This window comes from Petaurus breviceps, unplaced genomic scaffold (genome assembly GCF_028583685.1).
Source record: "Petaurus breviceps papuanus isolate PSGF00001 unplaced genomic scaffold, PetGlider_PUasm1.0 90602, whole genome shotgun sequence".
In the NCBI taxonomy this organism is placed as follows: domain Eukaryota; kingdom Metazoa; phylum Chordata; class Mammalia; order Diprotodontia; family Petauridae; genus Petaurus; species Petaurus breviceps.
Genome location: NW_027187283.1, coordinates 3433442 through 3505530, shown reverse-complemented (window position 1 = coordinate 3505530; position 72089 = coordinate 3433442). Strand labels below are relative to the sequence as shown.

The following is a 72089-nucleotide window of genomic DNA, read 5'->3' as shown; positions in this document are numbered from 1 at the left end:
CCTCCCTTCTTTTTCTTTTTGACTTCCCTGCCCTACTGGAATGGAATAATGGCATTTGTCATTAATACATCTCATATTATGCAAATGAATATAATACCATATTAACCCAAGTGTAAATGAAATATTTTTTCATCATTTATTTTGTATTCCAATAGTGTCTCTTAGTGGCTCCAACTGTACTCTCCTTAAATTGATGTATGCACATATACTTTCTTTTACCACTTTCTAATAAATAATATGTAATAATTTTCATTATATGTATCTGCTTGTGTCCTATGTACTTCTCTGCCAGTCACCAAGTTCATTGAAGGTAGGGAATATTTAATTTAAACTTTACATCCTTAAAAATGCCTTTCACTGCTCTCTGCAGAGTTGATAGTTAATAAATCTTTGTTGACTAAATTCATAGAATTAGTCTCTTCTGCAAGGAATTTCACTTACTATATTTTGCAGTAAGAATCATGACTTCATCCAATCAATGTAAAGCCATTTATTACATGCTTACTCTTTAGCAGGTTCTATATTAGGCATGGGGAGTTAAAAAAAAAAAAAAAAGATTGAAAATATACATGCCTTGAGGAGGCTTGTATTATGTTCTGAGATAAGGAAAAGTAGATATTTTTAAAGTATTTTCAAGCTTGAGGGTTGATGTGCAAGGGCATAGAGTTGGGAAGGAGCATTAGTAGTAGCAGTAGTCGCAGCAGCAGCAGCAGTAGTAGTAGTAGTAGTAGTAGTAGTAATGGTGGTGGTGGTGGTGATGGTGGCAGTAGTAGGAAGAGGAGGAGGAGGAAGAAAAAGAGGGGGGAGTTGTAATTCACAATTATATAGAGTTTCAACATTTATCTCTATTTATCATATGCTATCATATGTCAGCTAAATGATTTAGTGAATATAATGTCAGACCAAGAGTCAGGAAGAATCATCTTCATGAATTCAAGTCTGGCCACAGACACTTACTAATTAAATAATCCCGGGAAAGTCACTTAACCCTATTTGCCCCAGCTTCCTAACATATAAACAAGATGGAGAAGAAAATAACAAACCACTCTAATATCTTTGCCAAGAATGTACCAAATGAGGTCACAAAGAGTCAGACAGCTAAAAAAACAATTGAGCAACATCTATCATATACCATTTCATTAAGATTTTATATTTGGGGGGGCAGAGTCAAGGTGGTGGAGTAGAAACAGGACTTCCACACAGCTCCTGCTTCCATCTCCTCCAATTCATGTAAAAAATGACTCTAAAACTCTGGAGCTACAGAACTCACAAAATGACGGAGAGAAGCTACTTTCCCACTGAAGGCAGTCTGGCAGGCCAGCAGGAAGGGGCCAGCACAGGGCTCTGGGAGCTGAGCTCAGCCCTGAGTGAGCCAGCGGTTTTAGCCACAGGGTGGCCACAACCAGCCACCAGCTGGAGGGATTTCAGATCACTAGCACCTGTGGCAGTTTCCAGAATTATCAACCCATAGATGCTATGGGCAAAGAGAGAGTTCAGTGCAGTGTGGACTTTGGGAACTAGGAGTCTGGGAGTGTGGTCCAGGTTTAACCCCTTGGAGGGAGAAGCAGCTGAGGCGCCAAAGCCGTGCAGCCACCACATGGCTGTTTCAGAGCTATGGACCTGAAGATTGCAGGTGGAGCAAGGAGCTAGTCAGAGAGGTAATTGCTCTAGCTTAAAACTGTTTGAATTTGAATTGTGGTCTAGGTTGGAGGTCCTAGGGTGAGAGACCAGTTTGCCAAAGCATGTGGAGGCTTCAGATAGGGAACCTAACTAATAGCTCCAGCAGCTGGAAAAGCTCCAGCTATTGGGACAAAGCTTTGCTCTCTGGTAGCAGAGTTCTACTGTGACAAAAAGCTCAAAAGTCAAGTAATCGAGTGCTAACATGAGCAAGCAAAGAAAGCAAAGCAAACAGAGCACTCCAACATTAGACTCCTATTTTGGGGACAAGAAGGATCACAGCATGGAACAGGAGGAAGACAGTGAAGTCAGAACTCCTGCACCAAAAGCGTCCAAGAAAAATATGAGCTGGTTACAGGCCATAGAGGAGCTTAAAAAGGATTTTGAAAACCAAATAGGAGAAGTGGAGGAAAAATTGGGAAGAGAAATGAAAATGATGCAAGAAAATTATGAAATGAGAGTCACAACCTGACTGAAGATAATAACACCTTAAAAACAAGACTAACTCAAATGGCAAAAGAGGCTCAAAAAAGCAATGAGGAGAAACTTAAAAAGCCAAATTTGCCATATGGAAAAAGAATTTCGAAAGCTCACTGAAAAGAATCATTACTTCAGAATTAGATTGGAGCAAATGAAAGCCAGTGACTTTATGAGAAATTAAAATACTATTAAACATATCCAAACAAATGAGAAAAATAGAAGGCAATGTGAAATATCACCTTGGAAAAACCATTGACCTGGAAAATAGATCCAGGAGAGATAATTTAAAATTATTGTACTACCTGAAATATATGACCAAAAAAAGAAACTAGAAGTTATCCTTCAAGAAATTCTCAAGGAAAATTGCCCTGATGTTTTAGAACCAGAAGGCAAAATAGAGGTTGAAAGAATCCACAGATCACCTCCTGAAAAAGATACAAAAATGAAAAGTTCTAGGAATATTAGAGCCAGATTCCAGAGTTCCCAGATAAAGGAGAAAATATTACAAGCAGCCAGGAAGAAACAATTTGATAATGTGAATACCCAATCAAGATAATACAGGATCTGTCAGCTTCTACACTGAGGGATTGAAGGGCTTGGAATATAATATTCCAGAGGTCAAAGGACCTGGGATTAAAACCAACAATCACCTACACAGCAAAATTGAATATCCTGTTTCAGGGGGAAATAAGGTTGTTCAATAGAATAGAGGACTTTCAAGCATTCTTCATGAAAAAAAAACAGAGATGAATCGGAAATTTGACATTCAGATACAAGACAGAAGAGAAACATGAGAAGGTAAACAGGGAAAAGAAATCATAAGGAACTTATTAAAGTTGAACTATTTATATTCCTACATGGAAAAATGATAATTATAACTTAAGAAACTTTTTCTAAGTATGAGAATAGTTGAAGGGAATATAAATTTATATATTATATATTATATATATGTATATATATATATATATATATATATATATATAATGTGTGTGTGTTTGTGGGTGTGTGTGTGTTTGTGTGTGTACATACATACATACAAATATATAAAGGAGGGTATATGGGTGTATGAATACATACGTGAGTATGTGTATATTTGTGTACAGGTATACATAGCCAGAGGGCACAGGACCAATTTAATAGGAAGAGATGATACTTAAAAGGTGAAATTAAGAGGTGAGAGAGGAATATAATAAGAGGATATGGGGAGAGACAGAATGGGGTAAATTATTTCATATGGAAGAGGCAAGGGGAAACTGTTACAATGGAGGGGAAGAAAACAAAGGCAAAAGGGAATGAGTCAACCTTATTCTTATTGAATTTGGCTTAGGGAAGAAATGACATACACACTAAATAGGGTATCTCACACTATAGGAGAGAAGGGGGAAGGGGATGAAAAGGGGGATGATAGAAGGGAGGGAAGACTTGGGGGAAGGAAAGTTGGAAACACCCACTTTGGAAAAGGGACAGGATCAAAGTAGAGAATAGAACAAGTGGGGTGTGGGATAGGATGGAGGGAAATATAGTCAGTGTTTCACAATATATCCACTAAGGAAATATTTTGCATAGCTACACATGTACAACCTTTATTGACTTGCTTATCTTCCCAGTAAGGGTGGGTGACAAGGGAGGAAGGGAAAGAATCTGGAATTCAAAATTTTAAAGTCAAATGTTTAAAATACACACACATACATGTGATTATTATTATTATTTTACATTTAACTGGGAAATTAGATATATGGTAACTGGGGCATAGACATCCACCATGCACTACTGGAAAGTTGGAGGGGTAATGGTGGAAGATATGGGAGAGAGCAAATGGGGGGTGGGGATATTCAGTGGGATCAGTGTTTTGGGGTGGTGGGTACAGGAAAAATGGGAAGATAAATTGTAACTCAAAATCTTTTGGAAATGAATGATGTAAACTAAAAGATAAAAAAGAGAGGAAAAAAATTTTCCAGCTTCACCCCCCCCCAAAAAAAGATTTAATATTTGTTATAGGTGAACAGTAAGCAAGCCAATTTGACTAGAGTGTAGTGTGTGAGAAGTGAAAGTCATAATCATACTGCAATGAGCAACTGGAGGCAAATTATGAATAACTTGAAATGATGAACAGATTTTATATGTTTTCCTAAATATCAGTAGGTCACACTGAGCCTTCCTGATCAGAAGACTGATGGAAGCAAACTCATGCTTTTTGGAATAACAATTTAATAGTGGTGCTAAAGATGTATTAAAGAGGGGGTATACTCTATATAAGGAGAGTGCTTAAGAAGATTTTGTAATATCCTAGGTGAAAGGTAAAGAGGAGTACACACACACACACACACACACACACACACACACACACACACACACACCCCCCAATAGGAATTTGATGTGAGTTAAAGAAAAGAAGGGATATTAGAGATATTGATGATATGGAGTAGAGGAGTTGTGTAACTGATTGAGTATGGAGGATTATTTGAGAAGAGTCTCGAAGGACTCAGTTTATGAACCTGGGGGGATGGAAGAAAGGTGGTACCCTTCATAGAAATAGAGAAGAACAAGTGACTTAAGTGGGAAAGAAAATGAATTTGTTTTTGGACATGAGATGCTCATGGCAGAGACAAAGAGGAAAGTAGGAAATGTTGGTATGTTGGTTAAGAGGAGGGGAAAGCTGTATATGGTAATGTAAGAGTCATGTGCAAAGAGATTACAGTTGAATATTATCTTAAAGTTGAATTTTATCCCTCTCTGAAAGAATGTACAGAAAATAAAATAGGAAAGAAGAGAAGACAATAGAGAAACATCCATGCAAAGGGATCAGTTTACAGGTTATCATATAACAAAATATATTGAGGAGTGGCCCTCAAGTAATCGGAGAACATGGAGAGATCAGTGTCACTAAACTAAGGGAAGAAATAATCTCTACTAAAGGGTGAGGGCCATAGATATGAGAGAAAGGGGCAATGGTCAACAGCTGTAAATGCTGTAGAAAGGTTTTAAAGTCCAAGTACCATGGCAACTCCAAGTTTTACTTTTGGGCTGGATGGCTACACCATCCTACCTCATATCCTGGTTTCAAGCTTGCCATAATTCAAATTCCTAAGTCTGCTAAGGATCACCTCCAGGAAGTAAAACTAAAATGGAAATATATAACAGAACAGAGACTGAACCAGAAATACCGCCAGGTTCTAAGGGTTAAAAGGGAGACCAGAAGTTTTGAAGAATGTGAATTGCTTACAGGCCATGGAGGAGCTCAAAAAGGATTTTGAAAATCAAGCAAGAGAAGAGAAGGAAAAATTGGAAAGAGAAATGAGAATGATGCAAAAAAATCATGAAAAGTGAGTCAACAGCCTGTTAAAGGAGACCCAAAAATACACTGAAGAAAATAACACCTTAAAAATAGACTATCTCAGATGTTAAAAGAGACCCAAAAATCCAACAAGGAGAAGAATGCCTTAAAAATCTGAATTTGCCAGATAGAAAAGGACTTTCAAAAACTACCTGAAAAGACACTTCGGTCCTTCAAAATTATGTTGGAATGATTGGAAGCTAAGGACTTTATGAGAAATCAAGATACTATGAATAAAATATGAAATTGAATGAAAATGAATGAACAAATGAAAAAATAGAAAGCAATGTGAAATATCTCTTTGGAAAAACCACTGACATGGAAAATCCAGGAGATCCAGGAGAGATAATTTAAAAATTATTCGACTACCTGGAAGCCATGATCAAAAAAAGAGCCTAGACACCGTCTTTCAAGAAATTATTAAGCAAAATTGCCCTGATATTCTAGAACCAGAGGGCAAAATAGAAATTGAAAGAATTCACTGATTGGCTCTTGAAAAGGATCCATAAAAAGAAAATCCCTAGGAATATTATAGCCAAATTCCAGAGTTCCCAGGTCAAGGAGAAAGTACTGCATGCAGTAAGGAATGAAAAACAAAACAATTTGAGCATTGTGGAAACACAATCAGGATAACACAAAACCTAGCAGCTTCTACATTAAGGGACTGAAGGGCTTGGAATATGATATTCTGGAGGTCAAAGTACTAGGATTGGGGGCTGACAGATAGTACAGTGAGTAAGAACACCAGCCCCAGTGTCGAGATGACCTGGGGCATCCAATCAAGGCTCAGACACTTAGCACCCACCCAGAAACACCTGGCCATTTAACCTTGACAAGTTACTTAACCCCAATTGCATTTAAAAAAAAAAAGGCGCTAGGATTAAAACAAAGAGTCACCTGCACAGCAAAACTGAGAATAATGCTACAGGGAAAATACAGTCATTCAATGAAATAGAGGATTTTCAAGCATTCTTGATTAAAAAAAAAAACAGAACTGAAGAGAAAATTGACTTTCAGATGCAAGAAGCAATAGAAGCATGAGAAGGTAAACAGGAAAAAAGAAAGCGTAAGGAACTTATTAAATTTGAACTATTTACATTCCTAAATGGAAAAACAATAATTGTAACTCATAAGATTTTCTCAGTATGGGGATAGTTGAAGGGAATATATCTATATCTATATATATATCAATGTCTATATCTATATCTATGTGTGTGTAATATAAATGTATATTTATGTATGTATACAGGAGGTGTATGTGTGTATAAATATATATGTGAGCATGGGCATATGTATGTTCATGTATACATAGACAGAGGGCACAGGATGAGTTGAATATGAAGGGATGATATCTAAAAAAATAAAATTAAGAGGTGAGAGAGGAATTTATTGGGAGAAGGATGAAGGGAGTGATAGACTAGGGTAAAATATCTCATAAAAGAGACAAGAGAAATCTGTTACAATGGAGGGGAAGAGCAGGAAGGTGAAAGGGAATGGGAAAAAACTTATTCTCATTGAATTAGGCTCAAGGAGGGAATAACATACACACTCAATTGGGTATCTTACCTTACAGGAAAAGAGGGGGGTAGGGAATAAGAGGGGGGATGATAGAAGGGAGGGCAGATTGGGGGAGAGGATAGTTAGAAACAAACATTTTTAAAAAGGGATAGAGTCAAAGGAGAAAATAGAATAAGGGGGGGTGGGATAGCATGAAGGTAAATATAATTAGTCTGTTACAATATAACTATACACTATAGATATGATTTGGGTAAATACACATGTACAACCTATATTGAATTGCTTATCTTCCCAGTGGGGGTGGGTTAGGAGGAAAGAAGGGAAAAAGTCTGGAAATCAAAGTTTTAAAATGAAAGGTTAAAAAAATTGTATTTTTATGTGCAACTGGGAAATAAGATATACAGGCACTGCAGTATAGAAATACATCTTGCCATACTAGAAAGTTAAGGGTGTGATGGGGGAGGATATAAGAGAGAACACACTGGAGGAAAGGGTTTTCTTGCTATTTGGGGGTGGGGGTGTAGGGGGGAAGAAGGGTAGAAAAACTGTAATTCAAAATCTTTTGGAAATTAATGTTGAAAATTAAAAATAAATATATAATAAAAATAAAGAAAGAAATTAATACTAATTATAGATAATAGAAATTAATTAACATTAATACTATACCTTTCATAGTATTACACTATCTGAATGTTAGTATTAAAAGGGGCTTTATTGGCCAGCTACTTAGTATTATAGCTTCACTGGCCAGCTACTTCAGCCCAAAATTAAAAAAAAATGCTACATACTGAATATATAAATATTAATATACAATATACTGAACTCGTAGTAACCCTTGAATGCTTTTTTCTTGAAGAATTCCCATGAGGTAAGGAATAATCTACCTCCTCCATGCAGCCAATTATACTGTTGGATGGTTTTAATTGTTGGGATTTTCCAGCTGATAATCATCAATTAATGCTGATTATTGCTAATAACTGACCTTACAAAAATACATATTTAGTTTTTGAGGAAAAAAGAAACAAAAAAATTTTGTCTGTGTTCAACCTGAGGTATGCTCAAATAATTTCATCAAGATTAGGAAAAACAGAAAATTTCTAGTAAAGCAGCAGTATTATCAATTAATTTCTATTACAGAGATTAGTGATTAAAAGAAAATCAGTCATCCACCATGCACCACTGGAAAGTTGGAGGGAGTATGGGGGAAGATACAGGAGAGAGCAGATTGGGGGAGGGGATATTCAGTGGGATCAGTGGGTTGGTGAGTAGGGAAAGAATGGGGAGATAATTTGTAACTCAAAATTTTGTGGAAATGAAAGATGTAAACCAAAAAAATGAAAAGAAAGAAAAAAATCAGTCTTCATCCAGGCTGCATTCCAAAAGATATCATAAACATCCCTACTCAATGTTTAAATATTTTTTTAAAAAACACAACAGTATTAAAGAACATTAAACAGAGGTAATTTCAAACCAGATTGTTTAAAAAAAAAGTTCATTACAATTGTCCACATATCTACATCCTCCTGTTCTAAGTGTTTATTTAGGATAAAGAAAACAAAATCTATCTGTGATGATCCCTTTTTCTTTGTGCAAAAACTTCTTAATTTAATGTAATCAAAATTATCCATTTTGCATTTCATAATATTCTCTGTTGTTTGGCCATAAATCTTTCTCTTCTCCATAGATCTGACAGGTAAACTAGTCCTTGCATTCTAATTTGCTTATGGTATCACCCTTTATGTCAAAATCATGTAATCATTTTGACCTTTTCTCGGTATATGATGTATGATGTTGTTGTGTGCCTAGATTTGTCATACTATTATCCAGTTTTCCCAGCAGTTTTGTCAAATAACAAGTTCTTATCCCAGAAACTGGAATCTTAGGGTTTATCAAACAATAGATTACTATAGTCATTGAAAACTATTTCTTATATATTTAACATATTGCACTGATCCACTACTTTATTTTTTATCCAAGGTCAAATAGTTTTGATGATTGCTACTTCATAACAGAGTTTTAGATCTTGTACAGGGAGGTCACTTTCCTTTGCATTTCTTTTCTTTAATTCCCTAGATATTCTTGATTTTTGTTCTTCCAGATAAATTTTATTTTTTTCCAACTCTATAATTTTTTTTGTTAATTTGATTGGCATGGCACTGAGTAAATAAATTAATTTAGGTAGAATTGTCATTTTTATTATAGCTTGGCCTACTGATGAGCAACTGATATTTTCCCAATTATTTATATCTGACTTTATTTGTGTGAAAAGTGTTTTGAAATTGTGTTCATATAGTTCCTGGATTTGTCTTGCCAAATATTTTATATTGTCTACTGTTATTTTAAATTAAATTTCTCTTTCTACCTCTTGCTGCTGGACTCTGTTAATAATATATAGAAATGCTGATGACTTAAGTTGGTTTATTTTATATCCTGCAACTTTAGTAAAGTTGCTAATTATTTCAAGTAGTTTTTTATTTGATTCTCTAGGATTTTCTAGATACATCAGTCCTGTTTCTTCATTGCTTATTCTAACTCCTTCAATTTCCTTTTCCTCTCTTACTGCTAAAGCTTGCATTTATAGTACCTTATTGAATATCAGTGGTGATAATGAACATCCCTGTTTCACCACTGATCTTATTGGAAATGTTTCTAGCTTATCCTTACTACATATAATGCTTGCTGGTGGTTTTAGATAGCTGCTACTTATGGTTTTAAGGAAAACTCCATATATTCCTATGCTCTCTGATGTTTTTAATAGGACTTGATTTTGTATTTTGTCAAAAGCTTTTTCTGTATCTATTGAGATAATCAAATAACTAGGTAATCATGTTAATGATATGGTCAATTATACTGATAATTTTCCTAATATTGAACCAGCCTTGCATTTCTGGAATAAATCTCACCTATTCATAGTGTATTATCCTCATGATAAATTGCTGTAATCTCTTTGCTAATATTTTATTTAAAAATTTTGCATTAATATGAAATAGGGAAATTGGTTTCTAATTTTCTTTCTGTTCTGACTCTTCTCAGTTTAGGTATCAGCACCATATTTCTATAATAAAAAGAATTTAGTAGTACTCCTTTACCTATTTTTCCAAATAGCTTATATAGTATTGGGATCAATTGTTCTTTAATTTTTGGTAGAATTCCCTTGTAAATCCATCTGAACCTGGTAATTTTTTCTTAGGGAGTTGATAGATGGTTTGTTCAATTTCTTTTCCTGAAATTTCTCTTTTAATCTGGGCAATTTACATTTTTTATAAATATTCATCTACTTCACTTAGATTGTCAGAGTCATTGCCACACCATTGGGCAAAATAGCTCCAAATTATTGTTTTAATTTCCTTTTCATTGGTGATGAATTCACACTTATCATTTTTATACTGATAATTTGTTTTTCTTTGTTCTTTCTTTTAATCAAATTAACCAACGTTTTATCTATTTTATTGTGTTTTTTTTAATAAAATAAGCCCTTAGTTTTATCAATTCAATGTTTTCTTTTTTAATTTCAATTTTATTAATCTCTCTTTTGATTTTCAGAATTTCTAATTTGGTATTTAATTGTGGATTTTTAATTTATTCTTTTTCTAGTTTTTTAAAGTTGCATACCCAATTCGTTGATCTCTTCTTTCTCTATTTTATTCCTTGTAAGTATTTAGAGGTTGCCCTAAGAACTGCTTTCATTGCATCCCATAAGTTTTAGTATGTTGGCATGTTGGTATATTGGTATGTTGTCTCACATGATTAAATTATCCATTGTTTCTGTGATTTGTTGTTTGACTCACTCATCCTTGAGGATTAGATGATTTAATTTCCAATTAGTTTTTAGTCTATCTTCCCATGATTTTTATTACATGTAATTTTTTATTGCATCAGGATCTAAAAAAGGATGCACTTAATATTTTTGCCTTTCTGCATTGGATTATGAGGTTTTTATGCCCTGATACATTGTCAGTTTTTGGGTAGGTGATCTATACTGCTGAGAAAAAAGGTATATTCCTTTCTATCCCTATTCAGTTTTCTCCAGAGAAGTATGATATCTAATTTTTTTTTTTTGCTTTTTTTTTTTGGAGGGGGAAGGTAGGGCAATTGGGGTTAAGGTCACATGGCTAATTTTTGTGGTAAGTGTCTGGGGCCAGATTTGAACTCAGGTCCTCCTGACTACAGGGCTGGTACTCTATTCACCATGCCACTTAGCTGCCCCTCATATCTAACTTTAAAAAAATTCTATTCAACTCCTTAACTTCTTTCCTGTTTATTTTATGTTTAGATTTACTTAGTTTTGAGAGGTGGTTGAAATCCTCCACTAGTATTGCTTTGTTGTTTCTTCCTGTAACTCTTAATTTCTCTAAGAATTTGGATGCTGTATGACTGGAGCATATATTTTTAGTGCTGATATTACTTCATTGCCTATGGTACCTTTTAGCAAGGTGTAGTTTCCTTCCTTATATCTTTTAATTAGGTCTGTTTTTTTAGAGGCAGGCCCAGATGGCGCAGCCAGAAGAGGAAGGCCCTGAAGGCACCTGATCAACTCTGAGGGCAAGTCATCCCACCAAACACAAGGCCAATACCAGGCCTATCACCAAAGGGCTGGGACTGGAAAGAGGAAGGTAAGAACCAAATATAGGGGCCCCTGTCCTGGACAGCAAATACTCCTGGGGCTACCACTTCATAGATGAGAAATTTAAAAAAAAAGCCTCTATCAGGACCTCCAAAGACCAAGATGGCAGAGTGAACCTCACTTGCTCCAAAACCTCCCTCTGTAGTTACTGTAGACATTATAAAATATTTGGGAATCTACCTGCCAAAACAAACCCAGAACCTATATGACTACAACTACAAAACACTTTTCACACAAATAAAGTCACATCTAACTAATTAATGAAAAGAAATGCTGGGGAAGGTGGACTAGTTATACCAGATTTCCATCTGTATTATAAAGCAGCAGTCATCAAAACTACTTGGTACTGGCTGAGGAATAGAGGAGTGGATCAATGAAATAGATTAGGCACATGAGATTCAGAAGTCAACAACTATAGTAATCTATTGTTTGATAAACCCCCAGACTCTCAGTTTGGGAGAAGAACTCACTATTTGACAAAAATTGCTGTGAAAGTGGAATATAGTATGGCAGAAAATGGGCATAGACCATTATCTAACACCATATACCAAAATCAAGTCTAAATGGGTGCACGATCTAGGAATAAAGGTTAATACTATAAGCAGTCTCATAAAACAAGGAATAGTTTACCTGTCAGACTTGTGGAGAGGGAAAGACTTTATGACTAAACAAGAATTAGAGAACATTATAAAATATAAAATGGATAATTTTCACTACATGAAATTGAAAAGCTTCTGTACAAACAAAGACAATGTAACCAAGATTAAGAGGGAAGTGGGAAATTGGGAAAGAATCTTTACAAACTATGTCTCTGTCAAAGGACTCATTTCTAATATATACAGAGAATTGAGTCAAATTTATAAGAATACAAGCCATTCCCCAATTGATAAATGGTCAAAGGATATGAACAGGCAATTTGCAGAGAAAGAAATTAAAGATATCTATAAGCACATGAAGAAATGCTCTAAATCACTATTGATTAGAGAAATGCAAATCAAAACAACTCTGAGGTACCACATCTCACCAATCAGATTGGCTAAGATGACAAAACAGGAAAATGACAAATGCTGGAGAGGATGTGGGCAAATCAGAACACTAATGCATTGCTGATGGAGTTGTGAACTCATCCAGCCTTTCTCAAGAGCAATCTGGAATTATGCCCAAAGGGCTATAAATACTTTCATATCCTTTGACCCAGCAATACCATTCCTAGGGTTTTATCCCAAAGAGATTATAGAAGTGGGAGGAAGACCCATATGTACAAAAATCTTTATAGCAGCTCTTTTTGTGGTGGCAAAGATTTGGAAATTAAGGGGGTACCCTTCAATTGGGGAATGGCTGAACAGGTTGTGGTATATTCATATTATGGAATACTATTGTGCCATAAGAAACGAGGAGCAGATGGTCTTCATAGTTACCTGGAGAGGATCATACAAACTGATGCCCAAAGGGCTATAAATACATTCATACCCTTTGATCCAGCAATACCATTCCTAGGGTTATATCCCAAAGAGATCATAGAAATGGGAGAAAGACCCTTATGTACAAAAATGTTTATAGCAGCTCTTTTTGTGGTGGCAAAGAAATAGAAATTAAGGGGGTACCCATCAATTGGGGAATGGCTGAACAAGTTGTGGTATATTCATGTTATGGAATACTATTATGCTATAAGAAATGAGGAGTAGACGGTCTTCATATTTACCTGGGGAGGCTTATACAAACTGATGCTGAGTTAGAAGAGTAGAACCAGGAGAAATTTGTACACAATTACAGACACAACGTATGTGTGGTGACCAACTTTGATAGACAGGACACTTCTCAGCAATGCAGTGATATAAGTCAATCACGAAAGACTCATAATGGAGAGAAATATGTGCATCCAGAGAAAGAACTAGAAATAACTGAGTTTATATCCAGGTGGAAGCAAAATACATGATTTTTTCCTTCTCTTGTTTGGTTTTATATCCTCTTTACCATTTTTCATTCCATCTGATAACAATCTGTTTTTATATCCTGACTGATGTACAATGTGAAAGTATTTACAGATCCTATATTTGACTATATGCCTCCATGGGGGGGAGTCAGGGAAGGGGAAAAAATGTGAAACTCAGCGAATTATGGAATTGAATCCTGTAAACTAAAAGGAAACAAAAAAATTAAATTAAAAATAAAAATAAATTAGAGGATAATGGAAAAAAAATAGGTCTGTTTTGTTTTTTCTTTGAGATCAGGATTGCTATCCCTGCTTTTTTTTTCAATTCAGCTGAAGTATAATCAATTCTGTGTCAGTCTTTTTACCTTTACTCTGCATGTTTCTCTCTTTCAAATGTGATAGCTGTAAACAACATATTTTATGATTATTTTTTAATCCTCTCTGCTCTCCATTTCTATTTTGTGGGAGAGGTTATCCCACTCACTTTCACATTCACAACTGTCTCTCCATCTTAATCTCCCTCTAATTTATACTTTTCTTTCTCCTTTACCATTTCTCTACTCACCAATATTTTGTCTCTGACCACTGCCTTCTTCAATCTGCCCTTCCTTCTATCAGTCCCCCTCATTTTTCATTCCCCCCCTTTTTTTTTTTGCTTTTTGCAGGGGGGAGGGAAGGGCAATCATGGTAAAGTGACTTGCCCAATGTCATATGGCTAGTTTTTGTGTGTGTGTGTCAAGTATCTGAGACCCCATCTGAACCTAAGTTCTCCTGACTCCAGGGCTGGTGCTCTACTCACTGCACTACCTAGCTGCCCCCCCTTCTCCTTTTCTCTAGTACTTCTTCCCTTACTTCTGCCCTTCCCTATCACTCCCTTCCCTTTCCTTTCTCCTTTTTCCTCCTACTTCCATACAGGGTAAGAGAGATTTCTATACTCAGCTGAATGTGTATTTATTTCCTCTCTCAGACAAATCCAGTGAGAGTAGGGTTGAAACAATACTCATCTCCCTTCCTTCTTTCTGTCTTTTGTAATCCCTATTTATGGCTCTTCATGAGATGTAATTACCCTATTCTGCTTCCCCTTTTCCTCTTCCCCCAGTACAATCCTTTGTTTTTCTCCTCTTAATTATTTTTTTTTTATTATCCCATCAAAGTCAATTTACAGTCATTCCCTCTGTCTATATATACCCCTTCTTCCTATCCTATTAATGACACAATTCTCAAGAGTTACTAGTATCATCTTTCTGCGGAGGGATGTAAAAAGTTTAACCAAATTGAATATTATTTGTTTTTGTTTTTATTTTTCCTGATTACCTTTTTATGCTTCTCTTGAGTCTTGTATTTGAAGATCATAGAAGATTGTAGACTAAGCTCTAGGTTTGTTTTTTTCTGTTTTGTTTTTCTTAATCAGGAATAATTGGAAACCCTGTATTCCATTGAAAGTCCATCTTTACACCTGAAAGATGATGCTTAATTTTATTGAAGAATTAATTCTTGGTTCTAACCCATACTACTTTGCTTTCCAAAATATCATATCCCAACCCCTTAGATCCTTTAATGTAGAAGGTCCTAAGTCCTGTGTAATCCTGACTGTGGTTCCATGATTTTTACCTTGTTTCTTTCTGGCTATTTTGCAATATTTTCTCCTTGGCTTGTTAATTCTGGAATTTTGCTACAATATCGCTTAGAGTTTTCATTTTGGGATATCTTTCAAGAGTAGAGAGGTAGATTCTTTCAATTTCTATTTTATCTTCTGATTCTAGCATATCAGGGTAGTTTTCCTTTATAATTTCTTTTTTATTTTATTTTTATCAACTAATGTATTTTTAGTTTTCAACATTCACTTATACAAGATTTTGAGTTCTAAATTTTCTCCCCTCTCTACTGCTTCCCGCTCCCCCAAGATGGCATGCAATCTGATAATGGCTCTAAATATACATTCATATTAAGAAATTTTCACATTAGTTATGTTGTAAAGAAGAATTAGAACCAATGGAAGGAACCATAAGAAAGAAGAAACAAGCAAACAAACAAAAAGAGAGCAAATATGCTCAATGTATGCTTTGATTTGGATTCAGACTCCATAGTTCCTTTTCTGATAGCATTTTCCATCATGAATCTTTTGGAACTGTCTTAGAGGATGGAGGATGTCTGCCCTGCCCAGGATGACACTGCAGCACATGATAGTTCTTGTAGTTGGAGTCTGCTGGTTCCCTGGCTTTGTCAAGAGATGCGGGTTGTCCTGGTATTGGGGTTTTCCTGCTTTCCCTCCCTGGGCTTTTTTATCTGCCACTGGTTTGCTGAGGTGTGACTTGTATTGCCTTGGTGGTACACTACCTATCTGGCAACACACTCAGCTTTTTTTTGAGTGAGACCAATGTTTCTTGCAGCTCCTCCAAATTTCCTCTGCTAAAAGACTGCTCTACTCATTTTTCCACTAACTCTACTGTTCCATGATTTGTTCTGCAGTGCTATTTTATGCTTATTTGGAGTTGAAAATGGGAGAATTACAATGATTTGTTGCTTACTCCCCCATCTTTACTGCTGGAAATCTTATCCCACTTTCTGATGATCCATTTTCCCTATTGTACATTCTCCAAACCACTTGTCTATCTGCCCAATTTCTATCTTCTTTGCTCTACTCTCAGGTATAGAAGTAGTGCTCCTTCACTCCAATAAAACCAACTCTTCCATGTCTCCCCTTAACAACATCCTTTAACATTTCCTCCAGGAAATTTTCCTTTTAATGATTCTCTCTTTATTTCTGTTTCTCTGCTTCTGTTTCTCTTTCTCTATCTCTATCTGTCTTTCCTGCTACTCTTTCAGTATGTAGCTATGTTGATTCCTATTCCACCTTGGATATCCCCTCAGATTTCTCCTTTTCAACTTCTTCATATTGATGACCATTATCTGTGCCCTCTCTTCCTAACCACAAGCAATCCTCAAGACTCTGTACTAATCCTGAATTTCTTGTTTTATATTTCTGCACTCTTTATATTGGTGATTTTTTCTCCACCTGTAAATTTATTTACCAAAATTATTCAGATGATTTCCCAGATTTCTATCTCTATTATCATTCTCTAACTCCTCTTTTAATCAACATCTGATCTCTAGGCATCTCTGACTTATAACTCATAGTTAACCCCTACTAACTTAAGTAACTCTCCCTCAAAACTTTCCTACTTTAGTTGAGGGAACCTCCAGCTTTCTAATCACTAATTTTCAAGAATTGGATTCATCTTATGATCTTCCTATCAACTATACAATCAGTAGTCAAGTCTCTTAATTATAGTTCTTGCTCTCAACTCAGCCAAATCAAATTTCAGACCTTCATAAACTCTCTTTTGGATTACTGCAATAGCTTCTAGACTTGCCTTTCCACAACCCTCCAAAAATGTTCATCCTTCAAAAGTACACCTTCAGAGGTTCCTTATTGCTTCTAGAATAAAATTCAAATTCTTCTATTTTCATTAAAACTCCTTAAGAGTTTGGGTCTGATCACAATTCTCAGACTTATTTTCTATTCCTATGCTTTATTCCTGTTACTACTCTACATTCCAACCAAGCTGGCATACTTACTATTCTCAGAATCCAATGTTCCACATGCAAGTTTGGCCTCAAGGCAAGGATGCACTCTATTCTCTTCCCTGCCTTTTAGAATCTCTGATTTCTTTAAAGTTTCAAGTCTTAGTCCACCTGCTATGGGGATCAACATCTTTTAATAATCATTTTCCCCTTAAATAACATGTTGTTGTCCCCCCCCTTTCCTGTTTACCTTTGTATGACTCTTTTGAGTCTTGTATTTGAAGATCAAATTTTTCATTGAGCTCAGTTCTTTTTGGAATATTCACAGCTCCAATGGCCACCATAAATATGCCAGCATAGAGCTCAATCACAAAATATAACAGACTTTCCATATAGAAGACAGAAGCAAAACATTTATTCAGACACCAGAAAATCAAATCCCCAAACCAGTAAGCCAATTACATCATAGTAGCAGAGAAGTTAATAAGCCATAACCACATAGAGGGCAACAGCATCCTTTAGCCTCCCTAAAAACCAACATTTACTCACAAGTCTAACTGTCTCCCTTGGGCATGTCCTCTCTTCCCTCTAGTCTCTTACTCCTCTGACTTCCAGCTTCCTGTGGGCTCTGCTCCACCCTTCAGCAAACTCCTCCCATGACAGGTTCCATGTGACTACATTCAGTGTATTGGGGACAGAGTATATCTTCAAAACAGGGAAGGTCTTCAAATTCCATTAGACTTTTCAAAGGGCAAGGAAGATCTTCAAATTCCTATTACCATTACATTAGGAGTCTGGAAGTCCCCAATTTCATTGCATGTCCATCTCCTCAAAAGATTATGCTCAATTTTGCTGGGTAGTTGATCCTTGGTTGTAATCCAATCTCCTTTGCCTGACAGAACATCATATTCCAAGCCCTCTGATCTTTTAAAGTAGAAGCTTCAAGGTCCTGTATAATCCTGGCTGTGGTTTCACAATCTTTTAATTGTTTATTTATGACTACTTGTAGTATTTTATCCTTGATCTGAAAATTCTTGAATTTGGCTAGAATATTCCTTGGCATTTTCAATTTGGGATCTCTTTCAGGAGGTGACCAGTGGATTCTTTCAATGACTTTTACTCTCTGGTTCTATGACCTCAGGGCAGTTTTCCTTAAAGATTTTTTTGAAAAATGCTGCCTGGGCTCTTTTTTATCATGGTTGTCAGGTAGACCAATAATTCTTAAATTATCTCTCCTAGATCTAGTCAGTTGTTTTTCCAATGAAGTGTTTTATTTTTTCTTCTTTTTTTTTCATTCTTTAGATTTTGTTTGGCTGATTCTTGATGTCTCATAGAGTAATTAGCTTCCACTTGCCCAATTCTAATTTTTAACAAATTGTTTTCTTCAGTTAGCTTTTGTACCTCTTTTTCCATTTGGCCAATTCTACTTTTTCAGGATTTGTTTTCTTAAGTGTATTCTTTTCCTGCATTTTGTCAATTTCATTTTAAATTTTTTCTTCTACCTCTTTTATTTGATTTTGAAAATCCTTCTTGAGCTCTTCCAAGAAGGCTTTTTGGGCTTGAGCCTATTTCATATTTTTCTTTGAAATTTTGGATAGGTGTATATTGACCATATTGTTCTCTCCTGAATTTATGTTTTGATCTTCCCTGTCACCAAGATATTTTTCTATGGTCATTGATTTTTTAAAAATTCTTTTTGCTCGTATTGTTTGCCTTTTTTTCCTGGCTTTTAAATTTGATCTCTACTTCTGGGGCACAGGGAGCAAGACTTCTTGCCCTGGAGACTATGGGGCTGGTTCCTAGTTTTCTGGGCTAGGGCCTCAGGTGTGGAAGGTTGGATGTTGTAATAGTATTGCAGTTTACCTGGTGCTGACCTGGAGGTGGTATGTGCCTGGTGTTGGCACTTGACTGCTCCTCCACCCTGGGGCTCATGATCTCCTGTTGGTTTGCTGAGGTGGGACTTATTGCTGACTTCTGGGATGCTTCTCATCCTGTGCTGGTCCCCTTTAGCCACAGCAAGAGGGACCTTTTCCATTAATCCCCCTAGCCTCCTGAGCTAAAAGACTCTTGTACCCATCCTTCTGCTTATTCCATTATTCTAGGACTTTTCCTGGGACAAGTATTCTCTGGGTTTTTCAAGGTAAATGGCTCCTGGAAGTTGAAATAGGTGACTTTCAAAGATCCTCCAGTCTGTGAGCTTATATCCCCAGGAGTAGCTGTTGCCACTGCTGCACACCCTGTACAGGATTATGCTTTTCTCTCACGCAGTTCTGACCCCCCCCCCCATTATCACCCCTCTCCCCTCATGCTGAGAGGTCTGGGAATCAGCACTGATGCCAGTGATTCAGTCCACTGAGGTCTGCCCTGGCTTTGCTATGGTTGAGTTTGCACTGGTGCAGCCTGTGTGCTTGACTGTACTCCTCTCCCATCCTGGTGTGACAGATCCTTCCTGTCAGCTTTCTAAGTTGTCTTATGTTAGAAATATGCTACACTCTGTCTTTTTTGTATATTATGCAGCTCCATAATTTGTTCAGTCTCATTTTTTAGAGATATTTTAAGGAATTTATGGTAGAGCTCAGGTGAGTCCCTGCTTTTACTCCACCATCTTGGCTCCTCCCATAAGAATATACATCTTTTTTCTAAAAATTGTCCTTTACAGATTTTACATGTTGTATACCATAATGAGAATTTAATATATAAGAACAGAGATCTCTCCCCACCTTGGAGTCTCCAAGTGCCTAGAACATTATCTTATTTATCAGGCTAGGGATAGGGATTGTATCCATATTAACATTGATATAGGAAAATCCCAGATTGTAAGTCTCTATTTTCGAGTGCAGATCAGCATGTTCCCTGTGTCATTTAAGTTTTCTGAGATACCTACCTAGAGCATTAAGTTGTTAAGTGAATTACCCAAGCTCTTGCATCTATTATGTAATATACTCTATTTCACCACATAATCATTGCCAGCACATAACAATGTTCTTTTAATTCAAAAAATTGATTTATAATATTTCATCATGTAATTATAGCATGATATAATTCTGTTCATCATGCAACTCAAAAGGTAAACAGAGCAGCACTATATACATCAGTGGCATATAGATACTCATTTATTTCTTGTGCATTGTGAGCCATGAGCCTCGAATTCTCAGCACATGTGCATTGTCAATATATTTCAATATATTGCATGGTTTGTTTAGAGCACTGCAACACTAACAGTATTATCACTCAACCCAATGAAGACCTGTAGGCAAAAAGGGAACAGGCGGGCAGGTGATGCTGCCATAAATGATTCACATGATATATGGTAACACTTTCATCTTCCCATACTAGCTAAACTGTAAATTTCATCTGCTAGTGATACAGTTTAGTAATAAATGATTTTTAAGTAATACTGACACAAATTTAAAAAAAATCCCATAATGGTTGCACCCTACTTTTTTTTTTGCAAAAAAATGGCATAAAATTTGTGATGATTATGTGGTGAAATGTGGTATATGATCATGTAATAATCTGAACTCAAGTCTTTCTTCCTCTTAGGGCAGTTCTCTCTCCCCCAGTACTCTATCCAGCATACTGGATACTGCCTCCTATACATGGTATTGGGCTTAATAAATGTTTGTCAAATTGCAGTGTCATAGTCATTTAACATCCCAACCAAAAGCAGTGTTCCTATATAATGGTGAACTAGGTAAAATAGAGCCTATTTTAATGAAGCTATTCTATACATTTATGGACATGGAAAGCTCTCTTGTTTATTGTATGTAAAAGTTAACTGCCAATTTCTTATATGCTGTTTGTCTGAAAAATATAGGATAATGTCCTAGGACTTCCAAAAATTGCATCAGGGACAGGTGTTATCATATATGTATGTATGTATGTATGCATGTATGTATGTGTATGTGTATGTATATGTATATGTGTGTATTCAATAAATTCTAAGTTCATTTCTGAATTTCTCTATGCCCCCCCCCAATCTCTTTCTTTAAGGCTGTTTAATTAAGATATATTGGTTAGCCTAGTGATCTTTGAATGCTGATTTTTCTATAAGAGGTCAGATTACTCAGTTCAGAGGATAGAAGAACTCTGGAGATAGCTATTCTTTGAAAGTAACAACCCACTCTTTTGAATTAAATTTAATCTTATTCATACTGGCCTTTTAATTCCTAGGATAAAGTTAACAGGACATGTTAATTCCCTTAACTGTGAGAACACAGGAAAATTTTTCAAGTTAGGAAGCATAAATATTGCTTCAGAAAAACAGTAGGTTTAAATGACATCAGCAAAAGCTAAAGAAAACTTTAAGTCAAGTGTATCCTTAATCACTTTAAATGTGACATTCTCCATTTCCATGAAAAGCTGTACATCATTATTCTATAGTTTAGGAAGTAGCTTGCAAGAGAAAAGGCAAGACACCATTGTCCTTCCTTAGGGCTGGACATTGCTTATAACCACAGATGAAAGGAAGAAGGTGGGAGAAGAATTCTATCACTTCATGAGTAAAGTAATTCTCCCAAGTTACCAAGCCATGCATCTGATCATGTTTTGCCTTTGGCTACAAGGAACCAGGTACATTATTTATGTCTTGCAGGATCCCCTAAAAGACTTGAAAAAAATTTAAATGTTTAGAGAAGGATGAACTTCAAACAACTAAACATAAAAATGGGAGTATTTTCTCAAAATTATCAAGGTTGCTCATAAACCAAATAAAAAAAAGAAAGAAAATCCTTTGGCCAGAATGACACTGAAAATTTGAAAATGCACATGATTACTGAAAATAAGAACAGATTAAATATGATGTCATTTTATTTATGTTTTTTAGTATTTTTTCTAAATACATGTGCAAAACATTATTATAATCATTTTTGAGTTAAAATTTCTCTCCCTGCATATTAATTAAAGGAAATCCTAGGGAAGGTGGCAGAGCCATACCAGATCTTAAATTGTATTATAAAGCAGCCATCATGAAAACTTCTTGGTACTGGCTAAGAAATAGAGGAGTAGATCAAACAAGACAGTATTCAATGACTAAAGTAATCTACTGTTTGATAAATCCAAAGACCCCAACTTCTGGGTTAAGAATTCACTATCTGACAAAAACTGCTGGGAAAACTGGAAATCAGTATTACAGAAACTGGGCATAAACCAACATCTGATATCATGTATCAAAATAAAGTCCAAATGGGTATTCAATTTAGATATAAAGGCTGATACTATAAATAAATTAAGGAAGTAAGTAATGGTTTATCTGTCAGATTTATGGAGAATGGAGGAATTTATAACTAAACAAGAGATAGAGAATATAATGAAATGTAAAATAGATGATTTTGATTGCATTAAATTGAAATGTTTTTGCACAAAGTCAATGCAACTGAGATTAGGAGGAAAAAAGAAAACCAGGAAAGAATTTTTACAACTAGCGTCTCTGATAAAGGCTTCATTTCTAAAACATAAAGAGAACTGAGTCAAATTTATAAGACTCATTCGCTTATTGATAAATGGCTGATGCATATGAAAAGGCAGTTTTCAGAGGAAAATATTAAAGCTACGTATAGTCATATGAAAAAATGCTCTAAACCCATTGATTAGAGAAGTGCAAATCAAGACAACTTGGAGGTACTGCATCACACCTATCATATTGACTAACAAGCCAAAATAGGAAAATGATAAATGTTGGAGAAAATTTGGGAAAGTGTAATGGCAAGCAAAAAAGTACTTATCACCTTGTTTCAGTTGAGCCTTTCCTGTGATTATATCAAGTCTTTGCTAAGAAATAGAACTTGTAAATCCCACAGTTGCAAGGACATGCCAAAGACAGGAACAGCAAGGACATAAGAGATGGGCAGAAGAGGGAGGAGCTAATGATCATATAAAAGCAGAAGCAAAAGCTGAGAGAGAGAACAACTGAGAAGGGTTCACTCACAGTGACAGTTGGGTAGATTCAAGCAAGAAATGGACCCATGGAAGAGAAACAATGTAACTTGGGAGCCAGCCTTGAGCCAAGGTGAAAAGACTTCTCCTCCATTTAATGCTGACTGAGAAGATATTTACTGGGGCCTATAGGTGAGAGAACTTTGTACTTTGTACCTTGTGCCACTTAAGGATGATTGAGTTAAAGATGATTGTGAACTCATCTCCAATCAAGAAGGAAAGAAGAATTTTTGACTGAGAGATTAAGACAATGTGACCTAGGGGCCAGGCAAATTTTGACCTTTGTGTTTTGTGTCCCTCAAGGAGGATTGCTCCTTAAGGATGATTGAATTAAGGACTTACTGAATGAGATCTTTTGTTTAAAACTATGTGGCCACTCTAGTGATAAGTTGTTTTGTCATATCATTGTGAATACTGTACTTTGGTTTCTGTGAATGTTTTGCCTTAGTTTATTGCTGAATAAATAGAGTTTACTATATTATGATGTGATCAGAACCTTAAAGTTATTCAAAGCAGCAGTGCTCTGGAGAGCTGCTTGTGCTGGGCTGTACAGAAAGTTGGAACACTAATTCCTTGTTGGTGGAGCTATGTGCTGATCTAACCATTCTGGAGAGCCATCTGGAACTATGCCCAAAGGGCTATAACAATATGCATATGTTTGGACCCAGAAATACCACTTCTAGAGCTGTATCCTAAAGAGATCATAAAAATGAGGAAAGGAGGGGCGGCCAGGTGGCTCAGCGAGTAAGAGCACCGGTTTCGGTTTCAGTGTTGGGACGACCTGGAGATTGAATCCCGGGCTCAGACACTCAGCACCACACCCAGAAATAACTGGCCAGGTAACCTTGAGCAAGTTACTTAACCCCGATTGCTTAAAAAAAAATGAGGAAAGGACCTACATATACAGAAATATTTATATATATATATATATATGCATATGTGTGTATGTGTGTATATATGTGTGTGTGTGTGGTGTGTGTGTGTGTGTGTGTGTGTGTGTGTGTATATATATATATATATATATATATATATATATATATATATATAGTGGTGGCCAAGAAATGAAAATTGAGGAGATGCCCATCAATTGGGACATGGCTGAACAACTTGTGGTATATGAATGTAATGGAATACTATTGTGCTATAAGAAATGATGAACAGGCAGACTTTGGAAAAACCTAGAAAGACTTATACGAACTGATGCTGAGTAAACTGAGCAGAACCAGGAGAACATTGTACACAGTAACAGCTATATTATGTGATGACTAATTTAGATAGATTTAACCTTTCTCAGCAATGCAAAGACCTAAAACAATTCCAAAGGATTCATGATGTAAAATACCATTCACATTCAGAGAATGAGCTATGGAGTCAGAATGCAGAGTAAAACAGACTATTTTTTTTTTTCTTTCTCATGATTTCTCCCATTTGTTATAATTTTTCTATGCAATGTGACTAATGTGAAAATGTTCTTAATAGGAACATATGTGTAGAGCCTATATCTGACTGCATGCTGTCTTGAGGGAGGAGGAGAAAATTTAAAACTTATGGAAGTGAATGTTGAAAAGTAAAAAGAAATAAATTAACTAATAAAAAATGCATTCTCTTTTTATCTCCTTTTTCTCCTCCCTCATTAAGAAGGCAAGTAATTTTGTATAGATTATACACACACACAGTCACACAAAATATATTTCCATATTTTATTGTGAAAAAAATACTGACCATAAATAAAAGAAAAAAATTGTTCTTCAATCTGTATTCATACCCCATCAGTTCCTTCTCTGTCAGCATGTTGCATTTTCATGATAAATCATTTATAATTGTCTTAGATCATTGTATTGTTGAGAATAGCTAAGTTATTCATATTAGTTTATCGTATAATATTGTTGTTACTATTTACGATGTTCTTCTGGTTATGCTCATTTTACTTTACATCAGTTCATCCAAGTCTTTCCAGAATTTTCTCAAAGCATCTACTTCTTATTTTTATAGCACAATAGTATTTCATCTCAATCATATACCACAACTTGTTAAGTCATACCCCAATTGTAATGTGTCCCCTTAATTTCCAAAATAAGAACTACCATAAATATTCCTTTTCCTTTTTTTAGGATTAAGACCTAGTAATGGTATTGTTGAGCCAAAGAATGTACAAAGTTTTATGGCCCTTTGAGAATAGTTCCAAATTGTTCTCCAGAATTGTTGGGTAAGTTTGCAACTCCACCAGTAGCGCATTTTTGTCCCTATTTTACCACATTCCCTCCAAAATTTGTCATTTCCTTTTCTATTAGCCAGTCTAATAGGTGTGAAGCAGTATCTAAGAGTTATTTTAATGTACAATTCTCCAATCAATAGTGATTGAGAGCTTTTTTTGATATAACTATAGATAGCTTTGCTTTCTTCTTCTGAAAGCTGCCTTTTCATATCTTTGACCATTTATCAATTGAGGAATGACTTGTATTCTTATAAATTTGACTCAGTTCTCTATATATTTGAGAAATGAGGCCTTTATCAGGGAAACCTTTTGTAAAAATTTCCTTCAGTTTTCTGCTTTCCTTCTACTCTTGACTTGATTTTGTTTGTGCAAAAACTTTTTACTCTGATGTAATTAGGATACTATACATTTGTTGCACATATGTTTAGTATTAATATTATTTCATTGCCTATGTTACATTTTAACCAAATGTAGTTTCCCTACTTATCTCTTTTTATTACCGCTATGCCTTTGCTTTATCTGAGATTGTGCTATCCCTTCTTTTTATCTTTTTTAAGTTCAGCTAAAGCATAATACGTTCCTACTCCAACTCCTTACCTTTACTCTGTATGTATCTCTGCTTCAAGTGTGTTTCTTATAGACAACAAATTGTAGGATTCTGTTTTTTAATTCGCTATGCTAATCATTTCTGTTTAATGGGTGAGTTCATGCCATTCCCATTCACAGTTATTATTGCTAATTATTTCCCTCCATCTTCCTTTCCCCCCTTGTTTATTCTTCTGTATATCTTCTTTCACCCTATCTCTTCTCAAAAGTATTTCACTTCTCACTGAGGAAAAATGGATATTTAGTGATTTGGAAGACTTTCAAGTATTCCTGATGAAAAGACCAGAGTGGAATAAAAAAAATGACTTTTAAATACAAGACTCAAGAGAAAGATAAAAAGATAAAGAGGAATGATAAAGGAGTTAATAAGGTTCAACTCTATACATCCTTACACTGGAAGATGAAACTTGTAACTCCTAAGAATTTTGTTATTTTTAGGGCAGTTTGAAGGAGTATACATAGACAGAGAGCACAAGAGTGAGTTTTGATGGATACAAATGCTTAGCTTGTAGAGCATGAATCTATTATTGGTCCAGCACTTTGTGTCACACATCACCTTCTTTATTCTCATATACCAACTGTCTTTCCTCCATATAATGGCATATTCTATGAAATATCAGTGCTTGCTGCAAGGCTGCATCCATGAAATTTTGTTGCACTTACATAAATGGAAGACAGTGTTGGTAATGAGGGCATGAGACACAAAAGTCTTCAGCAATAAGTGTCTGTTACTATGGCTGTTTCTAACTCTATTTCTCCCAAGGATTCCCTGCAATGTCCCATAGTATGTATTTACTCTGGGGCTAAGATGCATTAGAGTATGGATTGATTCTCTGATGCTCCTGCTAATTTTGGCCTAACTATCAATAGAGGTCTTCCACCAGCCATCATTGCACCATTCATACATGGGACCATTGGTCACAGTGAATGAACAAATTTTGAATGCTGTGGATAGGTTCACTTACCTTGGCAACATATTTTTCAGGGATATCCATAGAAACAATAATGATGATGCATACATTGCCAGAGCTGGTTCAGTATTTGAGAAGCTTCAAAAGAAAGCAGATAGAGGTGTCTTATTTTGAGCTAAACTGCCAAACATTTAAACTCTATTGCAGAGAGCATAACACCTGTGGACTAGTCACATAGCTGAAATGCTAAATTCATGCTTACTTTAAATATATATGTGTATATACACATATATGTATGTATATGTACACATATGTATATATTTATATGTGTATTTTTTCACAGAGAACTTGCACAAGGCAAGTACTTTACAGTGGTCAGAAGAATTGGTACTAGGATATGCTTAATATCCCTTTAAAGAACTTTAGTATTGATTGTAAGACATGGGAGATGATGGCATAGGAATTTCCAGCATCAAAAAAGGCGCTGTACTCCATGAGCAAGGTAGAAACAGAGCAGCACAAAGAAACATGACATGTACAAATCCAGAGACACCTCTGTCCTAAATGTTCTAATGGTCAACTTGTGTTCAACCTATGGTAGAGCTTTCTAAATTCCTATTGGACTGATCTGAATACACTATACTCAGATCTAATATTTACACAATGTTAATCAAGAAGATTTCATTTAGGATCGAAATGTGCTCTTTCCTTCCTATAATATAGCTTTCAAGACAAAGAAAAACTCTCTTCACATTCTTTCATTCATGTAGTTATTTTTTATTCTTTGTTTTTTGCTTCTTATCAGTAAAGGTGTGGTGTTCACACTGAATCACTGCCATGTGAACACTGAGCAGGGATGTCTAAAACCGGACCTAGAAGAATGCACCTGTGAGGCTGCTTATGCTAATGAATTCAGCATGTAGTAAGTATTGGAGAGGAGAACAGTGAGTGGAAGCTGGACATGTTACAGTTGTTCACCATTATTCATGAGATTTTTACCTTCTGCCTTATATTATAGATTCATCTTTAATAATTTTCTTTCTAACCTGTATTTCATTTTTAAAAATATTTTCCCCCAGTGGTAAAGGTTTGCATTGCAGAAAACTACTCTATTATATTCTTTTTTTTGGTAATATATGAATGAACAAAAGATGATTAAATACTGCAGTTTTCTATATTCATAAGGACATACCATACATAGAATAACTAATTTACTGATTTAAAATGAGAAAAAAATACATCAACTCTCAATTTCCTTTTTAGAAAAATAAAACTCTTATAATCAGATATTTCTGTATCTCCTAAACTATATTATGACATCATAATTTTTAAAGAAACTATACATTTTGGTCCTAAATATTATTCTGATTTATATTGTGCAAACTTTGGATCAACTTAATGATCGGTTGCATTCTTTCAAACATCACCTCAAACTCGGCAAAGTATTGAGGAATTGGTAGTCCTCTCTGCAATTATAATTTTCTCTTTCAGGTATATTTCTGACTAAATAAAACTATTTGATAGTTTATCTTTTTTTTTTCCACCAGCAGAAACTTGGAGGATAGAGGAAGCAGCAAACTTTCATAGCACATCAGCTATGTGTAAGCAATTGTAGAGGCTTCTGGGGATATGAAGCAATAAAAGCATATCTCTGCCTTTAGTCTATATCAGGGAATCAGGCATATACATACATAAAGACTACAACTATACATACATACATTACATTGCATATGTATGTATATATGTTTGTATGAATACATATACATGTGTATTCTTATGTATATTCATATATATGTATATTCATACATATACATATAAAGTAGTATAAGCATTATCATTAAATAATGGGTAAAGTACTAGATATAGAGTTTGGAAAACCCCAGGGTCAAATCCCATCTCTGATAGCTATTAAGTATATTCCCTCAGATGAGCAACCTTTTATTTCCCTTAGACAATCCCCTAGGACTTTTCTACTCAGTCATAAGCAGGTTGTAATCTCATGGATGAGGTAGGTTAAAAAAAGATTCAGATACTAAAAAAAATTAATCATATATGTCAAAATGACTGAATATCTAGAAAGCCTGCATGGAATTAGTATTTCCTGGATTCTAATCCTACCTCTGACATATACTGTTCAAATCTTAGTTGTCCTCCAAAATCAATAAGAATATAAGTCTGTTATAGTAAGTTCCTTCACTAGAAATATTCTCCATTAATCAAGGCACAGGTCTAGAACAAAAACCATATTAAAGTGTGTGTGTGTGTATGTGGTATAATATATGTGCTAGAGAGAAGAAGAAATTATTGCACTGGTTAAAGGCAATGATGACTTAAAGTAGATATTTTTAATTGAAAATATTCTTCAAGTACAATATATATTTGAAAGCAATATTTTATAGAGAAAAGTGGTAAATGTGGATTCAGAGGATGTGGTATCTATAATTTCCTACCTGATTGACTTTGGACAATCTAGGTTTGTTAAATGAGGGGGTTGGACTAGTTGATATTATTTTTTTCCCAGTTCTAGATTAGTGGGCATATCATATTATTATTAAAAGACTAAATTGAGTGACATGGTAGTAAGAGGAAATATGTTATATGACCTTGCGTTAGAAGACTTGGGTTTGAAAATTGCCTTGTGTCATTTCTAGCCAAATGACTGTGCCCAAGTAACCTTACCTTTCCCAGCTTCAAGTTCCTCCTCTGTGAAATACAGGTAATATAATTTGCACCATCACCATACAGCCCTCTAGGGAAAGCACTTGATAAACTATAAAGCACTATGTTAATGAGAGCTCTTAACAAGGGTTCTATGTGTTTCCAGGCTAAGGAGATGACTGTGTATTGACATGGTCAGAGATAATTCCATAGAAGTGATACAATTTGGGTTTTTGAAATAGGATAAACAGTATCTGAGCTGGGAAATGTATACAGCTGGAGCATTTATTGTATTCAAGGAAGACTAGCACCTTTGGTGTGAGGGCTTGCCAAGAACTTTTCAGAGCTTCTAATTCACCTTTGGTATGTACCTAGCACTTAACTCTCACCTATGGCTCCAAGGAGCTATGATATGCACAATGGTTGCATTTGGTAGACTGCATTTTTAGATGGGCTAAACAAGGTTAAGGGTAACTAAGGGTACCCTCAAACCTGTTGGTGAATTTGGGGAGGAGGTCAGGGGACAGTGCTATTACAAGCATGTGAAGACTTCCCCTGAGCATAATGGGCCTATGGGAACAATTTTTTTTTTCCAGTGGTCATGAAGGTAGCTGAAGTTGGTGCTATTTACTGCTTATAGCTTGGTCAGACATCAAGGACTCCAAGGCCATCCACTTCATCCTGGGCCATCACTAAGCATCTTGATTTTGTCTTGCCCCTGGTCCTAAATGACTCTTGAAGAGAGAGAGGCTGATGGCTTTGTGCAACTCTGCCTCATTTAAATCCAATTCACACATGAGTCAAGACATCAACCTATGATTTTGTTAGTCCTCTCTGAAAACAAAGGACAAACAACAATATAAGATTCCTCACTAGTAACCTATGGTATTGTCTGTATGTATATTATAGAATTGTCCTATTTTAAGGAGATTTTAACCTTTCAGAACGGCAAGGAAATTTGCTAAAGCAATGCCTCACCTGGCCTTCTTCCCCCAGAAAAAATATCAGGGCCTATTAACAACTATTTAGTTTAACAATCAGAAATTAGTCATCCTCACAGTAGCATTATTATTTCTTTTGGTTACATCATTAAAATACTACTGGTTAAATGTGAAGTCAGGAATGAAACATTTCCTTCTCTTCTGCCTATTTCTCTGTTGCCTGGTAGGTTTTCTGTTGGGATCTATTTCTACCTTGTCTATTTCAGTATGTACAGTATAATTCCAGCATGCCTCCTCTTTTGATGGCGTTGTGACTCACTGATAATGATAAGTGAAGAAACATTTATTTGAAGGAATCCTCTTTATCAGAAAGCTGTGGAGGAGTCTCTGTCGAGCTGATATTTTCTTCAAACTGTTCCAACAGGAATTTGCCTGAAAATATGTCAGAGTTGATATTACAATTTGACATTTTCGATACAGTTCAAGGTTTTCTCATTTCTCCTGTGCTTCCCTTCACTTCACCATAATTATGCTGATTAGTTGGCAACTTGGGACAGTAGAAGAACAGCTAATATCAAGCTTTTGTTTATAGGAAAATTCTTGTCAGAGATTAGGACCATTCCTACATCTGGAAATACATTGGATTTTATATGTTGTATTCAGCAATACTGTTCAGTATGGCTAGTGAACTGTTCTAGTTGAATAGGCAGCACAGTATATTAAAGCTAGCAAAGACTATGTGCATTCACAAGTGTAGTATATGCTTTCCCACATTTGACATATTAAATATTTAAACTGCAGAAAATATTTATGTTCATTCAGGTGATGTTCAGGATTTTTAGTGCTCTGAATGTGTGTGTGTGTGTGTGTGTGTGTGTGTGTGTTCTATGGAGAAATAATGGATGAATGAAAATATTAGGCAAACTTTATTTCTCTAAACAAATATATGGCCCAGCTGATGTCTACATTTGAAAAGTTAATGTGATTATGCAGTCAATTTAAGAAAAAAATATCAGTAATGGTTTATATAGCAGCTTCCAGAAAAAGAAAAAAAATGCTTGTATAACTAACTCAGTTACATGCTCACTTCACTTTGTAAGACTAGACATTTCTAAACTTTTCGCAAAAAAAAAAATTTATGCAATATTTTCTGTAACTAGGAAACCTTTTTTCAATGGAAAGAAATGCTCCATGAGCTATGGCTATATTGCCTACAAATTATGGATATAAAGCAAAATCTCAAGTTCTCCTGGTCACACATAGGATGTGCACTCTCATTGCTATGCACAAAAACACATATGGCTATTATTAAATGCACTAAAAAGCTTTCAACATATTTTTTGAAATTTCAGCCAAATTCTCCAACCTAAAGGACGAATGCCATAAATTCATTTTGAAAATAACTTGTGTGAAAAATCAAGTTGGATGTTTCTGTTTTGAAAGAGGAGACAACCACCTCATTCTCTCCTCAAAAGAAAACATTCACAAATATTTTATACATATAGCAATATGTTTTTTTTAATGTTTCCATTTAATTTGCAATTGGTTGGAATTAGTTGTAACATATTACAATCCTTTGCATGAATAGGTAGCAAGTGAAAATCCACAAGCATGATTTTATTCTTTAAATTTTTTTCAGTATTATTATCTCTGAATAATGGTCTTTTGGGCACTTATAAAAGATAATAAAATGTTATATTTATGAATGTGAAACTAAACATCAGGTATGCATGGTAAAGAAGACAGAATGTTGTGTCTTGAGTCCATAGACCTCAGTTTAAATCCTTACTCTTCTATTTGCCACCTGTTTGACTTTGGGTAAGTAATTTAACAAGTCTGAGTCAATTTCTAATCTGTAAAATGAAAGAATTAAACTATATGACCTAAATTTTTCATTTCACCTCTAAAGATATGGCCCTATGCATTTAGAAAGCTAAAAATGTCTATTTTGCTAAGTTATATGTTTGTTTGTTTGAAATATGAGTATTTTGAAATGGATTCATTGAATATTGAAGTGTTTCTTGACACATTAACGTGAAGTCTTGAAAAAGAAAGATTTGTTGTGGAGCCATATGGGCAGGGTCCTGGTTGTTTCTCCTCCTCCTCCTCCTTCTTCCTTCTTCCTTTTTCCTTCTTTTCCTTAGCTGCATCTTGGATGTGGAAATGAAGTTGAGCTGCTCAAGAGAGGAAGGACTTTACATTTATAGGATCCCTTCTCTGTGTTGCCACAGGGCCTAATTTACACATGGTGTGAGTAACTCCTAGTTGCTAGTGACTAATCAAGGCCACCTCATGCTTTTATATCTTGAGCAAAGCACAACTCCTTCATATCATACTTGGTGGCTTTAAACACCCAAAGCTATCCAAAAAGGGTAATTAGAATATTGTAGGGAATGACCTTTCAATAAAAGATGTATCCGAATTTTAGGTCTATTAGCTCTCTGATGAAAAAATGCACACAGCAATGATTTACTTCTAACATAACATTGTACAATAGTACTTGATATAAAATGATGTTAGAGAAAAAAAAAACACTTTCTCATAGCTACTCTTTTTTTGGCAAAAAGCAAAATAGCTATTGCAGAATGAGTTATATATACTTGTAATGTTTCCATATGTGGTTTTTTAGCCACCAAAACCACAAATCTAATTTTCTTCAGTTAGGATGTAATAGCACAAATTGGGAAAGAAATTGAATAGAAAGTATGTGCTGTTCAAGATACATATGTCTCTGGTAAACAGTGAAACTCAAAAATATATTTGTTGAGTAGGTGACTAACTGCTAACTGGCTAATTCACAATGCTTGCATATTGATTAGAATTCTGGTTTAATATTTGGAGGAAAAAGACTTCTTCCATTGTTTTAGTATGCATTTTCTTAAAGTGCTAAGCAAGTGTCTCATTCTGAAATATATTATATACTGATACAGTCAACATGGCACTATTCAAACTTCTGATAATCATCACCATTAGCATTTATTAAGTACCTACCCATGACTATTGTCATAATACAAAAGTATAAAGATGCTGTATAAGCATTGCCCAAGAATTTATAGCCCACTTTAATCACAGAGATACAAATATGTAAGTAATTATATAGCAAATTTTCTGGGGTGAGAGTGACACAGACAGTTTCCAAAGGTGAATTACCATGAGAATGTTCTTGAAGGGATTTCAGTTTGAGCAGGTTCAGCCAGCAAGTCAATTTATCATCTCTTCATACTTTCATACTTCTATACCTCTTCTACATCTATATAATATATAATGAATGAATGAATAAAAATTATTAAGTGTTTACCATATATAAGAAGGGGGAAGAGTAGGTTGTATTCTGTGGTAAATAGAGAACCTTTCTCAAATTCAGGAGGATCTAAGTTCATGCACAAGCTCTGATAGATATACTTTTTGTGTAACTCTGAGGAAGTCATTTAATGTATCTGTACCCTAGACAACTATTTAAAACTATAAATTGTACAGAAAGTGCCAATCTGCATTGGCAGATTTAGTTTTCTCAACTGGGAGTTCCCTATGCTAATGAAATCACAAACTGAAATAGCTCATACTCACATAGCTGAAAAAGTAGCTAGCACTATAATGACATTTTCCTTTCTCCATGAATATCCAAGTTTTAGTTATCCTTTGGTGTTCTTAGTATCTCTATCCCTACATCATAGATGTACCCTGTTGGTGCAATGAATAGATTGCTAGGTCTGGAGTCAGGAGGACCTGAATTCCAATCTGGATTCAGACTTTTATTAGCTATGTGACCCTGAGCAAGTTACTTAACCACTGTCTGCCACAATTTTGTTAACTGTAATATGAAGATAAAAATAGTATATACTTTGCAGGGTTGTTATGAGGATCAAAGGAGATCATATTTGTAAAGTTCTTGGCACATAATAAGTACTTAATATGTGTTTGTTTTCACTCTTCCTTCCCTGTATCTTCCTTCCCTTCTACCTTCCACTGAAGGATTCAAAGAATGAGCTTGGAAATCTATTTTTCCCTGTTTTTTATTCCAGTTCTTCAAAATTTGAAGACTCCCAGTTCATGAATAAGATCCATTGTCATGTATTTAGTTATTGTCAGTATGATGACCCACAGGGCTATTGAAATTGACCATGAGCACTATTGCTCAAATGTCCCACTGAGTAATTCAGTCAATATTTATTAAAAAAACTGATATGGTCAATATGTTTTTTTTTTTTACAAAATTCTGAAGCAATTTAAAGAAGAATACACACTAGTATAGATGATAAGAAATTAGATAATATAGAATATGTATAATTTACAAATAGGCAGTGTTTCTCAATTTTATTTGAAAGTTTATTAGAATTCAGAATATTTTTCCCCCATAGGAACAATTTTAATAAATGGAAGATAGGTTCATTCTCAGGTGAGCACATAGGGTTTTATTTCAAATTATCAAAGATCTTTTACAGGTAAAGGAACTCAATAATCTCGTATAGCAAATCCTCACCTTAAGGCTAGTAAAAACATTATTATCCCCTTTTTAAACACTAGGCAATAGAGATTCAGAGAAAATGAGACTGAAATGGCTCTCACAACTACTTAGCTGATAAAATAGTATTAGCACTCTTTCTCTACTACACAATGACCTTTCCCTTTCTCCATGAGTTTCTGGGTTTTACTCATTCTTCAGAACCTAGAATAAGTGATCCTGGAAACAGATCTCTCATCCAATTTCTAGGCTGAAGAAAAGTATCTTGTTAGGGAACAGAATATATGAACTGACCACAGATTTCGGAGTTTGTATTGGGAAGTTCTTGCAACAAGAGTATCATAATTATTCATATTCACATTTTGAAAGAATTTAATGTGGTAGAAGATTAATTGACATCTAAAATTCTCAAAGTATAAGTTATTTCATTTACACAACAATTCATTTAGGTAGATATATAGGATAATATCTCAATTTAAAGATGAGTAAAAAATGTATAGTATAACAATATTATGAAACAAAAACTTTTGGAGATTTGACTACAATGAGAAAGAATGAAGTCACAAAGGAAGGAAAACAATTTGTAGAATAACAATAGCCAAGCAAAATCAAATTATTTTATTTTATTTAACAATTTAAAATATAACAGCCATATTATAAAATTGGAAATTTTGAAAACTATCTACCTTGGTGAAGGATAAATTTGCCAGAGTCAGAAGTGCAATTCTTACAATATTAACACTACAAAAACAAGGAACTCTGAAAACTATAAGAACTCTGAACAATGAAGGGGCTATCCAAGATTGTAACAGAACAATGATAAAATATGTTATTGGACTCCTTACAGAGAGTCAATGGAGCCAGTATGTAGAATGAGATATTTTGGAAGGTATTAGATCAATGAGGAAAATCACTTTGCTTGACTATGAATATTTGTTAAAAAAAATTATATTTTTTTTCTCCAAATGGGGTGAAACATAAAATATTTTCTGTCAAATTTGTAAGTAAAATTATATTGAATTAAAAAAAAACTTTGGTTGAGCAAGGTCAAGTTACTTAACTTGGGCCATACAATTAGAAAGATAAACAATGTGGCTCTAACCAACCTACTTCTCCACTCTTGTTTTCATAACACTCTTTTTCATACTGTATTTTAAAGTAATTTTCATCAACCACAATCAAATAAAATAATCCTAGATTTACTTTCTTTCTTTCTTTCTTTTTTTTTTTTTATTGAGCAATCAGGGTTAAGTAACTTGCTCAAGGTTACACTGCCAGTTATTTCTGGGTGTGGTTGCTGAGTGTCTGAGCCCGGGATTCGATCTCCAGGTCGTCCCAACACTGGAGCCGGTGCTCTTACTCGCTGAGCCCCCTGGCAGCCCCTAAGCGATTGGGGTTAAGTAACTTGCTCAAGGTTACATGGCCAGGTGTTTCTGGGTGGTTGCTAAGTGTCTGAGCCCCGGGATTTGATCTCCAGGTTTATCTCAACACTGGAGCCGGTGCTCTTACACGCTGTGCTACCTAGCCGCCCCCTTAGATTTACTTTCATATAATCTTAGTAATGCATTTTATTCAATTTACATAAGACTTTGAATTTCTATAAGTTAGCTAAACAATACTAAATACAAAGAAGAAAATTTGCTATGTAGTTAAATATACGAGGTCAGGATATTTAGATATTTCTAGGTAATGAATTGATTTTTTTCCACTCCTCTATTCAACATCATAAAGACATAGTTTTTAAAAAATTTTTTTTCATTTGTTGTGTTAATATTGTTTTAATTTTCACAAAAGGTAAAGGAGGAAAATGTATAACCATAAGTAGTAGGAAATTAGAAAAAAAAATGTGAAAGATATTTTATCAGACCTTTTTTTCCCATCAAATGTCATTGAGGTATCATACTTTTACCCTAACATCAAAGTTCTTGAGGTATTATAGGGGAGATAGAACTTTCACTAAAGAGATGGGAAAAGCAGTCAGTATTGGACAGAGGGGACAATCTGAATGAATTCTAAATTGGACCAAGTATACATAATTGAGGTTTGTGCTGGAGGTGATACAATCGTGAGGGTATTGTGAGATGAATATACAAGGTATCCAAAGAAGACAAGCTTACAAGAGGTATAGAAAATATCTCAGAGTTTGTTCTACCTTTTTTTTTTTTAAAGGGGTAACTAAGAGAACATCAATAATTATTGGTATATATGGCTCCTCTTATATCAGTTAATTCTGAAAAGTGGGAGCTCATGTGGCAAGAACAAAGGATGACAGGCAGACACGATGCTTCACTGAAATTTTCATGGTCTCTTCTCTTGTTTTCATAGAATACAGGAAAATCTCACATTTTGGACTGAATCTGTGATTTATGTTTAAATTGGTGATTAAGGAATATCTGTCTGTTTTTCACCTTTAGATCTACATGTTGGATCACTTGTGGAGCTCCTATGGGATAAGATTAGCAAGAATCACAGTAGTAGAATAGGCCGGGACAGTTTGTAGAGGGTACAATTTGGATGAATTCTAAAATCTTATGAAAACGCAATTCTAAAAATGAATTACTGGGAATGTGTAAGAAAATGTTTTCCTGAACCATTTTTGAAGATTCTAAGAATTATGTTTATGACAAAGAACAAAAATTTGAGGAGATCTGGTATACAACTCATCAGGCCTTGGTCTATGAACAAAAATTCTTGCTATCAGTTTCTTAAATGTATCTATTATGACACATAGTTTCTGTTAATAGTTAATGTTGCAATTATCTGGAAATGTAGTAATTTATACTGTGCTTTGTTGAATTATGTAAGACCTGATGACATACTTTCTTGTTTTGGCTCAGCGTGCAGATGAGGAACAGGTACCTGGAGAGCACAGTACCTACAGAACTTTGGTGATGGAAGGACTATGAAATTGGAGAAAGGAGAAACAAGAAACGCAGAGAATCTGATGAGTTTTTATAATAATCACTCTTGCCATAAAGAGTGCCTTCATTAAAAAATCAATAGAAGCACAAATTTGTGAAAAGATGCCAAATTTGTGGGAGGCAGCATGTAACACCTAATACCAATATTAAAATGAAATAATGCTAGAGTTCTAAAAATCAAAGAAGATACCACACCCTCAAATCATATAATCTTTATCCCCTTTTTTCCTTTTTTTAAAGAGTTTATCTCCACAACATCCTTATATTGACTAAATACAGTTCGAATACTACTACCCTTATTTTTTCACAATGATACCAATAAATCTAAAGCAAAGCAATAAAGTTAAATAACATTTCATAATTTCTAAACCCTGATCACTTCAAAACAGAAACACTTATAAAATGCTCCAATAATTTTAAATTGCCATGTGTTATGGAGAGTGACTTAAAGTTATTAGAGCACTTTATTTCTTTTAAGTGTTTCATCTTAGAATTGAATAAAATAGCATTTTGAGGTTTATTCATTGCTGATAAATGCTAAAGTAAATATACTAAGGCACAAATAAGAAGGGATGGAAGCCAGGAGATGACATCTGGTGCATAAAAGTCTGAGAAAGGTGGCCAACTGACTTTGCCACTCAAATAATTAATATGCTTATTTTCCTTTTGAGTATGTCCTACTATGTAGAAAGTATGTGTAAAGGATATCTTTTCTCATCATTTTCTACTTTACAGGAAATACACAACTAGCATTTCCATAAATTCTTCCTCTGACATGCAAAAAACTTGCATTATAGTTTCAGGGAGAATGATTGTAGGATTCTCATTGGTTTCCTTGTGGCATTTAATATGGGGCATATGGCAATTGAAGTGAAGCACATTAAGGAACATTTCTCAGACCGCAATGTATAATATTGTATACTCTATTTGAAACTTTGGTGTTTCAATTTACTCCAGTCTTAGTAGCTGGTCCTCACATTACAAAATGAAGCTGAGTCCTAGGAAATACTCAGTGAATCCACTGATCACAATTGGACAAAATCAATAAGCTATCCTCCATTCACTCAAAAAAAAAAGTAAGGGAGTTATCTTTTGGATTATCCAATGGTCCAGCAGCTTGAACAGTTCTAAAACACATATTAACTTTGCCTGCTATTTGCTTAGATATTAGTAGCTGATTTGACTTGCTACAATAGTCTTCATATACTATTAAATCAATCATTTATGTAAGAGACATTATGTCAGTTTAAAAATTTAGTGAAATAATTAAATCAAAATTTGACTTAATAGTTGTGAGAGTACCCAATCTTATATTTGAATACCACAGGAGGTACATTGTACAGTATAGTGATCTGAGTGTTAAAACTTTTGCCCTATCTTGTCCTTCCATGATCATTTGTTTAGTCTGTGATTTGGATAAGTCACTTAACTTCTTTGAAAACCAATTTCCTCTTCTGCAAAAAAACTGTAATGAGGGAGCTGGAGTCAAGATGGCAGGGTAAAAGCAGGAACTTGTTTGAGCTCCCACTCCAACAATCTCCAATACCTGTAAAAAAAAATGATCCCAAACAAATTTTAGAGCTATGGAACTCACAAAGTGACAGAGAGAAACAAATCTCCCAATGAAGGCAGTCTAGAAGGCCAACAGGAAGGGTTACACAAGGCTGGGAGCTGAGCACAGTCATACGTGAGCCACAGTGGCCCAGACTAGTGGCCACACCAGCTAGAGCAGACTTCAGGAGAGTGAATCATCAGCAGCTGTGGTGGTTTCCAGACTTCTCAACCCATAAAAACCAAAGAGAAAGTAAAAGGTGAGTAGAGAACTCTGTTGGAACTGGGTCAGAGAAGAGTGCATTTCGGTCCCTACCCCCTGAACAACAGAGGTGACAGTGGTGCAGCAGCAGCCACATTATGCCTCCAGAGATCCTCCTTAGATCATAAAGAGACCAAGAGACCATTCAGAAGGTAATTGCCCTTGCTTTGACCTGCTTGGATATGGGTCCTAGACTTTGGTGGTGGTCCTGGGATGAGGAAGGCTAGCATGCCAGAGCTTGTGGTGGCTGTAGAGAGGGTGTCCTCCTCATAGCTGCAAAACCCCCAGAAATTTGGGACACAGTTCTCTCCATGCTGGAAGCTGAGTTCTACCATGGCAAAGAGCTCAAAAGCCAAGTAACTAACTGACAAGATGAGCAAACAGAGGAAACACAATCAGAGCACAGAATCTTTTTGGAGGGACAAAGAGGATCAAAACATGGAACAGAAGAAGACAATAAAGTCAAAACTCCTTCATCAAAAGCTTCCGAGGAAAATATGAACTGATTGCAGGCCATGGAAGAGACCTCAAGAAGGATGTTGCAAATCAAATAAGAGAAGTTGAAGAAAAATTGGGAAGAAAAATGAGAATAATGCAAGAAAATCATGAAAAGTGAGTCAACAGCCTGCTAAAGGAGACCCCAAAAAATACCGAATAAAAAAACCTTAAAAATAGACTGAATCCAAATGGCAGAAGAGGTCCAAAAAGCCAATGAGGGGAAGAATGCCTTAAAGAGCCAAATTGCCCAGAAGGAAAAGGAATGTCCAAAACTCACTGAAGAGAATAAGTCCTTCAGAATTAAGTTGGACCAAATGGACACTAATGACCTCACGATGACTACTTGCACATGACAGACAGAATATGAGATGTCTAGGAGAGCCTGAGATCGTTGCTCAAGTCTCTCACAGCCTCTTTTTCCTTGTGTTTATTCCCCTTAAGATAGGTGATTGAAATAGCCATCCTGAGTTGAGTGTTTTCCACTGTTGGTTGCATAATCAAGAATTTGAGACCTGAAACCTTACCCTTGCTTAACTAATGATATGCACCCTGAGTGATTTGCTCAATAGAACCTAGGTAAAGGACATGTACATTGTAACCCTCTTCATTTGTACTGTTTTATTTTTCAGTGTTTAAATATCAGTCTCCTGCAAGAGGATTTGTAGGTGAGCTATATAATGTTTAAGTATCTGCCAATTTGTATTTATAAGTCATTTGTGTTATAGCATTTATTTTGTGTGGGAATAAATTGCCATCCTCTATCCAAGTTACTTTGTTTATTGAGTATCTTTCCACAAGGGATTATTTTATCCCCTTGGGAGAGGCTCTAGAAATGAAGCTTTCCTAAACTTTGTTTCAGAACATTTCCCTGGAATGAAATAGAAAATGTGAAATGGGTCTAACTTCTCTTTGGGGTTGGTTTTATCAGTAATGAAGTCAGTTTCTGGCCCATAGCAGAACCCTTCTATTGAAGAGATTAAACCTCTATGGATCCATAGGGTTTTACAATTACAATCACACAGACACAAGTATGCACACACACACATATAACCATATAAATATAATTCTATATAATTTTAATAATAATGGTGACATTGCTGCTAATGTTGATGAAGGTGATAAGCATAAGCATGAAGAATAGGCAGATATGTTGAAGAAGGAGTATTGGACTAGATGTCATAATACCTAGTTTCAATAAGAGATTACCAATTTTTTTACTTGGGTAAAGTCACTACCTTGGAAAAGTCACTATACCCTGGAGAATCATAGCATATTTGTGTGTAAAATGAAGAACTGACTTATAATTAAGGTGTTCTTGACATGAGTTCTGGGATTTTTTTTAATGACAACCATGTTTCACCATTACTGATTACCTTTGAAAGCTATTTTTTAGTGTAAGAACCTAAAAAACATTATTTCTCTGAAATATCTATAGTTTTCACCAGCCTATTCAAATGATTCATATATTGTTAAGAACCCCTTGTCTTTCTGATCACCAAGATGACTTTAGATTTAATATGATATGAGAACTTTCTGTGTTTATAGACATCTTTTTTAAATGGAATATGGAAGTTACTAACTAGTAGGGTAATGAAAATTCCAACCAAATAAAGAAAGAAAACAAGATATCCACATTTCTATCCAAAATATTTGTCAGAACATGCAAAATATCCCCTACTAAACTTTGAAATAAGATGAGATCCAATGAAAATATGAGGATTAGTCAAAAGAGAAAAATAGAGAATTTCAAAGAGATGATGTGTCTACATTAGGGAAGTCCTTTTTTAGCCATATATTTCATTGTTTATTTCAATTTTTATTATTTTAATTGACTATATATAATGTGTGTATATGTATTATGTAACTTATATTAAAAATTCCTGAATTCCATTGAATTCAGCAAAATGTTATTATTTACCTGTCTAGGCTTCTCAGTGGAGTAGTTGATAGAGTGTTGTACTTAGACCCAGGGACATCTAAGTTCCAATCCTATTTTTTTTTAGTATCTATGTGATACTAGTCAAGACACTTAACATTTAACTGTATCTTAATTTCCTCACCTGAAAAATGACAGAATTGGACTTAATATAAACATTAAAGCACTGAATAACTCAGCCAATTAATCAATCAACAGAGATGTCTTAAGTATGTACTACATATGAGTTCCAAAGTAAGAATTTGGGATACAAAGAAAAAGGAAAATATCTATTTCCTGTATCAATAATGCAATATTCACAATGCCTACAGTAACTACAAATATGCTGATATGGTTATTAATCACAAAATATACCAGGCTCTATACATAGGGAATAAAGGTAGAACATTTATTCAAATACCAGAAAATTGAGTCCCCAAACCAGAAAGTCAAAGCCATCACTGTAGTTACAAAGTTGGTACATGTAATTAATATAGTAAACACCCACATTCTCAAGCCTTCAAAACAGAGCAGGCTACCTTAGGCAAAGGTCCTCCTCTCCCCATTCACGGCAACTGCTCAGTGTCCAGCAAGTGTGCTCCCAGCCGCTCAGGCCCCTCCACCACAGTTCCCCTCCCTGGCAGTCCTCAGCAGGAGTCCTAAGCAGAAATTCTAGCTGGCTCAAAAAAAGAGTTCATGCCTTTGCCTGTGCTTTTGCTTGCCTTGGCCAATGCTTGCTTTTGTTTCTGCAGCTGCCACCAGGCTTCCAGTCAAAACACAGCTCTAGCTTGGCTTCTGCTTCCTCTTGCCCCACCCATTCCTGCTATGTCAGCAAGTCCAATGGTGCATGGAAGATTTTTAAATCCCATAATTTTTACATTCCCTTAAGGATTTTACATTCTAATGAGAAAGAAAACATATATAAATCAATACATATGAGATAAAGAGTAGATGTTAAGTAACCTAAAGTGAATGACACTGGCAGCTGAGAGGATCAGGAAAAACTCCTGTAGGAAGCCCCTCTAGAGTTTAATCTTACTAGAAGCCATGAATAATTAGTCAGAGGTCTTGAAAAAGAACATTCCATGAATGAGGAATAGCCAATGCAAAGGCATAGGAATAAGAGAAGGGTTGTTATATGGGTAGAAAAGCAATTAGCCCAATCTTGTGTAGAGGGGAGTAGACTGAATAAAGTCTGGAAAGGTAGAAAGGGATCAGGTTGTGAAGAGATTTAAATTCCAAGCAATGCTTTTATATTTGATTTTGGCAGTAACAGAGACAGAGTGGTATTTATTGATGGGGGGGGAGTGGAAAATGGCATGGTCTGAACTAATACTTGAAGAAAACAATTTTGGGGGATTGTGGAAGATAGATTGGAGTAGAGAGATGAGTCAAAGAGAACAATCAGAAGTTTATTGTAATGTGATGAGACTCTGAATTATAGTGATGGCTGTGTGAGTGACAAAAGGGAGGACATGCAAGAGATGTAGAAATATTATTGCTATGGATATAAGTATCAATGAGCCCTTAGGAAATTCATTTAATCTCTTTAGATCTCAGATTTGTTGTTTTAAATCAGAATGTTAGATTAAATATTACTTAAGATCCTGTAAAAGTTTAAATTCTATGATTTTATAGGTAGTCAGAAACAAGATTCTAAAGATTCTAAGTACAACCTAATGGAAGACCTAGTAAAGGATGAGAAGGACCTTAGACTAAGTGTGGTTTCCATCTTTTATTAGCTTTGTGACCATGGGCAAATTGTTTCACTTCTGTGACTTTCATCCTCATCTGTAGAATAGAAATAATAATATTTACTGGTCAATGTAAGGAATGCTCTTGTAAATATAATTCACTATGAAAATATGTTAAATTTTAATTAATGAGACTAATTGACTTTGCTTTAAGCAGACACATGACATGATGAAAGGATGATTTAATGAGATTTAATTTTGCAGGATTATGTAAGAAAATTAGAGAAACTAGTCCACAAAACACATACATATACACATGACATGTGTGTGTATATATATACATATTGTATGCATATAAATACATATACACACATATATATGGAAAGAGAGAGACAGAGAGAGAGAGAAATACATTTGAACTTGTAAAAATGTTCTGTCCTAGATACTTGATATTGCCTCAGGTATGGGGAAAAAATAATATATTGAGGTTAACAGATATTTTCTGTTTTTATCTCTAACTTGATACACAGATATACACACATATCCTTTGCTTGCAAATTTCTAAAAAATAAATGGAAAAGAAAAAATTACCATAATTGTACTACTTTTGAAAAAGCTCATGTACCATTAACATTTCTAATCTTTTATTTAGAATAAGAGTAATTCCTATACCTTTATTTATGTGAGTTTTACTTCATTGTCTAAGTTGCACAGAAGACAATTTCCCAAGCCAGGGCTAAAGGTGATAGATACAATGGCCAGCAATTCAAAGTTCATCAGTACAGGAATAATAAAATGACCCTTGGGGTACCTAACCTAATTCACTAAGCTTTTATTTCACATTAATCAGAACTCATCTTGTATACACATCAGACTTAAAGTCTTCCTACACACATAATATATAAACCTTTACAGGTCTTAGGCCTTTCTGGTTGCTTGCTTCTAGGTTACATAATGTAAAAAAAGTTATATTAAATATTCTAATAACTACTGCTGTTTCTAATTATATATAATTGTATATGTAAACATAAATAATTGTATATATAAATAACACATATATAATGTGTTATTTAATATTTAATCTACACCACTCCTCCCAAAATTCTTGTTCTCACCTTCTGTAACAATCTAGAGATAAAACTAAGTACTCTAACGTTAAAAAAAATCTTGGGGCAGCTAGGTGGTGCAGCAAATAGAGCACTGGCCCTGAAGTTAGTAGGATCTAAGTTCAAATCCAGCCTCAGACACTTAACACTTACTAGCCAGGAGACCTTGGGCAAGTCACTTAACCCTAATTGCCCTGCCCTCCCCCTTCCAAAAAGCAAAATTAAAAAAAAATCTAAATGGTGGTATAGAAGTGAGTCAGGTTTCTCAGACATTATGTCAGCAAAGAGTAAGTTCTGACTAATTATGCCATTCTGTAAAAGGATTTAACAAGGCCCAGTGAGGGAACTATATCTCTGTCATCCCAATGATGTCTCTAAATAAATTTTGAGAGGTCATTTAAAGGAGCCTGAATTGGTTAGCACTAGATGATTTTATTCTACTTCAGAAATTTATGAAGACTATGGAAAAGTTATCAAACCTTCCTTGGTCTTAATTTCTTGTACTGCAATGACAAGACTGAACAAGATGGTATCTAAGGTTCCATACTGTTGTAATTTCTGTGAGCCTAAAGTCAGAAACAAGATTGCTATCTAGGAATAGTAAGTGGGGAGAAGAAAAGATAGGTATTTTTATAGCTTCTACTTTGTACCATAGTCAAATGGCATGTAAATGGGACTCAATAAATGTTTATTGATCCATGGCTAGGTACTATGCTGAATACTTTTCCCCCACAATTATTATCTCATTTGATCTTCAAAATGATACTCCAAGTTAGGTACTATTATTTTTCTGTTATTACAATTGAGAAAGCTAAGGCAAACAGAGATAAGTGACTTCTCTAGAGTCACACAGCTAATAAGTGTCTTAGTCTGGAACTCAGGTCTTTCTGACTCTAGACCCAGTTCTCTGTCTATTGTGACACCAGCTGCCTCAACCCTGCAGCAACCAGCCATAGAGAAGGTTGATACTTATAGCCAGAAAGTGGTATCTATACTGATGTGACCCAAGGATTTTTGAAACACTAACATATTGAAAAAATAGTATTTTAAATGATAACAATTCAGAATAGAATCACATAGTTTTATTCCAAATTTATTCCACAGGTCTAGAAGCAAAAATTATCTCCTCGGGGAGGCTAGGTGGCACAGTGAGTAAGAGCACTGGCTCCAAAGCTGGGAGGACCTGGGATGGATTCCGGCCTCAGATACTTAACACACACACACACACACACACACACACACAAACACACACACAACTGGCCATGTAACTTGGGCAAGTTACTTAACCCCAATTGCTTTAAAAAAAATTATCTCCTGATACAATATGATTTTATGAGGAAATAAGATAGCATAGTCAATTAAAAACTGGTCTTAGAACTAGGAAGAAAAAAAAGTCTCAAATTCTGCCTTTGACAAATACTGTTTGTGTGATCCTTGGCAAGTCACTTAACTTCTCTATGCCCTAGGCAAAATTCTAAGACTGTAAGATATAGAGAAGGTGACAACTTCAATTGCTAAAGGAAGATTCTTAACTTCAGAGTTCTAAACATCAATGAAATCACAGATACAGTCTCCACAGCAGTCCATCAAAAGAAGATTAGAAAAAATATTCCTAACAAAATTTTAAATATAGCTTTCCGAACACTGATAGATTGCTAGTTTCAGTTTTACCAAGGGAAGAAATGTACCCTAAAACTATCTAATTTTAAAACACCAAGGCAGATTCTTTGCAATTACAAGCAGCTTTTGTGTAATGATGTCAGCTTTAAAGCTCTTTTTTTAATTGTGATAATTTGAAACAAATTAAGGATTACTGCAGTGAGAAAGCCTACTAGAATACTAAATTTAAAAAAATGCAATGTAAATCTACTGTGGAGGACATTGAGGTCCATATCACAATGTTAATCAGTTGACACAGGTTAGCATTTTGTTCAGTGGGTTAAAATGGTTATTTTTTCTTTATAGTATTATATTATTAGTTCACTACTTTCTCAAGGAGGACTTATAAAGTTATCCCTCCCACATCACAGGGTCCTAGAAAATAGGCTTAAAATTTTTTGATCCTCCCTTGGTACCAGAAAATGACTCTTCCAGCTTTGCTGATTTCCTTCTCCCCCCGCCACAATATTATACATATATTTTGTGCATTTCTGAATTTCTATAATTTTTTTTGTGTTATCTGCATCTTCCACAAAACTCCTAAAATTATTATTTTATTTCTACCTGTGGTATATAGAAATTGTGATGAGGAGAGTTGCTGTGTGGAAGGGCATAGAAGTCATCTAGTTCCACCCTCTAATTTTATAGATTAATAATTGATGCCTTGATAAATGAAAGACTTGACCAAAATCACACAGGTTCAAATGCCAGTGGTGGGATTAAAAACTGTTTTCTGACTACAAATTCAGCATTTTTTCCCCACTGTGCAATATTATTCCAATTGTGAATTTATTGTTAATTAATTATTAATATAACAATGTAAATAATATTAATAAATAAAAAATCTTGGAGCTTACATGTAAAAGGAAAAGAGGATCATTGCTGAAAAATCAGAATGACTACCATCTTTTACAAATCTTCCACATGGAAATAAGAGGCAGGCTTGGATATTGGCTAGAATATTGGATTTTGAATTAGAAAGAATTGAGTTCTAATGCTGCCTCTGACACATAATCTATGTGACTACAGTAAAGTCATCATTTATCAATGTCATTTTGACATTTGTAAAATACTTTTCCTCAAAATCCTTGTAAGGAAAAAAATCATATAAATTAAAATAAACAATAAAATAAAAAATTACATATTAATAGAATGGCTTCCCTCACAGTAAGGACAGACCTATTATAGCAGATTATCTCAGTTTCTTCATTTTACAATTAAGAAAATTAAAGTACAGAGAGATAATCTTTTTCCAAAACACCACTTCACTTGCAAATCTATGTTTCCAGTATTGTTGTACATTATTCCCTTTGACACATCCTGTGAAACAGTCAAATGGGACTTTTTTTTCTTCCCAGGTAACAACATATCTCCTAACCCTATGCCACATGTTTGGAATGTATTCTCTCCTTACCTCCACATTATAAAATTTCTCTCTTTCTTATGTAGCGGCTCAAGCATGATTATCTAATACATGATGCTTTTCTTTATCTACCCTGCAATAACTGCTAGAGTCTTCCCTCAGAGCCTACTTTGCATTTAAGTACCTTGTATGTATTTCTATTTATGTACTTTGTATATGCTATTTATATTTATATATGTACTTGTATCCCCTACTAAAAGTATGGGGAATTTTTAATTCTTTGTACTTGCATTCCTGGAACCTAGTACAGTGCCTAGAACATCTAACTATAGAGCTAAAAAATGAATTCATAGATCAGGATACCACTCTGGATTTTTGTGTATTTTTCTTACCCCATGTTAAAATAAACATGTTTGTAGTAATATAATAATAATATTTATGTAGCATCTAATACACATCAGGCACTATTCTAAGCACTTTAAAAGGATTATCTCATATAATCCTCAGAGCAACAGTCCAAGGTAAATGTTATTATTACCCCCATTTTACAGATGAAGAAACAGAGATAAACAAATATTAACTGACTTGCCCAGGATAACAGAGCTAGTTAATAATTGAGGTTAGATATCAAATCAGATGTTCTTGACTCTAGGACCAGTGTTTCTTATTTGACACCTAGCTGCCTTGTGAGCCAGCTTCTTCTTCTAAATATTAGAAGAGACTCAAAGTTACAGACAGACTGGACATTCTGGAAAGGAGTTGAATAGTTATTATCTCAGTAGTAAGCAAGCTCCTAACATAAGATGATCTTCATAATGTACTAATGGGAGCTTGTGATACTTGAAAAGAGAAAAAAAACAACTCTTGAAGCCATGGGTTTTCTTGAGATCTCTAAATGCCACCTGATTCAGGAAAGCCTCTGATTGGACTCTGAGTGTGCCACAACTTCCTGCCTAACACACTTGCCTCGTCATTAAAAAAACAAACAAACAAACACTTCCATATTCCATGCCTGTATTCACTATTTAGTTCCACTAGGCCTCTACAATGAACCATTAACTTTAGAGATGAGATATGGGGGCATCCCTGAGAACCTTTTCTTTTCAATGAAAAAGTCATAACTTTCAAAGGCCTAAAGGACTTGCTCATGTGAGAAGGTGATTCATGTTCCCCACAATAATTAAGAGGAGAGAATGGAGAGTTCAGTGAATCTGGGTACTTTCTACCCAAGGCTGACCTCTTAGAATATTGATTTCTGATCCTCCTTCTTTGGAAGGCACTTGAAATCTCTTTTTTTCCTCTGTGTGTGTGTATGTATGTGTGTATGTGTGTGTCTGTGTCTGTGTGTGTGTGATCCTTTTGCCAGTCTAGTGAAGCCTATGAACCCTTTAATAGGTCGTTTTTAAATGTATAACCTAAAACATATGGAATTACAAAGGAAATCAATTATATTGAAATACTGTTATCATAACCTATTAAAATAAAGTTCCCAGACCACAGGTTAAGAACCTTCATCCTATTAACATAATTAAAAGACCAATAAATCCAGTGTCCTGCCAATCATTCTTGTTTTGGCTTTCCTTCACTGACCCAATTTCCTTATGTCCCTTAACACTTTAGGCCTTTCATTTCAGACCTCAAGCCACTCTGTTTTGTGAAGTATCTGAATAAATGGATAAATAAATATATAAATGAAAAAGTAAATATCACTCTGTACCTCTAAGTACCCTAAATGCTATGGAGAATTAGAACAGAAATTAGCTCAGTAAGCATAATGGGATTGTTAAAGAACATAAAATTAAGATTCTACTTTCAATTTCACTTCATTTGACAAATTGATTTTTTTCTATGACTAACCTCATTGTACCTTTAAGTGCTCTCTTCCAGACTCCATAATTCTCTCACAAACCCTGAGCTAGGACTAAATTTCTAACAAGATACCCTATGGTCCTTTGTGAGTTTAAACAAATAGTGTCTGCTGTTATAAATTTTTGCAAGGCACAAGAGGCGATCCCTGTGTCTTGAGAGAAGTAAGTCTCCTGAATGATGAATCTTAGTTTTTAGGAACAGAGTTGAAAAATAAAAACCAGTTTTGACTTCTGAGACTCAGATAAAGAGGGACTCATATCTATTGGAGGTCTGATCTCCCCTCCTTAATTCTGAATCTCTTGACTAACCAATTCAAGGACTAAGGGATCCCAGGATTTGAACTATTTGTCTGTTTTGTACTCCATTTTCCTTATCCTCTTCTTTCCTCCATTATTTTATTTGCCTTTTCTTTCTCTTTTTTCCCTTCTTCTTTATCTACTTCATTTTTTGCCTAGGTGTCTTATCTATTTTATCTACATATACAAAGTGTACACATATACATACACATGCATTCTATATATAGATATATGTGCAGTATACCCCTTGTAGGTACCAAGTTACTTACAGGTGGTCTACCCTGTTAAAATATGTTTCTTGGGAGCAAAGGGCTCATTTTTTGCCTTTTCTTCTAAGCTCTAGCTTAGAATAGTACTCCTACACATAATTGCCTAATAAATGCTTGGTGGCTGACTGACTTCCCTCCCTTGCTTAAATAATTTTCCAAATGTTTCTCCAAGGGAAGAAGGATTTGGACAGTTCCCCATTTTAGTTCTGTGGAAATGTGCCTACCCTTGCTCAAAGCTATCACAAAAAGTTAGCATCTTTAATCATAATTTTCATTATATATGGTAATAATCTTTCTCCCAGGGACATTTTAATTGGGGGAAAAATCTCTTGATATGGTATTTGGAATTGTAACCATCTCCTCTGTAAGATGGCCTTTAGAGAATCCCTCATATAAATGGAATGTACATTTCCATTGTAATTCTAAATTAAATGTGTCCAAAATGACCTGAGAAGTCTTTATATTCAAAAGCTATTTCACTTTACTCTGAGACTTGTGAGACAGTAAGTTATTGGATATAATCTACTAAAATTATTGCCAAAACAAAAAAGATTCCTGCTTTCAAGTCTGTTGGAATATATGTAAATGGAACAAATGTACATCCACTTCCATGAATAGAGTGGGCCATAGTAAATAGTATATTAGCAGGCCAGCCAGTATTTGAGTTTTCCAAAGTAAAATATCCACTTTTCTGAAGAAGAGTATCTATAGTCATGGGTTGATTTGACTCACCTTTCTGTTTCTGTTACTTGTGTGCATATAAAATAGTGTATATATTAGTGTGTGTGTGTGTGTGTGTGTGACAGTAGTAGTAGTAGTAGTAGTAGTAGTAGCAGCAGCAGCAGCAGCAGCAGCAGCAGTAGTAGTAGTAGTAGTAGTAGTAGTAGTAGTAGTAGTAGTAGTAGTAGTAGTAGTAGTAATATAAATGACTAAAGATTAGTTTTGGGATTTTCCTGAAATCAGCCTCTACAATTATGTAATGCAATTCTCCAATAAGATCATCTGAACTATACCAAAAAAAAACAAAACTGGAAAATAATAAAGAATTAAGGAATCACAATCATAGGCAAACAAAAAAAATAATATGGCCCCATAAATAAAATAATATGAGCACACTGGGAGTGTCTGGGTATGCTCTCACTATCCGAGATGAAGTTGAACACAAGTACTTATCCTTTCTCTCAATAGCAGCAATGGGAAGGTTCTCCCCACTTGACATATGATCCACCCATGAGTCTAGTCATAATCATATACATAGCACAGAAATTTAGGGCCATCCTTCTGCAAGAGGATGGTCCATCTGCTTTAGAATTAGATTGGGAAAATAAAAGAGACAATTATTTTGTTGGTCTGGCAGTTCTATATAGAATACGTATTTCTATAAGTGTTATTTTGTTGGAAGCTTTGAAAGATATTAAACATTTCTAAGATTGATAGAATACATCACTTCTACTGCCAAATACTTGGTCAATTACTAATATTGACATAGAAATGTATTTAACTGGTTGAATAATATTTATGTTTATAGTTAGCTATGTTTGCACTAGTTGTAAATAGTAACTATCTGGGGTCCAATTAAGTGAAACCATAATCATTCAAATAAGTTTGAATTGACAGGTAAGGTCCTGCTCCCATGACTTAAACTGAGTTCTCACCAATCAGCAACTTGAAGATGAACAGATGGGCTCCTGTGTTGATCCCGGATGCAGAAAGTTATTAAACAAACGGAGAAGTCAGTGAGTGAAGAAGGCTGTCAGATCTTTCCCTCCATTGCCAAATCTTAGATAGGCAACACATGGGCTAATTGGTATCTGATTAACAAGGATAATTATTTAAAATAGAAAGCGCCTGTCTCCTCTATTTTATAGACAAAGTCTGCTATTTAAAAAACAAAACAAAACAAAAACAAACTTCTATAGTCCTTGACTCCATTTCCTCCTCTACTGATCATTATACATGCTTCTATTCAGGGTTCCAAATTCCCTCAAATGAAACTACTGTTGTTTAAGAACTGTTTTTTGAAACTGCTGTTAAGAATTTCTGCATTGCTTTATTTATTAGACATTTCTCCGTTTTTATCTTCCTTAAAATCTTTCCAGGTTCTGGTAATGATGACTATCCCTCCTTTCTGGATGTTCCCTCCTCCCTCAGCTTCATAGGCCCTTTTCTCTTCTGGCCCTCCTCCTACTTGCCTGAGGATTCTTTTCAATCTAATTTCCTTGATCAATGTTCATGATTCACCTTCTAACTATGGCTGACTTCCAAATCTCTGTTCTCAACACTTTTTCTTACTTATCTTTTTCCCATGCAATAATGATAAGATCTCTGAAGATCAATCTAAGTCTTTATACTTTTAAGTCTTATACTTTCCAGCCATACCCACCTTTATATTATTATCTGATTTCCAGACTTGCATTATCAACCTTTCAAGGTCACTGAAAGTAATCTTTGCCATTATGGGGGTCATTATTATAAAACTGACCATGATAGGCCTCCCCACCTCATATATCAATCACCAACATCTGGGAAAGGAAGAGGAGGGGAGGGGAGGGGAGGGGAGAGGAGGAGAGGGGAGGGAAGGAGAAGGAGGTTTAAGGTTGAAATTTAAAGTCATTAATAGTTTGCTCCAGGCTACCTCCCTTCTGAGTATATTTCACATTCTTCCCTTTGACACACTATTTCGGCCAGTGTTTTCATTTGACAAGGTCATGTTTGACTTCTGTAATCAATTTTGGGTTTCAAGTGAGTACTGATATATTAATTTCTACTTGTATAAATGAAGGTTGGGTAGCTTTATGGTGCAATAAATAAAGCAGTGTGCTTGGAATCAGGAAGACACATCTTTATGAGTACAAATCTGATCTCAGACACTAGGTGTGTCACCCTGGGCAAGTCACTAAACCCTGTTTGCCTCAGTTTTTCATATATGAAATAAGCTGGAGAGAGAAATTGCAAACTGTTCAAGTATCTTTTGCGGAGAAAGCCCTAAATGGGGTCATAAAGAATTTGACATGACTGAAATGACTAAACAGCAGTAACATCGAGTTATAATTGAGTCTCTGGATGGGACTGAATTTGACTTGCCAAATACTGAACTCGTTAAGTGTAATACCATTTTAGGATACTCCTTTCTGAAGTAGTGGAAACATTTCCCTTAAATATAATGTATCATATTTTTTACTTGCGTATCAAAGTATTTTTTAAAGCATATCCTTATATAATCTGATAATTTATGTACTAAATGTTCCATGGTTGTTTTTATCTTTTTCAACTGTTAGCAAAAAGTACAACTAGGTTTTGTCTTACCAAACTAAACCTCTTTTCGTCCCTCAACCCCCACCAAATACTGTTCCACTTAGAATAATATTAGCGTCTTCCATGTTAGTCTCAGGATAATGAGATATTGTACTGTTAAGCTCTTTTTTTTTACATGGAAATCTATGCATTTTGGAGAACAGAATTCATAAATTAAATTGGAATTTATCTATAACCTATAGTCATAGAGTGACACATAGACTTTGACATAAAATATATAGTATAGAAGAGTAATCAAGTGTGGTTTGCTTTAGGATGGTCATAAGGATGTGATGAGGGATATTAGGCAGTGTCAGATTTCTTGCTCTCACATAATGTGCAATCGGATTATATTCTGTGTGCTGGGTTAAACTCGGCTTTGTTTATCCATATTTATTCAATTAGGAAACTCTCAAGTTTCTTGAGAGAGAATGGTATGTCATTTGTGTGCTTGGTATCATTTGGTAAACATCATCATTTTCAAAAATTCTGGTTTTTTCCAGTATTCTGTACTTTGTAGATATTAGTGAGTTATCAGTATGTTTGCTGTATGTCAGTCAACCAAACCATAATAGCAAACATTATTTTTGTGGGATTTTAAGCTTTATAAAGTGTTTGACACAAATTATTTCAATTTATTCTCACAACAATCTATGAGAAGAGTGCTCTTATTATCCCTACCTTACAGATGAGTAAACTGAGTCTGAGAAAAATAAGTGGCTTTAACAGTGTGAGACATTATTCACAGTTAGATCTGCCTACCTACAAGCTCTACACATCTCTGTCTACTATGCAATTTAGCTGTAATCTATTTGGTTAGCTAATTGTTGAACCTCAGTGATGATTTATACTCCTTTATTTAAGTATGAAAGAATCATAGAAATGATTCCATATTATTATAAAAAGAACAAGTGGTTACCTGTAGAGGTGCCCCACCATCTCTCTAGATAGCCCATTTCACTTTCAGCAGCTCTAACAATTGGGAAGTTTTTTCCCCAATATCAAACCTAAATTTTCTTTCTTCCAACTTCTTCCTATTACTTCACTTCAACCCTCAGATTTTTTTAAATTGTTGCTGTCCCTCCTTGTCAACCCCATCTTGCACTTGAATTTATGCACACAAGCATAAGACCTCATTTATTCTTCTTGAATTTCATCTCATTATAGCCAAAAATAAACTCTAGACTAGCAAGTTCTTTTTTATGCCTTATTCTGTCATCTATAGTTTTATCTATTCCTCCCAGTTTTATGTCATCTGTAAATATGATGAGCATTCCACCTATACCAATAAAAATGTTAAATAGTTCAGGACCCATCATACATCCTTTAATACTTCAATGGAGACCTCTCTCCTTCTTTAGACTAGATAACTGAAACCTACTTACTGAGTCCAGTCTCCCAATCATGCAAATAGTTGAAACCATATTATTCTATTATCTTGCCCACACTTTTTCATTTTCTCTGTCAGAACTGTTTAAAATAGTTTATTAAAAAAAAAACAAAATTTAAATGAACAAAAAGTATTTTGCTGAGGTCTAGGTAAACTATATCTACATTTTTGCCCTCATCTACTAGGTAATTATATATATATATATATATATATATACATATATATATATATATATTCAGAAAGAGGAAGAGGAAGAAGAAGAAGAAGGAAAGAAGGAGAAGGAAGAGGAGGAGGAAGAAAAGGAGGAGGAAGGGAGGGAGGGAGAGAGGAAAAAGAAGAAAGAAGAAAGGAAGGAAGGAAGAAAATTAATGTAGTCAGGGTTTGTTCCTGTTGAAGTCCTATCATATCTTGTGTCATCATCGTTTCATATCTAGCTTTTCACCAATCAAGTGGTATATAATCCATTATAGAATTTTCTCTGGAACTAGTGTAATTTACTGGCCTATAGCTTGCATACTCAATCCCTTTAAAAAAATTGAGACATTATTCCTTTTTCAATCTTGTAATACCTCAGATTTTTACATGACATTTTAAATGTTATTGGCCATGGCTCAACAAATGCTTCTTCAATTTCTTTCTAAAGCTAAGGATATAGTACCATTTTGGGGCCATGTGTCCTGAAGTCATTAAAAATAAATATAATTGGGGAAGCTAGGTGGCACAGTGAATAGAGCACTGGCCCTGGAGTCAGGAGGACCTGAGTTCAAATCCAACCTCAGACGCTTGGAACACTTAGTAGCCATGTGACTTTGGGCAAGTCAATCCCAATTGCCCTCCAAAAAGCAAATAGTAATAATAATAATTAAAACTATAACTTCTCTATCTCACTACTTTTCTTAGTATCTTTATCTTAGTCATTTTTATTTGTTATTTACAGTGCAAAAATAATTCTCCTTATCACATAAACTAGATAGAATTAAGTTAAGATGATTTTTACTGCTCTGCTTCTGGCATAGAGTACCAGCAGATGTCAGGAAATTAAAATCTATCATTATTACACTATTTTACTTTTGGGCAATTTTATTATCTTTCCCATAAACTGCTCACCTATTTTCTTTCTGTCTAGGTGGTCTATGGTATATACTTCATTCACAAAATCATTTCTGTTTATATATCCACTGACCTTTCTTCATCCTCCTTCTGAAAGTTCTTGGATTTCCTAACTTGAATATACTTTTATAATGTATAGCTTTTCCCTTTTACCAAACCTCATAGAGTCATATTTTTGATGCCACCAATTCTGAGTGATAGCTTTGAGGTAAAATTGGCTCTTCCATTAGACCATCTAGTTCTTCCTGTTTAATACCAAATTTTGGTCACTGATGCATAGACACTATAAATCATTGCTTTTAGTAGTGGACCCTCTCTTGGATTTTATCTCCAGTAAAATTTGGGTGTTTCAACTGCCATTATTCTTCCTTCATTGTAGCTACTCTCTAGTCTCTACCTTGAGGAATAGATAGATAGATAGATAGATAGATAGATAGATAGATAGATAGATAGATAGATAGTGTTTTTTCTCCCCTACAATTTTTAGTTTAAGTTAATTTGGATTAGAAAGCATATAAAAAAGGCGGCTAGGTGGTACAGTGAATAGAGAACCAGCCCTGGAGTCAGGAGAGTTCAAATCCAGCCTCAGACACTTAACATTTACTAGTTATGTGACCTTGGGCAAGTTGCTTAAGCCCAATTGCCTTACCCTCCCTCCTACAAAAAGCAAAAAAAAAAAAGCATATAAACTATTTTGGTAAGAAAAGAAGAAGGGAACTAGATTAAGGCTTGTATGTCCCATTTTTACTGTATAGTTTTTGTCAGTCTACATAGATGCATTAATCTGATCACAGGCTTTTGGGTATTCCTAATTTTCAAAAAGAAGAAAAACACCATTCCACAGATGGCAAATTTTGCTTAATATATACATTAGGAATTCCTCCCAATTCTAAACGTAATGTATTATATCCAAATCTGAAATCAGTGATCAGACCAGATGCATAATTTCATAATTTCATTGCGTAGTGAAAAACTACCTTTGATATAACCAGTATAAACTTGAAATTTGGAGAATTAAGATGAATCAACCTCCTGATTTATATTGCAAATGATGCGAATTTGTTTGATGAAGTAAGAGAGTAGGTGGAGATCCTCATTTGAAATATTTTTTTCCTTCCTCATATTATCATTAATAAGTGAAACAGACTGAAGTCATCTCTGTAATCTTAATTTGCCCAAAATATTTTTTCTTGTGGATGGAAAATTTAGCATATCATACACAACCAAAACAAGGTCTGTTTAAAACATGAAATTTATTTTAAGAATCAATAATTATAAAAAGCGTTCTTTTCATATTAGTAGATATATGACAGTGATCATTTTAATTATGATTAAAAATTGGGTGTACTAATACTACTATTTTGTAAATGACAAAGCAGAGAAGGATAGAAAAAAGACTACATTAAAAATTCTGGTCTTGAAGGAAAAAATAGATTTCAAGAAATAAAATAGCATAAATCAACCACTGATTTATTCTGAAAAAAAATCTTAACACTGTTTCTCATGAAACAATTTTAATGAAAAAAAAATTCAAGGTGGTAGCTTGAAATGGTTCAGACTTTCTTTGTCAGAAAAAATGTAGTTCCAAGTACCAGTGAGGCTAAAATAAAAAAGAGGGCTTTGTAGGACTTCAAATACGGGATACAATAAATGAAGTTAAATAGTTGCATGGAAATAATTTTTAAAGATTGCCAAAAAAGTGACCAAAAACTTTTTGAGAAAATGGATTGGGGTGGCTAGGTGGTGTGGTGAATAGAGCACTGGCTCTAGAGTCTGGAGTTCAAGTCAGGTCTCAGATACTTAAGACTTTCTAGCCCTGTGACCTTGGGCAAGTCACTTAACCACAATTGCCTTGCCCCAACCCCTCCAAAAAGCAAAAGAAAAAAGAAAGAAAGAAAGAAAGAAATGGATGGCAGAAAATTACTAAGAAATTATTAATGATTTCTTTGAGGGCTAAAATATTATAAGATGTGACAATAATGAATATCAATTTTATGGTTTCATATTTGGAGTACTAAGAAAACCTGCATGCTACTTGCATAAAATTCTTATTTTTTTTTTCTTTTTGGAGGGCAGTTGGGCTTAAGTGACTTGCCCAAGGTCACATGGCTAGTTTTTGTGTTAACTGTCTGAATCCAGATTTAAGCTTAGGTATTCCTGACTCCAGGGCCAGCGCTCTATTAACTGTGCCACCTAGCCACCCCTATTTTTTTTTATTTTTTCTTCTTGGAGGGGGAAAGGCAGGGCAATTGGGGTAAAGTGATTTGTCTAAGGTCACAGGGCTAGTAAGTGTTAAGTGTCTGAGGCCGAATTTGAACTCAGGTCCTCCTGACTCCAGGGCTAGTGCTCTATTCACTGTACCACCTAGCACCTAAGCATAGAATTATTCTATTAAGAAATTTCTACAGTGGAAAAGTAATACCAGGATAATGAGAACGTAAATATACTTTGATAACTATTGGTGAACACTGATGAGGGATACTTCAGACATAAATTAATACATAAAGTCATTGGTAGCTATATTCTAGGTTAAATTAGTATAGATATCCTAATATAATTTTAAAATATATAACCATCATTTTCCATGAAAACAGTACATGATTAATAAAATCTAAAGTCTCCTATGCAATCATTATGAAACAATTTGACCTATTTTTATAGCTGTGATGCATAGAAACCCTGTCTTCTTTTTCTTTGCTTTTGCTTTTGTTAGCTTTTGTCAGTATTATAAACACTTTAATTGAGCAGTTTGCCTACTTAAAGGTAGGTAACATTTGCCTCCCGAGTTGTGCCAACTTCAAGTTAGTTATATAAAAAAGTGCTAATTGTAGGCCTTCCCACTCTAGATAGTAGCCACCTTCATCACTAACTACGAAGTATCTTTAGTGTGTGCAAGCAAAGGCTGTTACTCGAATGGCAGATAAGTAGGTTTTTTTTTTTAATATCATCCAGAGTTTAGCCACATGGATCCTGAGCAATTGGAATTTCTATCCCTTCAAAGCTTATAATAAAAGATTTCCTGCTATGTAGCATCATAGTAAGATATTTTCCCCCTCTGTAAGTATAAATGGTCAGATTGAATTGCTGCTGAAGACATGTCCTTGGATACTCATACTTTGAAAGCCAAAAGATAGCATAATACCAGGAATTTAATAAGCCTAGAGAAGTTCATTTTTTACTTGGAATCACCCAAGTAGTACATGAAAAGTTTTATTCTTTCTCTCTGTATTCACTGTCCATTTGAGACCCCAATGGCTATTATATTCTTCAATAACATTTTCTGGAATATATTTGATTTTCACATTGGGTTTTGGTTGCTTCTTTTGGTAGCACATCACTGTCCACCTAGAGAACACTTGCTGCTAAAAGTTGGGCAACAGGAAAGATAGAATATTCACTACACAAACCTTTTGAATTAACCCCATAGATCAAGCACACATGCCTTGCTTTCCAGACAAACTTACCTATTTGCTATTTCCCAAATTTCACATTCTGTGTCTTGTTTCTATGCCTAGATTCCACTCCATTCTTATTATTTGCCTCTTAAAATTTCTGGGTTCCTTAAAATTTTAGTGCAAGTGTTACTGCTTATAGGAAGCCTTCCTGATTCACTTATACATTAATACTCTGTCTTTCCTAAGGTAATAGCATATGTATTGATTTTTTTATAATGTCATATCCTTCCATAACATGTAAACTCTTTGAAAGTAGAAACCTTTTTTTTTTTTAAATCTCTGGTGCCTTGGTGTAGCGGCAAGCACCCTTGCATACGCAGGATGGCTACTAGCACAGTTTCTTTGATCTGTTTTTCTAAAGGAAAGCAACTCAAAAGGGGTTAACCATCTTAGTTTAATCCAATATATATAATTTACCTAGGTTAGGGGGAAAAGTCAGCACCACGAACTTCAGAGAAAATACAAACATAAATTACAAACAGACAAAAAATTCTGAGAAAACAACACAATTCAAAAGACCGACAGGGCTTCTACGTGTCTGACCATCACATACTTACATAGTTAGTTACCAGAGAGAGAATCACCAACATCTGGATTTTCAAAGCTGGGTGACTCAACAGCTGCCCAAAGCCTCATCTGGCCAAATCACACAACTCTTCCCATAAGTGATCTGATCCGCAAAGGCAAAACTCACCTCAGGGGTATATATAGCTTCTCCAGGGTCAGAGAATATCACAAACTTCATGACCCACTGCCTAGTTACAAAGTAAAAAAAGGTGGGCCTTTCTTAAAAACAAGCCTCCCCTAAGCAAGCTTCTCTTTTTGGGCTTCAGGTAAGGCCAATTAGGGCCAGGGAAGATCTCCAAATTCCCTTACCTTTGGACAGAGTGAGTACAAAATTTATTGGATCAGATGGAAGGTAATGAGATTGTAAAAAAGGGTTTAATTTTTTCTCTTTGCCTAGCTTTACACCAAAGTGTAGGATTTATCCCTTAACCCTCCTCTGCCTCCACAAGTCAGGAAATCCTTTCCTGACCTTTACTCCAGGTGCAAAAGTTCTAAGTTATGATTTTGCTTACTGTTAGGTAGGATCTATCTGCCCATGATATTAGAGGTGAAAAGACAACCAAATTGACTAAATCTAGAATTCTCCAAATCTGTATTAGCTACCTCACTTGAATTTGCTTTAAAGGAAGATTTTTGTTGCTGTAACTCAGTAATTTTCAGGTGTATCAAACTCTTCATGACTCCTTTGGGATTTTCTTAACAAAGATACTAAAGTGGTTTGCCATTTTCTTCTCCAGCTCCTTTTGGAAGTGAGACAGAGTTAAGTTATTTGTCTAGAGTTACACAGTTACTAAGTGTCTAAGACTGGATACGAATACAGGTCTTCCTGATTCTAGGCCCACCACTTTATCTACTCTGCTACCAATCTGCCCAAGGGTTATATTATCTTACACTAAATAATAGTGAAAAAGTTCTTGGCACATTTCAGTGTGCCAAGTTCAAATTTGGTAATTATGAATGACCATCAATGACCCTTTTTTATTCCTTATGGCTGTGGACAAAAGAATTAAGTGAAAGCAACCATTTTGTGTAAAACTTTTAATATTTTTCCCTATCTTCCAGTCCCTGTATATTTTATTTTAGGCCTTAATTCCCCCCTCTCAATTATGAAAATAAAAATAGATCATAAAAAGCCTTCTACTTTATGCATTACTGAATATCCTGCTTATTTTGTAAAACTACCTCTAGGTCTTTTAACTTTTGTTAATGACTAGAAGAAACTGGTTGTGAGTGGCTTGGTGAATTATTCTGAGATGATGGCCTAGGAGGATAGAGTTCTTTGAAAATGTCTTTATCAGGGGCAGTGTTAAGAGAAAAAGGAGGGACTCAACTGAGTTCTCCCCAAAACCCCTCTAAACACCATTAAATAATGCCATAACACAATTTCTGTAGCAGTAGAACTCACAAAAGGATGGGTTGAAATAATTTTCCAGCCAAAGAAAACTTAGAACGTCACCAGGAAAGGTTTCTCACACCTGGTGAGAGCAGAGCACAGTCCAATAGAGGCTGTGCCAGCCCAGCTCCAGTTCCAGCAAACCAAGAGTAGATCTTGGGAGCCACTGACTCAGAAGCAGCAGCTGCTGCTTCCAGGATTCCCAAACCACAGAAAGTAAGGGGGTAAAACAATAGACCAGAAGGGGATTACAGGGCTCTTTTTCCTAACACTGAGCCAGGACTCTGTTTCTTCGCCCATATCCTGATCCTGGTTGCAATCCTGGGTGACAGTTCCAGGGTGAGGAGGAGCATTAGCAAACCAGAGTTTGTGGCTGCAGAATAGTGGGGACCCTCATCACAGTTCCAGAAAAGAGTGCTTTGGATTACTCACAGGGCAGAGTACAGACCATGAGAGGAGTAAACCCCTCTTGTTAAATCATATCACCTTGGAAGAACAGAAAATTTACAAGTACCTAGAAGTATCTTTGAAAACAGCTGCACAGGGGGGGCAGAGCCAAGATGGCGGAGTAGAGGCATGACCTTCCCGCTGCTCCGGCTTCCACCTTTCCCAATCAATGTAAAAAGGGGACTCTAAACAAACTTTGGAGCTGCAGAACCCACAAAATGACACAGAAAAGCTAACCTCCAGCTGAGGACAGCCTGGCAGGCCAGCAGGAAATCAGCCAGCACAGCGCTCTGGGAGCTGAGCCCAGCCCCACACAGAGGTTTTAGCCCCAGGGCGGGCCTGACCAGACACTTGCCAGAGGGACTCCAGATCAGCAGCAGCTGTGGCCGTTTCTAGATTTATCAACACATAGATGAGAAGGACAAGGTGAGAGGCCAGTGCAGTCTGGACTTTGGGACCCAGTAAGTGGGAGTGTGTGGCTTTTACCCCTGGGGCGAGAAACCGCTGAGATGCTGGCACAGCCAGCCAGTGCCACATGGTGGCTTCAGCTCCTGGCCTGCAGAGTGTAGGGGAAGCAAGCACCAGTCTGAGGGGTAATCGTTCTTGCATTAACCTGCTTGGATCTGGATTGCAGTCTAGGGTGGATGTCCTGGGGTGTGGGTCCAGCTTGCCAGAGTGTGTGGAGACATCAGAGAGGGCACCCATCTAATACCGCCAGCAGCTGAGAAAACCCCAGCATTTGGGACGAAAACTCCCCTGTATGGTGGCAGAGTCCTACTGTGGCAAAAAGCCCAAAAGTCAAATAATTGAGTGGGAAAATGAGCAGGCAAAGGAAACAAAGCAGACAGAAGATTCCAACATTACACTCCTATTTTGGGGACAAGAAGGAGCAAGGCATGAAACAGGAGGAAAACAGTGAAGTCAGAACTCCTGCACCAAAAGCTTCAAAGGAAAATACAAGCTGGTTACAGGCCATAGAGAACCTTAAGAAGCAGATAAGAGAAGTGGAGGAAAAATTGGGAAGAGAAATGAGAACAATGCAAGAAAATTATGAAATGAGAGTCAACAGCCTGACTGAAGAAAATAATACCTTAAAAAACAGACTGACTCAAATGGCAAAGGAGGCTCAAAAAGGCAATGAGGAGAATCATTGCTTCAGAATTAGATTGGAGCAAATGGAAGCTAATGACTTTATGAGAAATCAAGATGCTGTTAAACAGATCCAAACAAATGAAAGAATAGAAGGCAAGGTGAAATATCTCAGGGGAAAAAAAAAAAAAAAACACTGACCTGGAAAATAGATCCAGGAGAGATAACTTAAAAATTATTGGATTACCTGAAAGCCATGACCAAAGTAAGAACCAAGAAAGCATCCTCCAGGAAGTTCTCAAAGAAAACTGCCCTGATGTTTTAGTACCAGAGGGCAAAATAGAGGTTGAAAGAATCCACCGATCACCTCCTGAAAAAGACCCCAAAAATAAAACTCCTAGGAATATTATAGCCAGGTTCTGGAATTCCCAGATTAAGGAGCGATTACAAGCAGCCAGGAAGAAACAATTTGAATATTGTGGAAACACAATCAGAATAACCCAGGATCTGGCAGTTTCTACACTGAGGGATCGAAGGGCTTGGAATGTGATATTCCGGAGGTCAAGGGAGCTGGGACTAAAACCAAGAGTCACCTACCTATCAAAACTGAGTATCATGTTTCAGGGGAAAATATGGTCATTCAGTGGAATAGAGGACTTTCAAGCATTCTTGCTGAAAAAACCAGAGTTAAATAGAAAATTTGACATTCACATACAAGAAGCATGAGAAGGTAAACAGGGAAAAGAAGTCATAAGGAACTTATCAAAGTTGAACTATTAACATTCCTACATGGAAAAACAATAATTGTAATTTATGAAACTTTTCTCAGTAGGTGAAGGGATTAGAAATATATATATATATATATATATATATATATATATATATATATATATATATATATGTCTATATATGAGGGTATATGGGCATATGAATACATATGTGAATGTGTGTGTATATATGTTTACAGGTATACATTGATAGAGGGCACAGGACCAATTTAACAGGAAGGGATGATACTTAAAAGGTGAAATTAAGAGGTGAGAGGAATATAATGAGAGGAGATGGGGAGAGACAGATTGGGGCAAACTATCTCATACAGAAGAGGCAAGGGCAAATGGTTACAATGGAGGGGAAGAATAGGAAGGCAAAAGTTAATGGGTCAACCTTATTCCCATTGAATCTGGCTTGAGGAGGGAGTGAAATACACACTAAATAGGGTATCTCAGCCTCCAGGAGAATAGGGGGGGAAGGGAAGGGGATGAGAGAGGGTATGATGGAAGGGAGGGCAGGCTGGGGGGAAGGGACATTGGAAGCACACACTTTTGAAAATAGATGGGATCAAAGTAGAGAATAGAACAAGTGGGAGGTGGGATAGAAGGGAGGGAAATATAGTCAGTCTTTTACAATATATCTTCTATGTTATTGTTTTGCATTAGCCGCACATGTACAACTTATACTGAACTGCTTGTCTTCCCAGTGGGGGTGGGTGGCAGCGGGGGAAGGGAATGAATCTGGAATTGAAAGTTTTAAAATCAAATATTCAAATATATATTATATATATATGTGTGTTATACTATTATTTATACCATCTTACATGTAATTAAGAAATAAGATATATAGGCACTGAGGCATAGAGATCCACTGGAAAAGTCAAAATGGGTATGGGAGAAAATATGGGAGAGAGCAGTTTGGAGGTGAGGATATCCTGTGGGACTGCTGTTTTGGGGGGATGGGTGGGGGAAAACGGGGATACATTTTGTAACTCAAAATCTGGCGGAAACGAATGATTTAAATCAGAAGTTAATAAAGCATTAAAAAAAAAAACAGCTGCACAAAACCCTTGAATCTTGGGATAGTGTGCCCTCTATCCTGGCAGAAGAGCTCTACTTTAACAAAGAATTAAAAGTTAAGTAATAGGATGCAAAAATGAACAAAGAACAGAAAATAAAAATTCTTGGTAAAGGAGACACAAAACAATACCTTTAAAAAACAGGCTAGGCCAAATGGTAAAAGAAATCCAATAAGCCAATGGGGAAAAGAATGCCTTAAGAAGCAGAAATTGCCAAATGGAAAAAGAGACACAAAAATTCATGAAAGGAAAAAAAAGACATAAAGAGTAGAATTGGTCAAATGAAAAAGGAAGTGCAAAAGCTGGATGAAGAAAATAATTTCCTAAAAATTAGAATTAAACAAATGGAAGCTAATAACTATGAGAAATCAAGAAACAATAAGACAAAACCAAAAGAATGGGGAAAAAAATAGAAGACAATGTGAAATATCTCACTGGAAAAAAATAACTGACTTGAAAATTGGATCCAGGGAGAAATTTTAAAATTTTTGGACTATCTAAAAGCTGTAATAATAATAATAATAATAATAATAATAATAATAATAAATAAGCCTAAACAGCATCTTTCAAGAAATTATCAGGGAAAACTGCCCTGATATTCTAGACTAAGACAGTAAAATAGAAATTGAAAGAATACACCAATCATCTCCTGGAAGATATCCCAAAATGCTAAATAACAGGAATATTATAGCCAAATTCCAAAGTTTCCAAATCAAAGAGAAAATATGGCAAGCAGTCAGAAAGAAACAATTCTTGTATCATGGAGCCACAGTCAGGATAACACAATATTTAGCATCTTCTACATTAAAAGATCAAAGGATTTGTAATATGATATTCTGGAAAACAAGTATATGAATGATTAGATGAAATAAAGGACTTTCAAGCATTCTTTATGAAAATACCAGAGATGAATAGAAAAATTTGACTTTCAACTATGAGATTCAAGAGAAGCATAAAAAGGTAAATCAGAAAGGGAAGTCATATGGGAGTCAATAAGGTTAAACTGTTTATATTCCTACGTGTGGAGATGATACATGTAACTCATAAGAACTTTCTCATAATTAGGGTAGTTACAAGGAGTATATCTAGGCAGAAGCAATAGGAGTGAGTTGAATATGAAAGGATGATATCAACAAATTAAATGGTGAAAGATGCATGCACTGAGGAAAAAGGAAAGAGAAAGGGAGAATGGGGCAAATTATGTCACGTAAAAGAGGCAAGAAAAAGCTTTTACAATAAAGGGGAAGAGGGGGGAGGTGAGGGAGAGTAAGTGAACCTTAATGTCATCAGAATTGTTTCAAAGAAGGAGTAACAAACACAATTAATTGGGTGTAGAAATCTATCGTACCATATAAGAAAGTAGGAGGAGAAGGAAATAGGAGATGGGGGTGGGGCTAGAAGGGAGGGAAGATTGGGGGAGCAGATATTCAGAAGCAAAATACTTTTGAGGAGGAAGGAGGTGAAAGGAGAGAAAGTATAGAATAAATAGGGGGGTAGGATGGAGGAAAACACAGCTAGGAAGAATAACTGTGAAAAAATATGTGAAACAAGTTTCTCTGACAAAGGCCTCTTTTCTTAAACATGCAGAGAACTGAGTCAAATTTATTTTTAAAAAGCCATTCCCCAACTGATAACTGATCAAAAGATATGAACAATTTATTGATAAAGTAATCAATGCTATCTATAGCCATGTGGAAAAGGCTCTAACTAACTAGTGATTGGAGAAATTCAAATTAAGACAATTCTGAGGTACTGTCCCATACCTTTTACATTGGCTAAATAACAAATGTTGTAGGACATGTGGAGGAAAATCAAACTTTAGTGCATTGTTGGAGTTTTGAACCGATTCAATCATTCTGTAGAGTAATTTGAAACTATGACCCAAAGGCTTTAAAATTATGCATTCCCTTTGACCTAGCAACACTACTACTAAGTCTGTATCCCAAAAGAGATTTAAAAAAAGGAAAAGGACCTTTATGCACAAAATATTTCAATTCTCTTCTGGTAGTAAGGTTTTGGAAATTGAGGGGATACTTATTGATTGGGGAATGGCTGAACAAATTGTGGTATGTGATTATGATGGAATTATGTGCTACAAAAATGATATCTATGATTTTCTCAGAAAAAAATGAAAAGATTTACATGAACTGATAAAAATAAAATGTACTGTGTATAAAGTAACAGTAATATTATAAGACGATCATCTGTGAATGACTTAGTTATTCTCAGAAATATTATAATCCAAGACAACTCTGAAGGTCTTATGATAAATGATGCTGTCCATCGCCAGAAAACAATTAGTGGTTTCTGAATACAGATTGAAGCACTTTTGTTCTTTTGCTTTCTTTATTTTTTCATTTGGAATTGTTTTTTTTTTGGGGGGGTGGTCTATGTTTTTTTTTTTAATAACATGACTGATATGGAAATGTTTATATAAAATTGTTGCCTTCTCAATAGGGGTGACCAGGAGGGAAGGAGAGAATTTGGAACTCAAAATTTTAAAAATCAAATGTTAAAAATTGTTTTTTATGCAACTGCAGAAAAATAAAATACTAAATATTTTTAAAAGAAAATATATTTGTTTATGACACTTTGCTCTTGTTGTGTGCTTACAGTGAAAAGCAAGATGTGAATAAGAGTGATCTGCAGTTTCATGCACAATCCTCTTTCTTTTCTACACTTTGTATTAAAATATTCATTTTATTTAGTTTTTTAAGCTGAGAATAAAAACAAAAATAATTCATATAAAATGTATTTTCTTTATAAAGATTCTCAAAATAGATACATCTGAGGTTAGTGGCACAATATTTGATTGTATTTTTTGTCTATGATCTAAAATTATCAAAGTTAATGATTCATTATCTAAGAAAATTAATCAAATTTCCAAAGTCCTTGCCAGCTATAAGTTCCCTGAGAAAAAAAAAGGTATCACCTGAGAAAATAGAGAGAAGTTTGAAAAGAAAGAAAATAGCTCAAACTAAACTTGTCAGATCTAACCAAAGTGTTTATTGCACTGTTCCACTAGGACTCAAATTCTCATATGCCACTTCATGTGAGTCAGTCCTTGGAAATCATCTTTGCACAGAATGCTTTCATTCAGTATCCCATGGTTTAAATAATTGGGGAAATGAATTCTGTTTAGGGGAAATAGTTGGGTGATACGGTTACTATGACAACTGTGTGGTTGTGAAATATTTCCCTTCACCTATTGCTAACATGCAGCTTATTTTCTGCTCAATTGCAACATTTAAATTCTAATTTGATTACTGAGAAAATGTCAGTCTATTTGCCAATGTTACAGTATTTGCAGATATTGGAAACAACTCTTGGAGTTCAAGGATATCAGTTCACAGCCCACCTCTGATGCTTGCTATGTAAGTGATCTTGATCAAGTTACTTAAATTTCTTGGTAATCATTTCCATCATCTATAAAATGAGAGTTTGGTGATGACCTCTGGAATTCCAGCTCCAGATATATCAAATTATGACAATAACTGCTGTGACCCACTATTCCAGAGCCAGCCTGTTACATATCCTCATCATGGCTCTTGGGGTTGTATGTTGGGAGGATGTAATGGTAATGGGATTTGAAGATCTTCCATGCCCCTTGTGTTGGCAAGCAAATAGGTATTAGCATGTTATTTCAAGTTCCTGATTATATCAAGTATTAAGATCCAGAACTTGTGGATCCTCAGTGGTATAAACTTGCTGATGTAACAGGAAGGGGTAAAACAGGGAGGAGTTAATACCACATATAAGGAAAAGCCCAAGCTAGAAAGCCAGAACTTCTTCTGAGAGATGTTGAGAACTTCTGAGAGCCAGCCAGAATTATCAGGAATGAGAACTGCTGGTAGCCAGAACTGCTGGATGCAAGCAACATGGAGGCTGAGGAGCTATTATGAATGAGGAGAGGAGGATACTTGCTTGAGACACTGAGAGAGGAGGATCCTTGCTTGAAGGAGCCTCTTTTATTTTGAAGTCTTGGGAATTTGGGTTTTTGCTGCATTGACTATGTGTACCAACTTTGTGGTTACTGTAATGACTTTGACTTTCTGGTTTGGGGACTCAGTTTGCTGGTATTTGAATAAATGCTTTGGTTCTGTCCTCCATGTGGAGAGCCTGTTACAGTTTAAGATTCACAACTACACCAGTATATTCATAGCCACTATGGGTGCTGTGAATATCACATTGGTGTTACAGTGGTTTAAAGTTATGAATTCTCTATTCTGCTCTTACCTCGCCAGATTTTTATCCCCCAAACCCCATCATTAGGTGTAAGTGAATAGTGCCTCATTTCTATTTAAACACTTAATACAAATGGCTTTTATAAAGGCTTATTTAGTGAAAAAAAAATAGATGGGGGACTCGAAGGTGGCAAGATGTCGTCCCAACCACCACTTTCAACACCACTTAGAGAACAAAAACTCCTCGATGTCAAGCTGCAGCAGCTACCAGCCTGGATAATGAAGTGGGATTTTTCCCCTAGTGGGATTATCAAAGCTTTTCGTAGAGGTTATGATGCATATTTCAGTAAGTACATCGATGTGAAGAAAGGTGGGATTGGTGGTGCTTCTGTGGTGCTTGCTGCTTATATCCTGCTCAATTATTATGCAGCTTACAAGGAGCTTAAACATGAATGGAGATGAAAATACCACTGAAAATTCAGATGAATATTACCCCTCAGCTTAATCCTGCAGTTGTAACTTCTTGGTGAACATCATTTGACAGGGCCAAATACCCAACATTAAAAAATGTATTTAAACCTGAAAAAAAATAGATGGGGTGGGACACCCAGGTGGCTCAGTGAGTAAGAACACTGGCCCCAGTGTTGGGATGACCTGGGGATCTAATCCAGGGCTCGGATACTTAGCACCACACCAAGAAATAACTGTCTGTGTAACCTTGAGCAAGTTACTTAATCCCAATTGCTTTAAAAAAATAGATGGGGAGGGGGTAGAGTAAAGATGGCAGAGTAGAAGCAGGACCTCCCCGCTGCTCCAGCTTCCACCTTCCCCAATCGATGTAAAGGGGGACTTTAAATAAACTTTGGAACTGCAGAAACAACAAAATGACACAGAGAAGCTAACCTCCCACTGAGGACAGCCCAGCAGGCCAGCAGGAATCGGCCAGAGCAGTGCTCTGGGAGCCAAGCTCAGCCCCACACTAAGGCTCTAGCCCCAGGGTGGGCCTGACCAACCACTGGCTGGAGGTAGTCCAGATCAGCAGCAGCTACGGCTGTTTCTATATTTATCAACACATAGATGTGAAGGACAAAGTGAGAGGTCACTGCAATCTGGACTTTGGGACCCAATAAGTGGGAGTGCATGGTTTTTGCCCCTAGAACAAGAAGCCACTGAGATGCTGGCACAGCGAGCAAGCTCCACATGGCAGCTTCAGCTCCTGGCCTTCAGAGTATAGGGGGACAAAGCACCAGTCTGAGGGGTAATTGATCTTGCTTTAACATGATTGGATCTGGATTGCAGTCTAGGGTGGAGGTCCTGGGATGTGTGTCCAGATTGTCAGAGCATGTGGAGCCCTCAGAGAGGGCACCCATCTAATACCTCAGGCAGCTGAGAAACCCCAGCGTTTCGGGAGAAAGCTCCCCTGTCTGGTGGCAGAGTCCTACTGTGGCAAAGAGCCCAGGGCTTAAGTGACTAAGGGGCAACATGACCAGGCAAAGGAAACAAAGCACACAGAAGACTTCAACATTAGATTCCTATTTTGGGGACAAAAAGGAGCAAAACATGGAACAGGAGGAAGACAGTGAAGTCAGAACTCCGGCACCAAAAGCTTCAAACGAAATTACGAGCTGGTTATAAGCCATAGAGGAAGTTAAGAAGCAGATAAGAGAAGTGGAGGAAAAATCGGGAAAAGAAATGAGAATGATGCAAGAAAATTATGAAATGAGAGTCAACAGCCTGACTGAGGAAAATAACACCTTGAAAAATAGACTAATTCAAATGGTAAAAGATGCTCAAAAAGGCAATGAGGAGAAGAATGCCTTAAAAAGCCGAATTTGCCAGATGGGAAAAGAATCTCAAAAGCTCAATCAGGAGAATCATTGCTTCAGAATTACATTGGAGCAAATGGAAGCTAATGACTTTATGAGAAATCAAGATGCTATTAAAGAGATACAAACAATTGCTATAATAGAAGGCAATGTGAAATATCTCATGGGAAAAAACACTGACATGGAAAATAGAAGCAAGAAAGAAAATTTAAAATTATTGGACTACCTGAAAGCCATGATCAAAGTAAGAACTTAGAAATAATGTTCCAGGAAGTTCTCAAACAAAACTGCCCTGATGTTTTAGAACCAGAAGGCAAAATAGAGGATGAAAGAATTCACCGAAAACCTCCTGAAAATGATCCCAAAAAGAAGACTCCTAGGAATATTATGGCCAGGTTCCAGAATTCCCAGATTAAGGAGAGAATATTACAAGCAGTCAGGAAGAAACAATTTGAATATTGTGGAAACACAATCAGGATAACCCAGGATCTGGTAGCTTCTACACTGAGGAATCGAAGGGCTTGGAATATGATATTCCGGAGGTCAAAGGAGCTGGGATCACCTACCCAGCAAAACTGAGTATCATGTTTCAGGGGAAAATATGGTCATTCAGTGGAATAGAGGACTTTCAAGCATTCTTGCTGAAAAAAAAACAGAGTTGAATAGAAAATTTGACATTCACATACAAGAAGCAAGAGAAGCATGAGAAGGTAAATGGAAAAGAAATCATAAGGAACTTATCAAAGTTTAGCTATTAACATTCCTACATGGAAAAACAATAATTGTAACTTATGAAACTTTTCTCAGTAGTTGAAGGGAATAGAAATATATATATACACATATATGTATACGTATATATATGTGTACATATATATGTCTATATATGAGGGTATATGGGCATATGAATACATATGTAAATGTGTATATATATGTTTGCATGTATACATAGATAGAGGTCACAGTACCAATTTAATAGGAAGGGATGATACTTAAAAGGTGAAATTAAGAGGTGAGAAAGGAATATAATGAGAGGAGATGGAGAGAGACAGAATGGGGTAAACTATCTCATATAGAAGAGGCAAGTTACAATGGAGCGGAAGAATAGGAAGGCAAAAGGGAATGGGTCAACCTTATTCTCACTCAATTTGGCTCAGGGAGGGAATGAAATACACACTAAAAAGGGCATCTCACCCTACAGGAGAGTCAGGGAAGGGGATGAGAGGGGGATGATGGAAGGGAGTGCAGGCTTGGTAGGGGGGGAGGG

General features: G+C 35.6%; 1 long non-coding RNA gene across 2 annotated transcripts; it reads right to left on the bottom strand.

The window, feature by feature from the left end:
• Positions 1–29128: 29128 nt before the first annotated feature.
• LOC138142715 (uncharacterized) lies at positions 29129–52292 on the bottom strand. Of its 2 annotated transcripts, XR_011163525.1 has the most exons (4): positions 51877–52292; positions 33507–33606; positions 30676–30788; positions 29129–30249 (listed from the first exon to the last, which is right to left on the bottom strand). It is a non-coding gene; the product is annotated as an uncharacterized lncRNA (long non-coding RNA). The 2 variants fall into 2 exon arrangements; XR_011163524.1 differs by having other exon boundaries at positions 29129–30788.
• Between the last annotated feature and the right edge of the window lie 19797 nt (positions 52293–72089).